The following is a 60,000-nucleotide window of genomic DNA, read 5'->3' on the forward strand; positions in this document are numbered from 1 at the left end:
CTGCTGCAGACACTGTGAAAACACTCCCGCCTGGTAGACCTCACAACACTGCTTGCTGGCAGACCACTTGTGAAAACACTCCTGCTGGCAGTGAACACTGTCCGCAACCTCCCTGCTGGTGGGCCTGTAACAACCTCCTTGCTGGCAGACACTGTCACAACCTCCCTACTAACAGACACTGTCCCAACCTCCCCCTACTGCATGAGGGCACTGTCCTGCTTACTCCTACTGGCAGACACTGTCCTGGCCTCCCTACTGGTGAACCTCTGACCTCCTGCTGGTAGACACTCACAACACTCCCTGCTGGTAGACACTGTCTGCTTACTCCTGGCAGGCACCATCACAACCTCCCCTACTGGCAGACATGGCTGCTCCCTGCTGGTGAACCTCACAACACTCCTGCTGGGTGAACCTCCCAACCTCCCCTGCTGGCAGACACTGTCTAACCTCCCCTACTGGCAGACACTGTCTAGCCTCCCTACTAGCAGACTTGCTGTGAAAACCTCCCTACTGGTGGAGCCACTGTCCTAACCCTCCTGCTGGTGAACCTCTGTACTCCTGGTGAACCTCACAACACTCCTGCTGGCAGACTTGCTGTCACAACCTCCCTACCCAGCAGACACTGTCCCAACCTCCCTACTGGCAGACCACTGTCACAACACTCCTACTGGCAGACACTGTGAAACACTCCCTGCTGGTAGACACTCTAACCTCCTGCTTGTGGTAGACACTGTCCACAACACTCCCTACTGGCAGACACTGTCTGTAACCTCCTACTGGCAGACACTGTAGAAAGCCTCCTGCTGGTAGTACTCACAACACTCCTGCTGGTAGACACTCCTGGCCACTCCTGCTGGCAGACACTGTCACAACCTCCCTACTGGCCCAGTTACTGTCACAACACTCCCTACTGGCAGACACTGTAGAAACACTCCTGCTGTGAGACACTCACAACCTCCTGCTGGGTAGACACTGTCCACAACCTCCCTGCTAGCCCAGACCTGCTGAGCACTCCTGCTGGTGGGCACTCACAACCTCCTGCTGGCAGACACTGTCTGCTTACTCCTTGCTGCTTAGACACTGTCTGCTGCACTCCTGCTGGTGAACACTGTCCAACCTCCTGCTGGTGAACACTCCTGGCCTCCTGCTGGCAGACACTGTCTGCTGCTCCTACTGGCAGACACTGTGAAAACCTCCTGCTGGTAGACCTCCCCAAGCTACTCCCCTGCCAGACACTGTCTAACACTCATGGTGCAGGGCCACTGGCAAAACCTCCCTGCTGGTAGACACTCCCCTGCAACCTCCTTGCTGGCAGACACTGTCCCTGCTGGCAGACACTGTCTGCTTACTCCTTGTTGGCAGACACTGTCACAACACACCTTGCTGGCAGACACTGTCTGCTCCTTGGTGGCAGACACTGTGAAAAGCCTCCTGCAAGTGAGCACTCCCTAGCCTCCTTGCTGGCAGACACTCTGCTTACTCCTGCTGGCCGGGCACTGTCCTAACCTCCTTGCTGGCAGACACTGTCACAACACTCCTTGCTGGCAGACACTGTCTAACCTCCCTTGATGTGAACACTGTCCACAACATTCGCCCTTTGGCTTGAACACTTTCTGTGAAAAGCTTCTCCCTGCTGGTGAGCCTCCTAACCTCCCTGCTTTGGTAGACACTCCTAACCTCCTTGCTGGCAGACACTGTCACAACACTCCTTGCTGTGAACACTGTCCTGCCTCCTTCAGTGGCAGACACTGTGAAAACCTCCCACCTGGTAAGACCTCACCCACTCCCTACTAGCAGAACCTGTCCCTGCCACTCCTTTGCTAGCAGGCACTCTGCTTACTCCCCCGCTGGCAGACACTGTCCTGCTTATACTTGCTGGCAGACACTGTCTGCCTCCTGCTAGCCAGACACTGTCCTAACCTCCTGCTGGCAGACACTGTCACAACCTCCTTTGCTGGCAGACCTCCTAGCACTCTGCTGGCCAGACCTGTCTGCCTCCCTGCTGGTAGACCTCCTAACCTCCCTGCTGGTAGACCTCCTGTACTCTGCTGGCAGACACTGTCTGGCCTCCTACTGGCAGACACTATTGAAAACACTCCTGCTGGTAGACACTCCTAGCAGCTCCTGCTACGGCAGAACCTGTGCAACGCCTCCTTGGTGGCAGACATGCCTGTGAAAAACACTCCTGCTGGTAGAGCGCTCCTGGCCTCCCTGCTGGCAGACACTGTCCTAGCCTCCTTGTTGGCAGACACTGAAAACACTCCTGCTGGTGAACCTCACAACACTCCTGCTGGCAGACACTGTCCTAACCTCCTTGCTGGCAGACACTGTCCTAACACTCCTTGTTGCTTGGCAGACACTGTGAAACCTCCTGCTGGTAGACACTCCTAACCTCCCCTGCTGGCAGACCTGTCTAGCACTCCTTTGTTGGCAGACACTGTGAAAACCTCCCTGCTGGTAGATACTCCTAACCTCCTACTGGCAGACACTGTCCTAACCTCCTGCTGGTGAGACACTCCTGTACTCCTGCTGGTAGACGCACTCACAACACTCCTTGGTGGCAGACACTGTGAAAACACTCCTGCTGGTAGACCTCCACAACCTCCGTGCTGAAGTGAACCTCCTGGCCTCCTTGTTGGCAGACACTGTCACAACCTCCCTTGTTGAGACACTGTGGCTTACTCCCTGCTGTTGGGCACTCTAGCCTCCTGCTGGTAGACACTGTCACAACCTCCTTGCTGGCAGACACTCCCACAACACTCCTGCTGGTGGCCTCCCTAACCTCCTTGCTGGCAGACACTGTCCTGCTTACTCCTTGCTGGCAGACACTGTGAAAAGCCTCCTGCTGGTAGACCTCCTAGCCTCCTGCTGGTAGACACTGTCTGCTCCTGCTGAGACCTCCTAACCTCCCTGCTGGTAGACACTCCTAACCTCCTTGCCAGGCACTGTCACAACCTCCTTGCTGGTAGACACTGTTACAACACTCATGGTGGCAGACACTGTCCTGCCTCCTTGTTAGCAGACACTGTGAAACACTCCTGCTGGTGAACACTCACAACCTCCTTGCTGGCAGACACTGTACAACACTCCTTGCTGGCAGACCTGTCTAGCTTACTCCTTGTTGGCAGACACTGTCTATACTCATATTGGCAGAACTTCACAACCTCCTACTGGTAGACACTCCTAACACTCCCTGCTATGGCAGACACTGTCACACTCCTTGTTGGCTTGAACCGCTGTCCTAACCTCCCCTTGTTAGCGAACACTGTCCTAACCTCCTTGTTAGCAGACACTGTCTCCTAACCTCCCTGCTAGTAGACACTCCCTAACCTCCCTGCTGGCAGACACTGTCCTGCTGCTCCTTGTTGGCAGACACTGTCACAACACTCCTTGTTGGCAGACACTGTAACACTCCTTGTTGGCAGACACTGTCCTAGCCTCCTTGTTGGCAGACACTTGTCACAACACTCATGTGGCCAGACCTGTACAACACCCTCTTTCGTGGAACCCTTTCTCCTAGCTGCACCCTGCTGGTGAGCCTGTCCTGGCCACTCCACTTACTGCATGAGCCACTATCCTGGCTCCACTCATACTTCTTGAACACTGTCCTGGCTCCCTCCTGCTAGTAAAACCTCTAACCTCCTTGCTGGTGAACACTGTCCTAACCTCCTTGCTGGCAGACACTGTCCTGCCTCACTTGCTGCTTGAACACTGTCTAACACTCACTTGCTGTAGACACTGTCACAACCTCCTTGTTGGCAGACACACATCCTGGCACTCCTTGTTGGCAGACACTGTGAAAACACTCCTGCTGGTAGACACTCTGCTTACTCACTTGCTGTAGACTTTTCTGCTTACTCCTTGCTGGCAGACACTGTCCTGCTTACTCCTTGCTGGCAGACACTGTCCTAACCTCCCCTGCTGGTAGCCTCCACAACACTCCTTGCTGGTAGACACTGTCACAACACTCCTTGCTGGAGACACTGTCACAACCTCCTTGCTGGCAGACACTGTCTAACCTCCTTCTTCAGCAGACACTGTCACAACCTCCCTTGTTAGCAGACTTACTGTCCACAACACTCATGTTAGCAGACACTGTGAAAACACTCCCTGCTGGTGAGCCTCCTAACCTCCTTGCTGGCAGACACTGTCACAACACTCCTTGCTTTGGCAGACACTGTCACAACACTCATGCTGGCAGACACTGTCTGCTGCTCCTTGTTGGCAGCTTACTGTCTATACTCCTTGCTTTGTGAACACTGTGAAAACACTCCCTGCTGGTAGACACTCTAACCTCTGCTTGCTGTAGACACTGTCCCCAACACTCCTTGCTAGCAGACACTGTCTGCTTACTCCTTGCTGGCAGGGCCTGTAGCTCCTCCCTGCTGGTAGACACTCTGGCCTCCCTGCTGGTGAACACCTGTCCCTGCCCTCCTTACTGTGAACACTATCCCTGCCCTCCTTGCTTTGTGAACACGCATTACAACACTCCCCGCTGGTGAACCTCCTAACCTCCTGCTGGTGAGCACTGTCTAACCTCCTGCTGGCAGACACTGAAACACTCCTGCTGGTGAACACTGTCTGGCCTTCCTTGCTGGCAGGCCACTGTCCTGTACTCCTTGCTGGCAGACACTGTTACAACACTCCCCCGCTTGGTGAACACTCTAACCTCCCTGCTGAGTAGACACTGTCCTGGCCTCGCCTTTGGCAGACACTCCTGGCCTCCTGCTGGCAGACACTGTGAAAACCTCCTGCTGGTGAACACTCCACAACCTCCTGCTGGTAGACACTGTCTGGCCTCCTTGCTGGCAGACACTGTGAAAACACTCCTGCTGGTGAACCTCCTAGCACTCCTGCTTTGGTAGACACTGTCCACAACACTCCTTGCTGGCAGACACTGTCACAACACTCCTTGCTGGCAGACACTCTAGCACTCAGCCTGGCCGAGACTGCTGTGAAAAGCACTCCTGCTGAGGTAGACACTCCTGCTTACTCCCTGCTGGTAAACACTGTCCACAACCTCCTTGTTGTGAACCTGTCCTGCTTACTCCTTGCTGGCAGACACTGTCCTGCTTACTCCTTGTTAGCAGACACTGTCCACAACACTCCCTGCTGTGAACACTGTAAGCTTGCTCCTGCTGGTAGACACTCCTAGCCTCCTTGCTGGTGGGCACTGTCCTGCTCCTGCTGGTAGACACTGTCCTGGCCTCCTTGCTGGTGAGCCTCCTAGCCTCCTGCTGGTGAATGGCAGACACTGTCACAAACTCCTTGTTGGCAGACACTGTCACAACACTCCTGCTGGCAGACACTGTGAAAACACTCCCTGCTGGTAGACACTCACAACACTCCTGCTGGCAGACACTGTCACAACACTCCTTGCTGGCAGACACTGTCACAACACTCCTGCTGGCAGACACTCTGAAAACACTCCCTGCTGGTAGACACTCACAACACTCCCTGCTGGTAGACACTGTCACAACACTCCTGCTGGCAGACACTGTCACAACACTCCTTGCTGGCAGACACTGTTACAACACTCCCCGCTGGTAGACACTCACAACACTCCTGCAGACACTGTCACAACACTCCTTGCTGGCAGACACTGTGAAAACACTCCTGCTGGTAGACACTGTCACAACACTCTTGCTGGCAGACACTGTCACAACACTCCTTGCTGGCAGACACTGTTACAACACTCCCGCTGGTAGACACTACAACACTCCCTGCTGGTAGACACTGTCACAACACCCTGCTGGCAGACACTCACAACACTCCCCTGCTGGCAGACACTGTGAAACACTCCCTGCTGGTAGACACTCACAACACTCCTGCTGGTAGACACTGTCACAACACTCCTGCTGGCAGACACTGTGAAAACACTCCCTGCTGGTAGACACTCACAACACTCCTGCTGGTAGACACTGTCACAACACTCCTTGCTGGCAGACACTGTCACAACACTCCTGCTGGCAGACACTCACAACACTCTTGCTGGCAGACACTGTGAAAACACTCCTGCTGGTAGACACCACGCACAACCACCTTGCCTCCTTGCTGGCGGACACTGTGGCCTCCCCTGCTGGTGAACCTCTGCTTACTCCTGCTGAGTAGACACTGTTACAACACTCCTTGTAGCAGACTTGCTGTGCAACCCTCCTTTGCTGGCAGACACTCCTGCCTCCTTGCTGGCAGACCTGTGAAAACACTCCTGCTGGTAGACACTCTAACCTCCCTGCTTTGGTAAAACACTGTGCAGCCTCCTTGTTGGCAGACACTGTCTAACCTCCTTGCTGGCAGACACTGTCACAACACTCCTTGGCAGACACTGTGCCTCCTGCTGGCAGACACTGCACTCCCTGCTGGTGAGCACTCCTGGCATCCTTGCTGGTAGACACTGTCCTGGCTTACTCCCTGCTGAAGTGAACACTGTCCTGCTCACTTCTGGTAGACCTCACAACCTCTCCTGCTGGTAGACACATCACAACCTCCTTGCTGGTAGACACTGTCTAGCCTCTCATGCTGGTGAACACTGTCCACCTTACTCCTTGTTGTGAACCTGTCCATACTCCTTGCTGGCAGACACTGTCTGGCCTCCTTGTTAGCCAGACCACTGTCCTAACCTCCTGCTGGTAGCCTGTCCACAACACTCCTTGCTGGTAGACACTGTACAACCTCCTTGCTGAGTGAGCCTCACAACCTCCCTGCTGAGACACTGTCTGCTTACTCCTTGCTGAGCAGACACTGTCCTAGCTTACTCCTGCTGAGTGGACACTGTCTGCTTACTCCCCTGCTGGTGAAACCTGTCCCCAGCACTCCTTGCCTGGTAAACCTGTCCTGACACTCCCCTGCCAGACACCCATCCTGCTGCCTCTCCCTGCTGGTGAACACTTAATCTGCTTACTCCTGCTAGCTTGAACTTTTCTTGAAAACACTCCTGCTGGCAGACACTGTCTAACCTCCTTGCTGGCAGACACTCACGGCACTCCCCTGCTGGTAGACACTGTCCTGCTTTCCCCTTGCTGGTAGACCTCCGCAACACTCCCCTGCTGGTAGACACTGTCACAACACTCCCTGCTGGTAGACACTGTGTCCTAGCCTCCTGCTGGTAGACACTGTCCCCAACCTCCTTGCTGGCAGACACTGTCCACAACCTCCTTGTTGGCAGACACTGTCTAACCTCCTTGCTGGCCGAACCTGTCACAACCTCCTCACTAGTGAGCCTGTAACCTCCTGCTGGTAGACACTGTCCACAACCTCCTTGCTGAACCTTTGTCCCCAGCACTCCTTGTTGGCAGACACTGTCCTGCTTACTCCTTGCTGGCAGACACTGTCACAACCTCCTTGCTGGCAGACACTGTGAAAACACTCCTTGTGGTAGACACTCACAACACTCCTTGCTGGTGGACACTGTCTAGCCTCCTGCTGTAGACATGTCTGCTTACTCCCTGCTGGTAGACACTGTCCTAACCTCCCTGCTGGTGAACACTGTCCACAGCTTGCACTCCCACTGCTGGCAGGCATAATCACAACACTCCTTGCACTAGCAGACCTGTCTAACCTCCTGCTGGTGGGCCTGTCCACAACACTCCCCTGCTAGTGAACTTACTGTCCTGTATCCCTGCTGGCAGACCTGTCTAGCACTCCTTGCTGGCAGACACTGTCCTGTACTCCTTCTTTGTGAACACTGTCCTGCTCCCTGCTGGTGAACACTGTCTGCCTCCTTGCTGGTGGGCACTCACAGCACTCCTGCTGGTAGACACTGTCACAAGCTTACTCCTTGCTGGTAGACACTGTAGAAAACACTCCTGCTTTAGTAGCACTGTCTGCCCTTTCCCCTGCTGGTGAACACTGTCTAACACTCCTGCTGGTGAACCACTGTCACAACACTCCCTGCTGAGTGAACCTGTCCTAACACTCCCTGCTGGTAGACACTGTCCTGTAACCCCTCCCTGCTGGCAGACACTGTCCTAACACTCCTTCATGGTGAACTGCTGTCCTGGCCTCCTTGCTGGTAGACACTCACAACACTCCTGCTGGTAGACCTCCTAGCCCCACTCCCTGCTGGCAGACACTGTCACAACCTCCTTGCTGGTAGACACTGTCCACAACCTCCCTGCTGAGTAGACCTCCTAACACTCCTGCTGAGTAGACACTGTCCTGGCACTCCTGCTGGTAGACACTGTCCTAACCTCCCCTGCTGGTGGGCCTCCCACAACCTCCTTGCTGTGAGACACTGTCCTGCTTACTCTCCTTGCTAGTAGACACTCCTGGCCACTCCTTGCTGGCGAGACACTGTCCTGCCTCCTTGCTGGTAGACACTCCCACAACCTCCTTGCTGGTGAACACTGTCTGTACTCCTGCTGGTGAACTTGCTGTCACAACCTCTCCTGCTGTGAGTAGACACTGTCCTGTACTCCTTGCTGAGTGAACCTGTCCTAACCTCCCTAACTGGTAGACACTGCAACACTCTGCTTGCTGCCCAGACACTGTCCTGCTTACTCCTTGCTGGCAGACACTGTCTAACACTCCTTGCTGGCAGACACTCTAGCTTACTCCTGCTGGTAGACACTGTCTGCTTACTCCTTGCTGGTGGAGCCTTTCCCTAGCCTTACTCCTTGCTGGCCAGACTTGCCTGTCACAACCTCCTGCTGGTAGACCTCCCACAACCTCCTGCTGGTAGACCTGTCTAACACTCCTGCTGGTGAGCCTCACAGCACTCCTGCTGGTAGACACTGTCACAACACTCCTGCTGGTGAGACACTGTCACAACCTCCCTGCTGAGTGAGACACTGTCTGCTCCTGCTGGTAGACACTGTCCCAACCTCCTGCTGGTGAACCTGTCCTCCCTGCTGGTGAACACTGTCCTGACACTCCTGCTGGTAGACACTGTCCACCAACCTCCTGCTGAGTAGACACTGTCCTGTACTCCCTGCTGTTAGACACTGTCCTGCTTACTCCTTACTGAGGCTGAACCTCCTAGCCTCCTGCTGGTGAACACTGTCCTAGCCTCCTTGCTTTGAACACTGTCACAACACTCCTTGTTGGTGAACCTCCTAACCTCCCTGCTGGTGAGCCTGTCACAACCTCTCCTTGCTGAGTGAACCTCCTAGCCCCACTCCTGCTGGTAGACACTGTCCTGCCTCTCCCTGCTGGTAGACACTCCACAACCTCCTGTAGTGAACACTGTCCTGCTTACTCCTTGCTGGTGAACCACTCTAACCTCCCTGCTGGTAGACACTGTGCAACCTCCTGCTGGTAGACACCTGTCCTGGCCACTCCTGCTGGTGAGACACTCCTACAACACTCCCCTGCTGGTAGACACTGTCACAACCTCCCCTGCTGGTGAACACTGTCTGCTACTCCCTGCTGGTGGGCACTGTCACAACACTCCTTGCTGGCAGACACTGTCTGGCTTACTCTCCTTGTTGGCAGACACTGTCACAACACTCCCTGCTGGTAGACACTGTCTAGCCTCCTTGCTGGCAGACTTACTGTCACAACACTCCTTGCTGGCAGACACTGTGCAACACTCCTTGGCCAGACCTGTCCTGCTTACTCCTGGTAGACATATCCCTGCCTCCTTGCTGGCAGACACTTGTCCTGCTTACTCGCTGGCAGACACTGTCTAGCACCTCCTTGTTGGCAGACACTGTCCTAACCTCCTGCTGGCAGACACTGTGAAAACACTCCTGCTGGTAGACACTCCTGCTTACTCCCCTGCTGGCAGACACTGTCCTGTACTCCTGCTGGCCAGACACTGTCCTAACCTCCCCTGCTGTTAGACACTCACAACCTCCCTGCTGGTAGACACTGTCCACAACACTCCCTGCTGGTAGACACTCACAACCTCCTGCTGGTAGACACTCACAGCAGCTGTTGCTGGCAGACACTGTCCTGCTCCTGCTGGTGAACCTCTGGCCTCCCTGCTGAGTAGACCTCCTAACCTCCTTGCTTTGGCCAGACACTGTCCTGGCACTCCTTGCTGGTGACACTGTCACAACCTCCTGCTGGTAGACCTCTGCCTCCTGCTGGTAGACACTCCTAGCCTCCCTGCTGGTAGACCTCACCTTGCTCCTGCTGGTGAACACTGTCCTGCTTACTCCCTGCTGGCAGACCTGTGAAAACACTCCCTGCTGTAGCAGACACTCCTGCTACTCCCTGCTGGTAGGTTTTTGTCTGGCCTCCCTGCTGGTAGACACTGTAGAAAACACTCCTGCTGAGTGAGCACTCTGGCTGCTCCTGCTGAGGTAGACACTGTCACAACACTCCCTGCTGGTGAACACTGTGAAAACACTCCTGCTGAGTAGACCTCTAACACTCCCTGCTGAGTAGACACTGTCACAACCTCCCCTGCTGGCAGACACTGTGAAAACACTCCTGCTGGTGAGCACTCCCGCAACACTCCCCTGCTGGTGGAGCACTGTCCCAACCTCCCCTGCTGGTGAGCACTCCTAGCACTCCCTGCTGGTAGACCTCCTAGCCTCCTTGCTGGCAGACACTGTCCTGCCTCCTTGCTGGCAGACACTGTCCTGGCCTCCTTGTTGGCAGACACTGTGAAAACCTCCTGCTGGTGGGCCTGCCTCCTGCTGGCAGACACTGTCTAACCTCCTTGCTGCAGCAGACCTCCCAACCTCCCCCTTGGCAGACACTGTCTGGCACTCCTTGCTGGCAGACACTGTCCTGGCTGCTCATGGTAGCAGACACTGCTTGAAAACCTCCCTGCTGGTGAACCTCACAACACTCCTGCTGGCAGACACTGTCCTGCCCTCCTTGCCCAGACACTCCTAGCACTCCCCGCTGGCAGACACTGTCACAACCTCCTGGCAGACACTGTCCTGGCCTCCCCTGCTGGCGACACTGTCCTGCCTCTCCCTGCCCTGGCGAACCTGTCCTGCTTACTCCTTGCTGGCAGACACTCCTAGCCTCCTGCTGGCAGACTTGCTGTCCCTGCCTCCCTGCTGGCAGACACTGTCCTAACACTCCCGCTTGTGACAGGTACACATGATGATTTCGTGCCATTAATCACCACATGTAGTGGATTCCTCCCCTACAAGCACCGAACTTTTCGAATTCCCTAGCCTACGCCTCCAGCGCCGCCCACGGAGCGGGGGTCAACTATCTACCCACGCCTACCCCCGCCTTATAAGGCCTGACACAGCTGTGACCACTCTCCCTTTTCTACCCAGTGCCACCAGCAAGCAACACCTCCTCCTCGCCAGCCGTGCGGCTGCCGCTCCGCCAGCGACCTTAGCGTCCCTCAAGCCGCGTGCCCTCACTCTGAGCACCCTCACCACCTAGCCTTCTACTCAACGCTTATTACCATGCTACCTACCCAGCACCAAGCTGCATTGTACATTCAATACAATATGTATACAGTGAGCACATTGTGAGTTTCCTTTCTCCCTCCCATCCTGAGTGTGAACCAATACCTCATACCCCTACACACACACTGCTTGTGATCACGTAGAAGTCTTCCATCCACGCTAGGACATTTCCCCGAATCCCGTACCCTTCCAGTTTAATTTTCAGCCTTTCATGGGGTACGTTGTCGAAAGCCTTGGCAAAATTTAGGTATATATTCTCTATATTACCGCCCTGCTCCAGAAGATGGGTCCAAATATCCAGTACCTTGAGTAACTGAATTGATGTTCCATCATGGCATCTCTTATAATACCTTACATGCCAGTGCTCAGCGGCCCTGAGTACATACACAGCAGTGCGTGTGACCGATCACCCAAGCAGCTAACGAGCCTATCAGTGGCGAAGAGGATAAAGTAAAAGTAATACTATTTTTAATTGAAAACAGCGTTATAATGAGGATTATCATAGCAACCTGGAAATACACGCGCTTTGTTAGGGTTTATTCCGTTACAGGAGCTCCTAAGGTCCTGCACTTACAACCTCTAAGATCGGCTTACAGTCAACAGTCAATTAACTGGGAGTATTGTAAATACAAAAAAAAAAATACTGTGGTTCCTTTCGAGTACCCGCCCGGGACCCGCCCGGACCCGCCGCCTCGGCCACAGTTGTGTGGATCGGCTGATCTCTGACGCTGATACTTCTTATCAGTTTGCCTTTATTCTAAAAAAATCACAAGAAACGCCATAGCGAATATTGAATATAATATATTTATTTAATTTTAACAAGATTAATTGAATATTAAAAAATTAAACTTTCTTATTCCTTATATTTAAAAAAAAGTAATATGTCAGTGGCAACTGTATGCTAGTCATATGATTAACACCAGTGTCAGACGTAAGAAAAGTCAATGAAAATTAATGAAATAATAAAATACTTATTACTTTTTTATCTATTATGCATTTATATTTAATTTTTTACTTAAATATTTAATAAAATCATACAATATATCGTTAATAACTTTTCATTTAGTGTTTTATACAGGGGTGATAAAATCTGACTGGACCCCGGCAACAAGGATCACCTGACAGAGGTAAACATGGGGGCCGACGTGGTGCCTGTAGCTGTGGTCACGGGGTTTCTGTGATCGGTCTTATTCTTCCCTTTATTGTAGCCAAGGGACCCAACAAAGGGTAAGTACTGTTCTTTAACTTCATAGAACTGTAAGTATGTATATGGAAAAAGGGAGTTACTAAAAACGTAAGGCGGGTATAGTCTGGGTATAGCAAATTGCCGTTTAACTACCAATTGGGCTTTTTATCAATAATCTAGGTTTTTCTCATGGTATTTTGTCTGTTATTCATACTAATTTAACCTTCACGGAAATGATTCGTTACCGAGTTATCACACCTCCGACTACAAATATTGGGTAAAATTATAGTTTTGGTAATTCAGCGATTTTTAGGATTTTAAGTATTGGAATCAGTAGTTTAGACAATTCTAGGGTCAATTTATAGTAATACACCATTATTTCTTTCATTTGGAATTCGCTTCTACCACAAATCCTCGTTTTGGCTCCCCACCCACCCCCTCCCCCACCCAGAACCCCAATTTCCACACTTCCCCATTATTGGTAGAGGGCTTCCAGAGTTATTTCTATTAAAAGTGAATGTCATATTTGAACCAGTCGTATCAAAAACTATCAGAAAAACACTTTTTTTTTTATTATTAGATTCTTTTGTTGTTTTAATCAGCAATTTTACCAAGACTAATTATAGGACACTTTTCTTCTGTGGCATTTCTTTCGCTCGTGATTAAGAGAAAATTGGGGAAAAAAAGGAAAATCATCGTATTTTTCTCAGTTGTTGGAAGTTGAAATTAAATTTTTCCGATGTTTTTTGTGTTGAATGAATCTGACCTTTATACCACTAATCACACCAAACCTAACTAGGCAAAATTATCGTTTCGGTCATCCAGCGGTTTTTAGGTTTAAGTTTGGAATCAGTAGTGCTTACCTTAATTAGGCTCAGAAGACTTGGAGTTGGTATGATGGTGTTTGTCCGCTTTATAGCTACAGGGCTGCTGACAGTTCACAAGTAACCCCAGTTGGCAAAACACCGTGTTCATGGAGAAATTTCAATGCCTCACCGGTTTACTGTAATATTCAACGTGAAATCTTGCAATAGCTTGGAATGAATCATCACAGCCATTGCCGGGGAGACAACTTGGAAATAAATTCAAGGGAGTCATGACGGGGGGCCTATACCGAGCTGTGATTGGTTAATCCCAAATCATACCCACTAATTAGTGTCCAAAGAACTGTGCATGTTTCAGACTCTAGCACATGTGGAATACAGTATACAGGTACTAACCAATACACAGGAGCTCTCTGGGACGGTGGTAACATTGACAACACTTGGAAAAAATAAGATGATTTAACAAAAATTTAATGCGACTTTTTCTGAGAGTAATCATGAGCAGAAGAAAGGTGTCTTAGAATTGTCTAAACCACTGATTCCAAAATTTAAATCTTAAAATCCGCTGGATGACCTAACGATAATAATACCCCAAATTGCTCTCACCGAGTTGGGGCTGAAACTGCAAAAATACCCAACAAATCTTGGGAGACCCGTGGTGTTTGGGGGCAGGGAAGAGCAAAACCGGAAACTAATAGGTTAAGGTAATTAATTGGAACTTATCTGTTGCTAGTTTGGCAGACAATTTTGGACTCATTTTTCTCAATATTCTATGCTTAATGCAATGGAAATACTGTCGTCTTTTTTTTGTGAAATGCAAACAAAAATTGCTTTTTCAACTTCTGAGTTGATAATTTTTTATTTTTTTTGGTTACTATGACCTAGCTTAACCTAACCCAGCTAAACCTAACTTTACCAATCATAACCTAAACATCCTACGTATTGTCACACAGTGGCTGGTGCAGAGAATGATTGAGAGTTCAGAGGGGTTGGGAGGATATCACTTTCAGGTACAGTATTACATAATCATTTCCACAATTTGGGTTTCAGTTTCTTCAATATTTTTTTGCTTTTCAATGGAAAATGTCTGTAGTAACGTAAAAATAATTTTTTTTTACTTCGTGATTCTCGATTCGAAAGTTGAAAAACAAATTTTTTTCGTGTTTCCACAAAAAAGATATAATTATTGACGACTGACCCGTGGCCAATTTTTCATGGAAAACGATTATAAAAATACAGCAATTTTACTGTTTTATATTGGACGCTGTCGTAGTAGTGGAAATGCGTTAAAAAGTGGTTATTTCTAAATTAAACTTAACCTAACCTTAGTTGATATGAAAACCAAACGGCAAAAGCGTTGTTAGAAGACCTCGCCAACCTAACCTTACCTAACTTCTTAGAGCCCCCCCGGACTCCCATTATATTAAGGCCTTACTAGGAGATGGTGTAATTTTATGTTTTTTGTGGACGTGAGGGTGGCCATCCATACACTGAGCATTGGTGTTGATCAAGCCTGGGTGGCGGAGTGTTTTGAAATACGTCAATATGATGGCTGTTTACATCCTGGGATGAAACGTCACCGCCACATTACCGCCGAGAAGACAAAGTAGTGTGCACCTAGGTACCTAATTATCTACCAAATGAAGCATTTGCACAAAAAATGATTATCATATCAGAACTCACTAATGAAAATAAAGTAAGAAAATAAACGGTAAAACAAATAAAGTAATATTTCCGTTAGCCGGAGTCCCTCAAACCCGGAACTCTCCTATAGCCGGAATTGAAATTTTCTCGGAAATCGTTCACAAAGTCGTAATTTTACGGAAAATTCTGGCTTTGGGAATGAATTTTCCGAGGGGCAAATTTTTCCCAACACCCAGAAAATTCCGGGGATGGGGGAGTTTTTTCCCGGGTTTGAGAGATGAAAATCAGGCGCATTTTCTGGAATTTTTTATTTTATTTTATCCAATAAAATTAACAAAAATAATTACTTGATCAAAGTGGGCAGGGCTTTGAAATAGTGACCTTTAAAAATCTTAAAATTATAAAACATTTACCTAAATCATGTTTTCAGTGTTGAGTTTGTGGTGGTGTTTTCGGTGTTCAGATGAGGAGGGATCCCTCAACTCAAAAGTGATTCTTAACAGTTAGGAAAGGTTAGGTAAGGTTTTCAATTGTTTGTTTGGTTACCAAGAAGGTAAACTGTACTCTACGGTGACCCAAGGGACGAGGAGGAGGGTGTAGTGTACAGGTGGTCTGACTCACATTACCATGCTATATAATACTTGTCCTAACTCCAAAAAAAAGGCATTTCCCCAATAGAAGACAATATCTAAGAACAATAGAAGCAAAATTTATGTCAAAATAGTGGTGTGTTGTGGCCAAATTTGTGGACAGACTAAAGAGTAAAGTTAACCGGAAGCTAATCTAACCTAACCAAAACCTAACCTATAGTAGCTGAATTACTCTTCCACAACTTGTGAATAAGTTCAACTGGAGGAGGAGAGCACCCGATACACGAAGCAGCCATGGCGAGAATGAAATCAAATTTTTTAATTCAAAATCGTACTCTTCCCCGGAACACATCGATAGCTGATTGAATGAAGACAATGGAATCGAAGCTACGAAGCTCTGTGATTGGTCCTATTAGGCCCATTAGACATCTCTGCTGGTAAAATATTAACTCGGAAAAACCGGTAGATGCTTCTCAGTAACAATTTCAGAGGGTTTGTGGAGTTAACATCAACTCTGATGGCCATGCAATACTTTACATGAATTTACCATCTCAGTTTTTATCCAATTGTGACAGAAGTTGTATTAGAAAAAAAAATTGCAATTGACAAGATAATAACTTCTGCTGAACCGAAATTGCTCTAACCCAATTGGGAGTGAAACAGCAATAATACCAAATAAAGTTTGAGGATGTTTGTCCGGTTGTCGGTTAGGTTATTTACAATCTATTAACTAGATAAATGGAAACGAGAATGCAGGATTTCACGTTGAATATTACGGTAAACCGGTGAGGCGTTGAAATTTCTCCATGAACACGGTGTTTTGCCAACTGGGGTTACTTGCACGAACTGTAAGCAGCCCTGTAGCTATAAAGCGGACAAACACCTTTGGTCCAGAGTGACTTGTGGATGACGAGCAGCACGACCATGATGATACTAACTCCAAGTCTTCTGAGCCTAATTAACCCTTAAGCCCCAGGTTAGGGTGCTGCTGGCAGTACCCCACCCCGCCAGTAACCCCCTACCAGTACCTCCCCCCACCAGTAACACACACACACCCCCGTGGGGATAAATAAAAAAAATAAAAACTTCCTAAAATTATAATAAAAAAATGGCGGGAAAATGGGCGGATGTTCTGGAACGTCACCCGGGGCCTAGGGGTTAAGGTAAGCACTACTGATTCCAAAACTTAAAACCCTAAAAACCGCTGGATGACCGAAACGATAATTTTGCCTAGTTAAGTTTGGTGTGATTAGTGGTATGAAGGTCAGATTCATTCAAAACCCAAAAAACATCGGAAAAACTTAATTTCAACTTCCAACAACTGAGAAAAATACGATGATTTTCCTTTTTTTCCCCAATTTTCTCTTAATCACGAGCGGAAGAAATGCCACAGAAGAAAAGTGTCCTATAATTGGTCTTGGTAAAATTGCTGATTAAAGCAACAAAAGAATCTAATAATAAAAAAAAGTGTTTTTCTGATAGTTTTTGATACGACTGGTTCAAATATGACATTCACTTTTATTGGAAATCACTCGTTTAGGATTTAGCCCCCCCCCCCCTCTACCAATAATGGGGGGAAGTGTGGAAATTGGGGGTTCTGGGTGGGGGAGAGCCAAAACGAGTGATTTGTGGTAGAAGCGAATTCCAAAATTATCCAAATCACAAAAAAACATCAAAAGAACGCAACACCCAACATAAATTCTGCTATTTACTAAAAAAAAGTAGAAATAATAGTTCTACCGATTGCGTGTTCTGAATTCCCGGTACTCTGTGCTTGATAACTTATACAATATAACCCCCTAGTCGCATGGGCCCCCGGTGGCCTTATTATCAATTTGCGACAGAAGTGTAATATAAGAAAATGAAAGAAATAATGGTGCATTACTATAAATTGACCCAAGAATTTTCTAAACTACTGATTCCAATACAGTACTTAAAATCCTAAAAATCGCTGAATGACCAAAACTATAATTTTACCAAATTTTGTAGGGGGGGGGGTGATAACTCGGTAACGACTCATTTCCCTGAAGGTCAAATTAGTATGAATAACAGACAAAATACCATGAGAAAAATCTAGATTATTGGTAAAAAGCCCAATTGGTAGTGAAACGGCAATTTTACCATCTTTAATGTTATACTGCACACCACTTCTCTATATATAATGCAATGCAAATTATGAAATTGATGGTAATTTTTCCTTTAATTCTGTTGCCACGTTAACTTTTCTACCCACCATTTGTGGTGCTCCATCTGTAGCCAGACTCACAGTTTGTATCCAGTCAACACTTAATTTATCCAGTGCCCCAACCAAACTCGTGAAGATGCCATCACCTGTTGTTGTTCCTTTCATTGGTACCAGTTCCATAAACTCCTCTGTTAACTGCATATATTCATCCACACCACCTATAAAACTGCAAGTTGTGCTACATCAGTTATAACAGTACTTTCATCAATTGCAACACAAAATGCAGTATAGGACTTAACTTTGGCTTTGAGTTGACTGTTAATGTTCTCGGATGATTCATTAATTCTCTCTGCAACTGTATTTCTTGAGAGGCCAATGTTTGCAAATGCTCGACATTTTATCCGGGCAAATATCTTCTGAAGCCATCAACATACATTTCTTTATAAAGAACCCTTCAGAAAAAGGCTTCGATGACACAGCTATTTCAACCTGTAACTTGCCTTAACTGCAGCATCACTAACTTGATGAACACTCTTAAATACTGACTGCTGCTTTTTCAATGACTGCTTTAACTCTTTAACTTTGTCGTCACGTAACTTGCCACTACTGTATATTTATTATACTTCAGAACATAGTTAGTGTCATAAATCTTCAAACATTGTAATCTTTGGCAACAGCTACCTGTTGCTTACAAATCAAACATGTCGGTTTTCCATTCATTTCAAGAAAACAGTACAAGATTTTAAACTTTTCCTGTATCACCCGACACTCGTCATAAATTGTTCTTTTCTTTGATAACATGATTACGGGCTCAAAAGTAAAAACAAAGAATACTGCTTTCAATATTTGCAAAGCTCCAACTGCTTTGAGCGACACTAACCTGGTCCGTAAGCCACGCCTCTCATCTATAGCTACAAATAGCTGATTGGTTCATAGTAAATGTTCGTTTAGCTGTCCATTTATTCAAACTAAATATGTTCACAATTGGTAAGCAGACCTGTTATTGTATAAATAATGTTAAATAACTGGACTATCATAATGCAAATAATTTCAAGGCATTAGCACTTCAGAGAGGAGGTTAGAAAATGTTAAATATTTATCATAAAAGGTCGAAGTCACAGTTGAAATTCTCTTTCGAATGAAGTCTTTTCATATTTCTTTGTTTTGTACCAAACATAAAGCAAACAGAAACAAATAATACCCAAAATATAGCTCAATAGGTAATGAACTACAGTTTGTACGGCTGAGAGGTAAAATGCTCATGGAAACAGCCACTGGACTTGGTGGGAATTTCGCTCATCTTGATGCACGAAAGAACAGCCAGCAGACGTCAACTGTCAACAAATGTCAGCACTGTGGTACAGTAAGTCCTCATATAACTTCGTCCCGCTTAACTTTGTTTCGGTACTACGTCGCTAAACTTTAAGAGACCAAAAATTCTTTTAACGTCCCGGTGATCCGATACTACGCATTTTGCGTCGTCACGGACTACCTTCTACGGCGCATCACCCGCTCTTGTCTGGCTTTACTACGCTCTCTCGCTCGGCGGTCTGCCCTCACTTGCGGCACGTCACAGCATCCCCAAGCGACACCAAGCCAGTCTCAGTTACGATTCACGTCATTCGTGTGTGCTTAAGTGCTTTTTCTCTAAAACTACTCTAATCATTCGAAATGGCTTCCAAGCACCCATCAAGTGCTACTGTTGCTAGTGTAGTGAAGAGGCAAAGTAAGACCATTACCTTGGCTATGAAAATGGATGTATTAACCCGATTTGAAAAGGGTGAACGTGCTGTGGACATAGCCGCTGTGCTAGGTCTAACCCCCACAACTGTGCGTACTATCCGGACCAACGCTGACAAGATTAAGGTTAGTGCTGGAAGTGGTTCTTCTCTGAGTGCAACTAAGACAACTAGAAGTACTAGAAGTACTGTGATAGAGAAGGTGGAAAAGATGCTGGCTATGTGGATGGAGGACCAGAATCAACGCAATGTGCCTGTGAGCCTTATGGTTATCCAGCATAAGGCCAGAGGGTGAAGGATCGAAGGAAGAGACCTTTATAGCCAGCTGAGGATGGTTTCGTTATAACTTCCACAACATTAAGATGACTGGTGAAGCTGCTAGTTTAGATACAGTTTCTGCCAAGACATTCCCGCCTGAATTCAAGCGGATTATCCAGGAAGGAGGCTACTCACCGAAGCAAGTCTTCAATGTGGACGAGACTGGTCTCTTTTGGAAGAGGATGCCTGAGAGGACCTATATCTCCAAGGAGGAGAAAAGAGCGCCAGGTTTTAAAGCAGCAAAAGACCGCTTGACGCTGCTGCTTGGTGCGAATGCTGTCGGTGACTTCAAGCTGAAGCCTATGCTGATTTCTCGCGCTACCAACCCATGGGCCCTGAAAGGTTACTCTAAGGATCACCTCCCAGTGATCTACAAGGCAAACAAGAAGGTATGGATAACAGGTGCCATATTTAGCCAGTGGTTGAACATGTATGCCGTCCTTGCAATGAAGGAATACTGTGCCAAGGAGAACCTTGATTTCAAAATTCATCCTCCCACTCTCAACAACTTGCATAACAGTGTAAAAGTTGTGTTCCTGCCTCCCAACACGACAGCACTGATGCTGCCTATGGACCAAGGCGTCATCACAGCATTCAAGGCGTATTATTTACGCCGTACCATGGCCCAGCTGCTCAAGGATACAGACGGAGAAAATAAACCAACGATCCGAGAATATTGGTGTGACTTCAACATTTCTTATGCAATTGACAACATTGGCAAGGCATGGGAAGAGGTTTCAGAAAGTTGCCTGAATGGTGTGTGGCGTAAACTGTGGCTCGAGTGCGTCAACAGTTTTACGGGATTCACGGACTTAGTCCCAGCTGTGAATAGGGATATCCTCAGCTTGGCTAGACAGGCAGGCTTTGATGAGCTGGAATCAGAGGATATTGAGGACGTCCTGGCAGCCCACACAGAAGAGCTCACCAACGAAGATCTGCAACTGCTAACAGAACACAGTTCCGTTGAAGACGACGACGACGAAGAACCTCAACGAACGCTAACTTCCAAGAGGATGGCAGAAGCGTTCAACATGTTCCAGCAAGCAATGCAAATCCTTATAGATGACGACCCAAACAGAGAACGTAGCTCAAAGGTTCAACGCAGCAGTGATGACAGTCTTGGTTGTTACACAGAAATAATAAGAAGAGGAGTAGCACCAAGCAGTCAATGCTGGATTCATTTGTTCGTCTCAGGACGGCAGAAGGAGCTTCTTCACAACAGCCGGCAGCCGAGGAGGAGCAACCAGCGGCGGAGGAACCCCAGTCAGAGCAGGAGGAGGAGTCAGCCACAGAGTATCAGTGACTCACCACCCTCCTCCTCTCCCGCCATCCTCCTCCTCCTCCCCTTCACTCCCCACCACACACTCGCTCTACCACCTCCACCCATCGGTGAGTACCAATACAAACTTAGTACTGTAATTCTATATACTATTCTCTATAGAAATGGCGATGATTTTCTGTACGTACTTGTATATGTAACCTTTTTCATGGGTCAAAGGGAGGCTGGGGAACGTAACTCCCGTATTATATCTATTTCTTATGGAGAAAATTGATCCGTTTAACGTTGTTTCGTATAACGTCACGTTTTCAGAAGCGTAACCCCGACGTTAACCGAGGACTTATTGTACTTGACCATCACAAACATTTCTCACACCCACGAGCAGATTATTAAATATTTTTTCCACTAACTTGTCATTCTCTTGTTAAATACAGTAAGTCCTCGCTTAACGTCGTGGTTCCGTTATTGAAAACTGTGACATTAACGGAAACAACGTTAACGGAATCAATTTTCCCCATAAGAAATAGATAAAATACGGGAGTTACATTCCTGAGCCTCCCTTTGCCCCATGAAATACAGTACATATACTGTACTCCCTCTTTATCGACGGATTTTTTATGGACGGTTTCGATTATCGACGGATTATTTAGCCGGATTTTTATTTTGGCACCAAACAGCTTCTCCCAGTCCTCTCCTTGAACAGGGCTAGAGGGTACGTGTTTTTCGAATCGTTTTCAGTTAAAAAACTATTACATCACTCGTCTATTTTACCTAAACTGCGCCTGAATGAATATATTCTCGGAGATAAATAGTAGTTTTGTGGAAACGTGACGTATTTCAATGTAAAATAGGATAAAATACATGACGAAAACAAAAGACTTTACCTAAGCTTCCGATGTTCTTGAGATGTTACTCGTTTTTTTAATAGTTTTCGGTTAAAATTCTGTTATATTACAATGATATTCTATTCATACTGTGCTTGATATAATACATTCACGGAAATGTAATATTTTTGTTGAAATGACGTACGTATTACAGTGGAAAGTGGGATAAAACCGTGACGAAAACAATGACTTGCGCTTTCTTTCGTTCAAAAGATGTTACCGTAATCACTTTTCGAATGGTTTAGTTAAAAAACTGTTGTATTACAATAATATTCCCTCCTAATTGACTTGAATAAATACTTGAATGGAAATATACAATATTTTTGTTGAAACTACCCGCGTTTCAGTGTAAAGTGTTGTAATAATAAATGGTAAACAATTTGCCTTGGGCATCCGGATTTTTGGACTTTTACTGTACTGTACACTGTTTTGTTTACTGTAAGGACCGATGTTCACTTCAATAAATGAAATCGTAAGTTTGCTAGTATTTTTGTCCACTTATTATATTATTATTTATACACTATTATTTAAGGTTATGTGTAAAGGAAACGCATTAATGCTTAAAGGTACATTTATTCAACATATGCTAATAATAGTTAGAAAAATTACGTAACCATCACGGTATCGACGGTTTCTTTATCGACGGCCGTTTACAGAACGTAACCCCCGTCGATAAAGAGGGAGGTTGTAGTACTGTAGTATATATATATATATATATATATATATATATATATATATATATATATATATATATATATATATATATATATATATATATATATATATATATATATATATATATATATATATATATATATATATATATATATATATATATATATACACTCTCTATAAAAATGCCATTGAATTTCTGTACAGTATATGTATTGTATTTCATACAGTATACAGTATGTACTGTATATATATTGGATGGAGGTGGTGGAGCGAGTGTGTAGTGGAGCGGAGGAGGAGGGTGGTGAGTCACTGAGACCCGGCGGGTGGCTCCTCCTACCGGTTTAAAACCTCCATTTTCGTAGCAAGGCTAATGGTCTTATGTTACTTCTTGATGGGTGCTTGGAAGCCATTTTGAATTGTTAGAGTGCAGTATTAAGAGCAAAAACACTTAAACACGCACGAAAGCTGCGGAAGCTTAACAAAGACTGACGACGCTTGGGGATGCCGTGACGCTCTGCGGGTGAGAGCGTAGTGTGCCAAGATGAGAGAGGGTGATGCACCGTACAAAGTAGTCCGTGACGTTATACTGAATCGACGGGACGTTATCCAAGTCGTGGGTGTCTAAAGAATAGCGACGTTATAACGAAACAACGTTTTTGGGAGCAACGTTAAACGAGGACTTACTGTACTGTGTTGTGACAAGATTTAAGTAATAATATATGTTATGAAGTATTAAGAAGCAATGTAAAGGTTTAACATCTTCATTCTCTGTCATCAAGAAATTTGTTGCACTGAGTATTTTATTCTAGCAAACACCAGATGACTTTATTCAGCTGAGGGAACCCTCACTAGTCAAAGGGCTGACAAGGCATTTAGCAGGCCGTCACTCTAACACCAGATACATACTGGACTGAGATTCACAAAACATCTTACAAACACTTGCCTTTGAACAGACACAATAGAATAGATAGTCAATACTGTAGACTAAAAGAGTATTATCCGATACAAATAGTCTCAACCCTTTACTTCAAGTGCTTACTGTCTTGGCTCTTAGCTGCACAAGTTGCAGCTAGAGCAGCCAGTGAGCCTCAAGTAGGAGGGTGTTGGACCACGGGCAGCATGTTTGACACCCCTGATTTATGGCATAATGACCTTAATGTGTTTGCTACCCACCAGCCTCTTGGTGTCACCACCCTCGCTGAGTGGGCCGTCCTTATCTGGTATTAGAATCCTTGGTTACAGTCATTGTCTTGGAAGAGCAATTGCAGTTTAATGTTAAGAGATATATTTTTAATTTACGTTGATAATAGATTTTTGTACCTGTACCTGTACTGTGTTTTTCTTTTTTTCTAGGGTGATACAAGTAGTGCTGGTGATAACTGCCTCCACCTGCTGGCTATTGTAAGTATTGTAGTGTTGTGTTTAAATCTTACCTGTGATATTACAGATGTTATAATCATGAGATATACCACTTATGGTTGGCTCGTCTCATTGTTATATATATACTCCAGAATACAGTGAACCCTCGAAGATTTGAACCCGGTAAATCCAAATTTCGGAAGATTTGGACAAAATTTGGGGGTTCCGGGGGCTAAGAAGCCTTAAGAAGCATTCCCAAAACAGAGCAAAGATCATCTTAGGCCCGTATAACTAAGATGTCAGTGCGTGGGACACAGGTGTAGGCGGGAAACAGAGTTGTCAGTTGTTGTTTGTGGGACTATTATTTCATTCACTCCAGAATTGATACAATGTTTCTTATTATGTTATCATAGGTAAATGCATAGTTTGTATAATTTGTTTATCACTGTGCCTATCACCGTTTTAAAATTAGACTACAAGGTATGTATTTCTCCCTTTCGTATTTCGATCGTACACCTGGCAAAAGGAGCGTGTGAGTGACTGTTAGTTAAAGCGTCATCTGCAGTTGTAACTCGCCTCCCTCCCTGCCTCATTTCACTGGATTTACTGCTATTATTAGTGTTTACTGATATAATAATGTTTAACAGTGATTAATCATGTCATTGTAGCCAGGTTAAACTCGTTGCTGTAACCACCAGGCTACTGGGCCAAGCTGTGTGGTGTTGTGTTCGTTATTCAGCTCGTATTTTTTGGTAGATATACGTAACTTATTTCATTTATTTTAACTCCGTTACCTGCACACACCATCCTACATACATATTGTGAAAAAGGTAACAAATAATTTCTTTGCACATGAGTTAGCTGGCTCAGTGAGGGAGCAGGAGGAGAGCGCATAGTGTAGGGAGTGGGGAGCGTTAGCTGGTCTCCGTTGGTATGATGAAGCAGGGAGCGTATGCAAATGGCGACTGTGTTAAACTTTCATTTGGCTTTTATTTACTGATTTGGCAATACAGTATTTTTTTTTGTAACTTATTTATTGGCATTTGTATTTATTCCACACATTTACTGGTACTGTATATATTATTTTAAGAAAACAATGGATACAGGAGGAAAATCCACACAATAGGTTTTTCCTATATCAGAATTTAATGTTTTTATATATTTATTTCAGCATTCATCAGAAAAGAAAGACAATCGGCTTTTTCGGGCAGGTGGTCCCCACTTTTAGTCCGGATCTTCGAGGGTTTACTGTATTGACTTTTCAGATTTGCCCAAGACAGTACAGGGCTGTTGTATTGGGCACCTCCTTACCTATTGTGTAAGGTAAAGTGTAGAAGCATTACAGCACCAACAGGAAATCATGTGGAGTTCATGTTGGCCTTCTTAGACTTAGATGATGGCTGGTTGAGAGTGACTGAAAACCCATTGGTTTTGTTAGCAAGTTACACATGGGGAAGTAATAATAAGTGTACTGTCTATATGTTGAGAATTCCCAAATTTTACTGTACTGTGCCTGTATAGTTCATCTGTTTATAGCAAATGATGATAGGTCACTAATAGTGTAATGTCAAGTCATGGTGGAGGGTGGCACATTAACTTCAAAAATATTCAAGAAAATATTTTTAATGTTTTTGTGAAATGGAGGTGTCAGTAGTATTCGTCGTGGAGGTTCCAGGGGGCAGAGTATTTCGGGGCAGGTACATGTACCAGTGGTCCCTCGGTTAACAGCGCCTAAGTTATGAAATTTGGGATTGCGGTGCCTCCCTCAGATTTAAAATTCAGCGACAACCCCTGGGATTCTCCAGGCAAGCTTCAACAAGTTTTGGCTTGCACTGGGCGATCAACCAGCTGTAGTATTAGTCCGCCAATACATTAATCGGTTCTGGGGCTTAAATTCCTTACTATTTTAGTAAATATCAAGAAGTTTATACTATTCAATAATTTTAAAAGTTTAATATTCAATTTTTTAGTCATTTTAACAATTATTGAACATAATTGAAGGTAAAGTGACTAGTTTAATGCACGGCATCCAGCCTCTTAACACAGCAAACAGGCGTTAGTCTCTGTTTTCACTGGAGGTAACATCTTGCTTGACTCACTTCAACTAAATGCTTTTTTTCTGTGTTTCCAAGCAAATTATTGGTAATTTTGAAATTTATTTTACATATTGACAATATATAGCGCAGTAGTGTTATTTTAAAGAAAATATTCTTTATTTACAACAAGTTTAACTTTAAAAAGCACGTGTTGACATTGTTTGAATCCAGCATGGGGCCTAAGAGATCTAAACCAAGCAGGAAATCATAAAAAAACATGAACAAGGCATTAGAACAAATGCGCTATGCAAAGAATATGGCATGTCGACATCAACTGTGTCGACAATTCTTGCACAAAGACAAATTTAAAGAAGTGAAAGTGAGACAAATCTACAAGAGTGTTTAAAAGTAGATCCCTAATTGCAGAAACTGAGAGGTTACTTATCATCTGGATTAGGGAAAAACAGATGAAAGGTGATTCAGTTTCTACCGAATTCATTTGTGAAAGAGCCAGTGAGATTTACGAACATTTAAAGACAGATCAACCTGGTTCTTCAGGCACAGAATTTGAAGATTTTTGGGCCAGCAAAGGCTGGTTCGAAAAATTTAAGAAAAGAAGTGACATTTTCAGTGTTGTTAGGCATGGTGAAGCTGCTAGTGCTGATAAAGAAGGGGCAGCAAAGTTTTTAGTTGAATTTAAAAAACTGATGGAAGAAGAAAATTATCTTCCACAGCAAGTGTTCAATGTGGACGAAACTGGGCTGTTCTGGAAAAAGATGCCCAAAAGAACATTCATCACCAGAGATTAAGCCTCTTTACCTGGGCATAAACCCATGAAAGACCGTCTCACTCTACTGCTTGGTGCCAATGCTTCAGGGGATTTCCGACTGAAGCCTATGCTTGTCTACCACTCTGAAAACCCCAGGGTGTTCTAACAACAGAAAGTGGTAAGAACAAAGCTTGGAGTTTATTGGAAGTCCAACCGTAAGGCATGGGTGACAAGACAGTTCTTTAATGAATGGGCTGTTGATGTGTTTTGCCCTTCTGTGTAGAGCTACCTAACCACCAATAAACTCCCTTTAGAGGCTCTTTTCCTCATGGATAATGCCCCTGGTCATGACCCTGACCTTGCCAGAAATTTGGAGTATCAATTTGACTTTGTGAAAGTGTTGTTTTTGCCTCCCAACACTACATCAATCATACAGCCAATGGACCAGAATGTGATCAGCAACTTCAAGAAGTTGTACATGAAGAAAATGTGTAGGTGTCATAGGCAACTTCCAATGATCCTGAACTAACACTGAAACATTTCTGGAAGACACAATTCAGCATCCTGGAGGCTGTAAAATTGATTGTGTCATCATGGAAAGCACTGTGGCCATCAGTAGTCCATGATTTTGAGGGATTTGAGGAAGAAACAGAGTTGGACCAGGAGATTGTGTCCATTGGTCAGTCATTGGGCCTTGAAGTGGAGGAGGAGGATGTGGAAGAGCTTGTGATGTCTCATGAGGAGGAACTTACTCCTGATGACTTGAAGCAGCTGGATGAGATGTTACAGGTAGAGGCTGACAGTGGTGAGGAGGAAATTGAAAGTGATGACCATGTGTCAGCTAAAAAGTTGAAAGATGTGATTTACCACTGGGAGAAGTTCAGGGAACTGGCTTCAAAGCACCCAGAAGTGGAAAAAACTGAACTAACTTTGTGTCATGCTGAGGACTCAATGGTCTTTTTCTTTAAACATAAGTTAATGGTGAAGAGGAGAGATGCCCCACAGACCACAATTGACACTTTCTTCAGTAAAAGGCAGAGGGAACAAGATGCCATCCCTCAGCCTCCCACTTCAAGAAGGAGAGAGGATGTTCATGGTGGAGAATCTGTCAGTCCAGAGGTTCCTGACATTTTCATGGAAGGTGACTCACATTCCAAGAAGCAGTAAAATGCTTCTCCTCCACCTCCACTTCCTTCTCTTCTCCCTTCTCCTCCTCCACCTCCCACTTCAAATTCACCTCCACTTCCTTCTCTTCTCCCTTCTCCTCCTCCACCTCCCACTTCAAATTCACATCATCATCATCATCCACGAGCCTTCTACATACACACCTCAAAGTAAGTGAACTTTTCTACCTTTTTTGTTGAATTTTGGCAATTTTCGGTGAGCTGGAACCAATTACCCAAAAACCCATTAAAACAATGGTTTCGGTTAACGAGATTTTCGGTTAATGAGCAACCTGCTGGAACGGATTGTGCTCGTTAACCGAGGGACCACTGTACCGAATTATTTTTTTACGGGGAATAGCCCACCCGGGCACAGGTCACTGGCCCACAACAGGGCCTGGGGGGAGTAAAAAGAAATTAAAATTAGAAAAGAAAGAGACCATGTTAACTACACCACAAAAATGCCGGAAAACCAGCTTTTTGAAGTGAGACATTGTTAAAGTATGGAAACACAGAAGAAGGCAGAGCATTCCACAGTTTGGCTGTGTGAGGAAAGAAGGATGATTATAACGGGTTATTCTAGTGTGTCTTACAGCCACAGAGAAATGGTGGGCACCGCGGGCAAGATGAGTATTCCGAGCCCACGGCCTTGTTGGCGGTACACAGAATGCCAAGCCCACCGAACATTGCCCGTTAATGTACCTGTAAAAGAGAGAGAGTGAAGCAACATTGCAGCGAAGAGAAAGAGAAGAAAGATTATCAACTAAAGGAGGAGAGTTAATAAGACGAATTGCCTTTGATTCCACCCTATCTTTGTACAGTATATAAATTTACAGTTAGAAAATATAACAATGATTCAAACACAGTAATATCTCCGTTAGCCGGATTCCCTCAGGCCCGGAACTCTGAATTTTCCATAAAATTCTGGCATTTGGGAACGATTTTCCGAGGGGCACATTTTCTGGAAAACTTTTGAGAAAATTTTCCCTATACATTGTTCCCTCAGTTAATGAATGGTTAGGTTAACGAATTTCGGTTAACGAATTACCTTCCATAAGAATCTTCAATTCGGTTAACGAAAAAAAATTCGTTTAACGAAATCCTTACGAACATCACGGTTTGTTGTGAGCATCAGCTGATGGGCTAGTCTGCCAATTCATTAATCTGTTCTGTGTTTAGATTTGTTTCCAGTGGAGTAAACATCAAGAAAATTGTGCACTTTACTATTTGTGCATTTTTTATATTAAAATTGTGGGTCATTCTAAAATTGAGCCATCCAAGCTGTCTACATAAAGTTTTTCAACTATTATTTTTGGCTCGATATATGTAACTTTATTCATTTATTGAAACTCATTTACATGCACACACTGTCCTAAGGGCAAAGCTGTACTGTACATGTAATCAATATAATGTACAAAATGAATACTAAAATTTTAGTCTAGTGCAAACTATTGCATGTTTACATTCAAATTAATCACTATTGTATAAGAATTCAAGCAATGTAAATTATATTCTCCCGGGTCACTTCTATGACATTTTATAATAAAAAACAAAAACTCAATCTAAAGGAAATAAATAAACAAATAAATACTTCACTAGACCTTGGAGGCCTAACTGTCACACATGTCACTGTCACCCCTCCCTCCCCCCCTCCCCCCCACCCTCCCAGCAAAGGTTTGGTGGTTTTCAGTAGGCTTTAAGTTTTTATCTTATATAATATCACAGACTAAAGTTAGGAGAATATAGTTTGCATTGCTGGAATCCTTACTAGACAGCGAATAGCTTGAATATAAACGTCATATATTTTGCACAAGAGATAAAGATTAATCACCTGTATCACATTACAGTAGTGATTTAAGAATTCTTGTGTATATGTACATACTGTATATATATAGTGATTTAGGGGTAATTTAGGAGTGTTTCTGACTGAGTTTTTGGCTTTACTTTGTATATACTTTTCTGTGAGCTGGAACCAATTACCCAATATCCCATTGAAACAATTGTTTCGGTTAACGAACGACCCTCTGGAACGAATTGAGTTCGGTAACCAAGGGACCACTGTACCTGGAAAATTCCGTGGATGGGGGATTTTTTCCGGGTTTGAGAGAGTCGTCTTGTTACCTGGAAATCTCTCATTCTCGGAAGTGCTCTGCACCAATTGTTCCAGCGATCGGAGATTTAACTGCAATCTATTCTTTAGATTACATAAATTGTGCAGAACACAGTCGACAAAATTATTCAATCAGTAGCTCGTCCAACTGCCCTGTAGCCTGTTCAGCATGGATGCCAAGGTCATGAACCAGCTCTGGTCTACCCCTGTATTATTCCCACTGTCTATTAATGTGCATCATAAGTTGATTGCCGGTCCATTCTTCTACCATTTCCCACATGTTGACCATGCATGCCCACACGTGCTCAATACCATTCATATCTGCTCCCTTGCTGGGCTGTTCCAGGAGCTCTAGGTTGTCCTGCGTTGCAAACCACTGTTGAATGACGTGGGCAGTGTGTATAGGGCAATGGTCTAGGACAAATAAAATGGGCACCAGGTGGGAAAGGGTAATCCCTCTCACGGAGGGATGGCAGGAAACACTCCTCGAGCAGCTCGATGTATTTCGCTGCTGTAAACCTTCCCTCATTCTGGAACACATCACCCACGCCATGATGTGAAACCCAGCCCCCAGACATTGCAGGTGACATGTCCAAAACGGCCTCGTCAAATATTTTAGACCTGTCATACATACATGCGTAACAAAGTAACAATTAGTTAATGTTTATTGATAGATAATATTCTGCATAAAATGGATCATGCATAATGTAGAGATATAAAACTTTTGTGGATCCCTTTATTTTATTTGCTGTTCTTTATGGTAAAACTAACTTCTCTTCCTTACTATTGACAACACAACATACATACCTATATTGTTTCTAACTTTTGATCTTTTTTTCATTTTTGTATATATGGTTCTTTATTATTATTATTACAGTTATTATTATTATAACAGGTTGTACCTCTCTAGTCCGGCATTCTGTGGTCCGGAAACTCCCGTGGTCCGGAACGATTTTAGTTTGTCCAATAGGTAGATAGGCTTTTTTTTTTTTTTTTTTTTTTTTACTTATCTGAATTATTATTATTATTACAGGAGTATTAAATTTTTGCCCCTCAGGCTCCAATGTGGGTCAGTGACCTATGCCCGGGTGGGCTAATCCTCGTAAAAAAAACAACAACAAAGCCGCGGGAAATTAAGGTTTGTTTACATCCGGCAGTTCGGCTGCTCTCTCTCTCTCTCTCTCTCTCTCTGCTTGTCTATACAGAGTACAACATTTAACCCTTCAATATATATGAGCAGTAAATAAGTGTTGCTTTCATATTCTTATGTAGAGTAATGACGATATATTTTCACATGTGCGCACTTACATACGAGCAGTCTCACTTTTTTTTTACCATTAATGGTTAGCTACTTATATTGTTCCATTTATTAACATTAAATAACATTACAGGTACTTCAAGCAACCATATTCATTTTTTACATTAATTTTACTACAGCTAAACTCAGGGTCTTATTTTCTTCAGTTTTATATGTAGAACCAATCAGTCACTGGTTTCGTAAGCTTTAACATAAACAATGCCGGCAGCCGTCTCGTCTCCTCTAATATTCCACGTATTATTAATAAATTGTATTGTTAATTTTGCACACACGTACATTGATTCAATAAAAACAAATTCAGAAACATTAATTAAAATATATATGAACAGTAAATAAGTGTTGCTTTCATATTCTTATGTAAAGTAATGACGATATGTTTTCACGTGTGCGCATGCGCACTTACATATGCGATCTCTCTTTTCCTTTGCCATTATTGTTAGCTACTTCTATTGTTCCATTTATTAACATTAAATAACATTACTTAAAACAACCATATTAATTTTACTACAGCTACAACCAAGGTCTTATTTTCTTCAGCTTTATATGTAGAACCAGTCAGTCACTGGTTTTGTAATCAACGAAAACAATGCTGTGTCATTTCCTCGTGTGTTTTAATATTCTACGTATTATTAATGAATTCTATTGCTCATTTTGCACACATAAACATTAATTCAATAAAAGACATTCAGTAATAAACAACAATGAATCTTTTGTACATAAGAGAAATGACGCTGTTTACACGATTATGCACGTTGGCGGGCCGTTCAAACCCGTCGAAATTCAAGTTTCCGGCGTCAAAATTTTTATTTATATATTTTTTTGTGTTTTCCAATAAAATACGTTAAGAATTAAAAACTCGCGAAATTTGAGAAGCTGCTATACGACATTTAACCCTTCAATATGTCTTCAAAGAGACCATGACGAAGAGAAAGTGGTGCTAGTGCTTCCAGGCATAAGCACAAGTCACTATCTATCCAGGAAAAGGGTGAATTTCCATGGTCCGGCACCGGTCAGGTCCCAAGGTTGCTGGACTAGAGGTACAACCTGTATTATTATCATCATCATCATTATTATTATTATTTTATTTTTTATTGTTAATTTTATTTACTTTGAATTATTTATCATTATTATTGTATTATTATTATTTTTATTTTTATTTTTATTATTATTATTATTATTATTATTATTATTATTATTACATTTTCGCCCCCCAGGCCCTGATGTGGGTCAGTGACCTGTGCCTGGGTGGGCTAATCCCCATAAAAAAAAGGAAAAGTTCAATACTTTCTCTTAAAATTAACTTATAAGTTAAAGTATAAAACAAGTTAGGAGTTTATATTTTATTATGTGTACATCTACTGTAGACTTTACCACCTAGATATTAATACTTTTTGTAATAATTCTTGTAGCTGGTTGCTGTGTTACATGCATCAGATGAATCCACTTATTGGGCCACAGCTTCACAACACAACAGTCCTGGCTCTCCGATACCTCTGGGTAAGTGATATGTTTTCTCCTGCAACAGTAAGTAAAACATTTTTTTATATTGTCATTCTGCCGTTAATCATCCCGTTGAACACATATGGTTTTGGAGTCAAAATTACTATGAAAAAATATGCAGGTTATTGTTAATGTATATATTTTATTTAAGTGTACAGTAAATTTTGATAAAAGTGAAAAATGGTAACAGCTGCCACCACGCGTTCATAGTTTCTCACAAACACGTTCTATAACAGCGTGAAACAAAGCCTTGTACTGTACTGTGTTCAGTTACTGTTTCCTGTTTTGGGAGTACAGTACTTAGTACAACAAATAACGATCATAGTTATCAATAAGAGCTGAGTGCGTACTAACACTTTGAATTTGATTTTACCCTCATTTAACCTTTATTCCTGGGTCAACCTAAAACCCACTGGGACACAACCCCATGCAGATATATTTCAGCAAAAATAAATAAATAAAAATCTGCAGTCGAAAACTGGTATTTTAAGCATAAAATTAGGGCAGTCACTCCAAGCATACTTCTGCGTGCACGTGGTCATCTATATCTATGGCCACCACTGAGGGGGTGGCAGGTGAGTGCCATTGTGTGTATCTTGTCCTCACCGCTGGCCGCCTCGACAAACTTGACGTCATCTGGGTCTGTTTACTCCCCATCGCTGTCATCATAACCGATGCTATAATAATGCCACTCAAATCAAGCAATGCTTGATGAATAGCACTACTGTTGAGGATGTAGAGGGGTGAGACGGGTCATGAGACGTCAAAGGACGTGCATCCATCGGGATGGCTGGTGGGTAACTGGACCACTAGATTTGAGACAAAGATTAAGTTAAGTTGCCAAGTAAATAAATATTGCATACAAATTATTTCATCCTGCCTGGACATTCAAAATATGTCAGAAGATTAAAAACGTTGAGGATCGTCACCCAGTGAACGTAGAAGTATGTCACCTGGGCTTTAAGGGTTAAGAAAACTATGGTTACAGAAGACAAATACACTCAAAGCTTTTCCCTAAATATTCCCTGCTGAAATGTGTCTTATATGGCATGAAATATGGTATCTATCAAAGAAAGCTGCTACAAATTAACTTTTTACAAAAGTATTATTGTTGCAGATCATCAACTTGCTCTTCTCATACTAAGAAGAAAGATATTTTTTCATACCCTTAACAGGATCATTATTTGTCACTGATTATTTATCATTAATTATTTTTTATGCTTTTTACAGGATGAAACTTTGTCACTGGATGATTTACCAGACGATACAACTACAGATAGTACCATTGATCTACCATCAACTACTCCAATGCCAAATACGGCTAATATGTAAACAGACCTGGAAAGCCCTTAAAACAGCTGTACTTTACAGTAAAAGCTGGTCAGGAAGAAGCCATTGTTGAGTATTCCTAGTGCATAGTGTGGCATAGCCCCTGCTGCTTCCTCATGAAGTAACTTTATAATCTATGAATATTACTTGTAAAGGACATTCCATGTGATGAGATAAAGTCTCACATTTATTGTAATTTTAAGTGTACTGTACTGTGTTTTTAAAGAACATTTTATATATTATACAGTACAAAAAAGATGCTGTATTTTCCAAGATGTATGGAGGAACACTCCATTTAACCTTTATTGGACACCTTAAATCTTTTAGTGTGTTGTGCACCTTCCACAAGAATTAAAATACTTTATAATACTAAATTTAAAGAAAAAATCTTTATACAGCACACTTTTTTTTTCTTAAAAATAGAAATTTTTGAATAATGTATTGCGTATCATTGATGTTTATGCTCTAGAAAAGTGTTATAAATACAGTACAGTATATAGAAAATGATGGAGTTGCTGTCAATATTGTGTGTGTATATACCTAATTCTGAAGAAGATATTGAAGAGATAATATAATTACTCTGAAAAGTTGTAGAGTAACATTTTGTTTGTCCATCTCAAGCTTTTACACATGTGTACAGTATTCATGCTTGATAATAATGGCACAGATTTTCCATACAATGAATATTCCAGAAATGCATCAGATAGAATACTTAGTTTTTCACACAAGACTTTGATACCTGTATAAAGTTTACTTTCTATATTTTAAAAGGTTTATTTGATTCTATTGTCAGATTTTTATTCATACCTTCAGAGGTTTTACTGTAAATATATGGGAACTGGTATTAAATAAAGTTAATGTATGTATATTGTAGTTAATATTTCTTCTATACCCTTAAGAAATAGAAATATTAAGTGACTTGTCTCTCCCAACCAACAACAGAGTAACTACTGCACTGGAAAGTATTAAAGTATGAACCCGTCTGATGCAAATGCTGATTAGTGTAAAAAAATTAAAGTGACTTTTCAAAGTTGTCATACAATGTAAAAAAGACATTCAATGAAATAATTAACATTTGACACACATTGTTCATCTACACACACAACTACTATCCTATCCTGAGTCATCTTCATCACTACCAGACAACCAAAATCACTACTGAATTTCCTGGGTTCTTGGATGCACATCTACCCTTGGCCGTGACTAAGAAGGAACTGTCAGGCCTAAAGATAATTTGTGGGTCGCAGCTGCCTCCCTACACAGGTACATAGGAGAGGTAGCACTATATCTGCCCCATTGGTCATCTGGCTTATAGAATTATTAGGAGTTCGTTTTTCTGATGCAAATTTATGGGAAGAATCGTGATAAATTGGATTTTTGGGCATAATTATTTAATAAGTGTATAATACAGTATAATTATATATTATGAAAAATACTTTATGAAATGCAGTATACAATATATTTTATGAAAACAATCATGGAAAGTAAAGTATAAAATACTTAGGAGTGTAAATTTCAGGAATTGGGACAGTAAAAAAAAAATCAGACAAAAATCTAAAGACATTAATAAAAGGTTCTACCGCCTGGGAAGATATTGGAAGTCTAATGGTAGACCCTGCTGCCATATGGCATCACAAAAATTGTGACCAAGTCCCAGGTTGCTGATCTGGCTTTCTGCCTCATTTACACAATTGCAGGGTTTCAATTGTTTCTCTTACTTTGACAACACAACATACATACTGTATATTGTTTCTCTATTGATTTTTTTCTTTTTTTTTCTTTATTATTAATACTGTATTATCATTATTATTTCATTTTTTTAATTAATTATTTTTATTATGATTATTATTATTATTATAATAATAATAATAATACAGTCAACCCTCGCTTTACGCGGTCCCACATTCCGCGTTTACGCGGTACCCTGCCGAAACCGGAATGCTCACATTCCGCGGTGCGTGTACCCCTTTACGCGGAGAGCGGCTGGCGAGCCGCGCCATTTTTGGATCCAAACCTCCTGCCATCTGCCATGTTGTGTAAGCGGCGCGAGCAGGGTGCGCACAAGGTCGCCCAGTCATCAAAACACCAGTTCTTCACCCGCCACCCACCACAGCCGCCCAAGTCAGTGATAGTGACAATTATAGTGAGGATATGGACTTATATGGACTTTGAGGGGTTTGACAAAGAGGCCCTGCAAGCCTCTGTGGTGGATAGTGATACAAGTGATACAGGTGAGGGCCAATAATCTGCCCTCTGCCTCGGAACCAACCCCCCATCCCTGTGTGCCCAGCCATCTTTTCTACTAATGTAAGTGTTAAAAAACCTAATATTATTGATATTTCTCTTAATTATTAATTGTGTGTGCATACCATCATAAAATTAAGAAGTTATTTTTACTACAACGTAGGTATTGTGATTGAAAATGTGGAGTTTGGGGGTCGGCCCGGTCTCTATTTCAATTAATCCCATATGTTGTTCACTTTACGCGTTTCTCACTTTCCGCGGTACCCTGTGGGTTGAATTAACCGCGTAAAGTGAGGGTTCACTATTATTATTATTATTATTATTATTATTATTATTATTATTATATTTTCTCCCCCCAGGCTACAATGAGGGTCAAAGACCTGTGCCCGGGTGGGCTAATCCCAATAATAAAAAAAAAATTGGGGTTTTCATATGCAAAATTGCATTTGATTGAAATTATCGCTTTTGGATTTTCATACGCAAATTTTGTATGAAGTAAAAAATTAAAAAACATTTTGTTCGCGTATGAGATGCACATTTGGCTACATCAGCTCAATCTGGCAACTACGATATGTACACTGGACTCCAAGGATACCACACCAGCCTCCTTATGTGTTCAAAGAACCCAGGATATAACACTCCTACATTTTCCAGGCATTTTCATGTGGCTTGCACTGATTTCTCGTGCATCACAGTGATTTCATTTATTCATAACAGTGTGGTGAGAGTTTTGAACCATGCCTCATGTTGGTGGAGGGGGGGGGGACACGTAAGAAGTGCAAGGAGAGTGCACCACGTGGTGCTTCCTCATACCTACCTACTTGCACTTATGTATAGAAATAATTATTTTATCGTGATTACTCATAAAACTGTTTGTAGATAATTTATTTACAATGCTAATGCAACAAATCCTACTTTTTTATCTCCCATGTGGTGTAGTCAAGTGCTGTGAGGTGAGTAACAGGCCAAACCCCGAGCATTTTGTGGAAGAGCGCCTAACCAAACCCAAAAGTGTGAATAAAATTTTGCAGTACATCCCCATGGAGATGGCATGTTGCCTTTATATACGTAAAGTAAGAAAAATGAAGAGGATGTGTGTGTGTGGACGTGGCAGGTCACCAAGTTAGACTGTCCCTGTAGCTACATCCCCTTACCAGGCCGAGCTGTGTTATTGTTAGTTTTCAACTTGTATTTTATGGTTAATAAGCACACACAATCGTTCATACAGAATATATATACAGTTAACCCTCACTTTACGCGGTTAATGTAACCCGGAGGGTACCGCGGAAAGTAAGAAATGCGTAAAGTGAATAACATAACATATGGGATTAATTGAAATGGAGTCCGGGCCGATCCCCAAACTCCACTTTTTGACGACACATAACTATGTTGTAGTAAAAATTTTATCTTAACTTTATGATGGTATGAAAAAACAAGTAATATAGAAGAGGTTAGGTTAGGAAAAATAAAGGTTAAGTTAGAAAACTAAAACTTAGGTGGAACACTTACGGTAGTAGAAGAGATGGGTCGGCATACGGGGATGGAGGCTGGTTCCGAGGCAGAGGGCAGATTACTGGCCCTCAGGTGAATCACCATTACTAGGTGAATCACCATCACTGTCACTTACAGTTGTCAGGGCTTCCCTGACAAATCCCTCAAAGTCATCTTCACTGCCACTATCACTGGCTTGGGCTGGCTGTGGTGGGTTGCGGGCGAAGAAATCTGTTATGCTTTGCTGACGGCTGGCGTTGATGTTGTCGTGATACACCTTGATGTACGGCTCCATAGCCTGCACCAGCCGGGTATGGAAGACTTCATAGCGGTCATCGTCATTGTCGCGGGAAAGGAAGGACTTCATTTTCTCTGCACACTCCATGGCACCCTTAATATCACTATGACTTAAACTGTGTTCTTCGGAGAATGACGCACCTTCTTCCTCCTCTTCACTGACGTGTTCTTCTTCCAACATCTCGTCGGCAGTCACTTCAGGATCTCTGATCACCTCCAGGATGTCGTCGTTGGTGGTCTCGGAGAAGCCTGGAACTGTAACAGTCTGCGCAGCTTCTCTGGCAAGGTCCACTGCTACTGCAACATTCTGAACCTCACCAGTCACAGATTGACTCCTCCTTTCACCTGGTATTCCATGCAACACATGTCTCCATGCGTGACGAATTGTAGCAATAGACAGCTGATCCCATGACTTCACCAAGAAGTCCACAGCTTTCTTGATGTTAAATACTCTCCAGAATTGTTTGAACAGTATTTTTTGCTGTTCCAACTGTTGATCCTCATCTTCTTCGCTCTTGCTATCGGTGGTGGTGTCACTCAGGTTACGCAACTCTTCCCTGGTGTTGGTGTAGTCGTTCAGGAGCTGGAATTTTTTTGTTGAGAATGCAGCTTTTACATTACAGATTAACTCTTGGTCCATGGGCTGTAATATAGACGTAGTGTTGGGAGGAAGGAAGACCACTTTTACGTTGGGGTGACGATCTAACAGTAGGGGCGAGTGTCCTGGTGCGTTGTCCAGCAGCAACAAAATATTGAATGGCACATTCTGTCGCTCACAGAATTTCTTTACATCGGGAACAAAACAGTCATCAAACCAGGAGAGGGACAGTGTAGAGAACATCCACGCCTTACGTGCGGTCAGCCAGTGGACATTTAGCTTGGTCATGTCCATGGTTTTGTAGGCGTGCGGCTTGCGTGCTGTGTGGATCACCGATAACTTGAGCTTACAGGTACCGGAGGCATTGGTGGTAAACAGGACGGTGATGCGTTCCTTCTGCATCTTCCGGCCCCGAATCCTGCTGGCATTCTTTACAACGAAGGACTTGGAAGGTAGCTTTTTCCAGAAAAGACCAGATTCGTCCATGTTAAACACCTGGTCGTCACTGTACTGTCCTTCCTCCATAATCTCACGTAAAAACGGAGGAAATTCCCTAGCCGCAGCACGGTCAGCACTCGCTTCTTCACCACCAATGTTTATATTGGTGATCTTGTTCCGGATCTTAAACCTCTGTAACCACCCAGAGGAAGCATTAAAGGGTTTGGGCTCTGTAATTCCCATCTTTCGTGCCACTGCCATGTACAGTTCACGTGCGTAGTCCTTAACAGAGCGCGTGTCGACCGCCATGTTCCGTCGCGCCTGACGCACCAAGTACCTCACAAGTAATTTTTCTGTCTTGAGAAGCACCTGGTTGTGAAAATACTTGATCATAGAAGCACCTGTAGACTTTGTGATCTTCATGTGCTCCTTTATCTTGGCTGCATCCTTCTTTATTGTTCGAATCGTAGATTCATTCACACCATGCTGGCGCGCCAAATCAACCTGCCTTGTTCCTTTCTCCAACTCTTGGATGATGGTATACTTCACCTCGTAGCTTAAGGAACGTCGTGTCTTCTTTGGCTTAGTGCCGCTGGGTCCAGGTAAGGAAAGGTTTCTCTCTGGGGGTGGTGGTCCGGCGGAAGCCATTTTACGGAACAATGGATGCGCGTTTACACGGTGTGGCCTTGAGGGATGAAACTGCCGCGGCTAGGTCAAGCATCGTCTCTCCTCCCTCCCCGGGGTGGTCACGTCATAATACTTTAAGCCAATTACAGCTAGCAGCAGAGGGGGGTAGGGATGCATGGCCAATCACAGTCCGATACGTCATATGACGTCGGTGATAACGCAACAAAGACACACACTGCGCAACCTTACCGCGCCGCTTGCCCAAGCGGAGGGAGAGGCGAGGAGCACAGGCAGGCAGGCGGGCGGGTGGCGGGTGGGGCGAATCTAAAAATAGCGTCGCGCCGGACACTCTCCGCGTAATGGGGTTCACGTACCGCGTAATTTGAGCACGTGAGGTTCATTTGTAATTCCCTTTAAAATGGCTGGCAAGCATAAAATTGAGAGTTTTGTGGTGCTGAGAAGAAAAAGAGACACCCATTTTAGATTTTCTATGTAATATTTTCGCATTTTCAACTAATGACCGAGTGGTCGGTCCCTAACCCCGTCGTAAGTCGAGGACTGCAACCAAGTTCTCTATGACATGCAATTCAATTTTCCACCATCTCTTTGTAGTTCTCAGACTTGTGGTTGCCCAGAAACCCATGTACTATAAGCCGAAATGCTTGCCAGGCAATTTTTAAACAGTTGACATTTTGTCTTCCAAATCTTTAGATGCCAACATCTGCCTAATTTGAGGTCCAATGAAGATGCATCCTTTGACTTTGGCCTCAGACAATTTTGGGAACATTAAGCGGACATGTTTAAAGGCATTACTTTCTGGGCTTAATACTTTGATAAACTGCTTCACAAGCCCTAACTTTATGTGAAGTGATGGCAGCAATATCGTCTCTCTTTGAATAAGAGCATTGTTACATACATTGTGTGCACCAGGAGTTAATTCCCATAGACAGAGAATACTTGGTATAGCCACCTTGTAGTCCAAGCAGGAAACCTATCATCTTGAAGTCTCCACATACATCCCTATTATTTCTTGTTTAGTTGAGGTTGTCCAACAAAATTTTTACATTTTCATAGTCTTCCTTCATGTGAACTAAATGACCTACCGGAATTGATGGAAGTGTATTCCCATTGTGAAGCAACACAGCCTTAAGACTTTTGTTGAGCTGTCAGCAAACAGATGCCAATCAGAAGGGTTGTACTCAATGCCTATTTGGCCAAAAAGGCCATTGACATCAGAGCAGTAACACAGCAAATTGAGTTCCAAAACTTTAAGAAAGGTGTAAAAGTTAGATGCCTTTTCCTGTATGTACTAATCTTGCAACTAGGATCTAGTAAATTTCACTCCTTAAAACGAGATGTCAAAACCTCAGCATTTTCCTTGGTAAGACCTAAATCCCTGAATAAGTCATCCAGTTCGTGCTGATTAGGAAAATGTGGGGATTTGCTTGAGTCTGCTACATTAAAGTCAACATCCTCGCCCTCTTCAGAAGATGAGAAGTCAGCACTTGAAATCGCTGTGCTTTTTAACAGAAATCCCCCAAAATTGCATTAAAATTGAGAAAGAGTGATATTGTTTAAGTTTTCAAAAAATATTGATAGCATGGCAAAACCAATGGCAGATTCATAACCAGCATGTCTAAATTAGTAAAGAAACAGCAAAAGCAACATAAACCAAAAATTTTTGCAGTTATCTAATAATATTTATTTACAGAGCCGATCAGCCGAGATGGTTGGAAAACTACTTCCAGGGTTCATCAAGGCAGATGAAAGAAATTTACTTAAAGTAGATGTCATTATGATAGTAGAGTATTATCAAGAACTCTGCCATCCAGCTATGAAGCACATTAAATTACATCTGTCATCTGATCATCCCCTGGCTATGGTCGTCCCTAGTCCTTCCACAACATTAAATATAGACATCAGTGACAAAAACTTACATTTTTCCAGACATGAATAGAGAAAAGTGATGAAAACTTCCATGTTGGAGTTATCGGTTTTGTGCATCATTTTGGCAGCCAGCAAGTTAATACTCACGATGATACTTGAGCAGTAATTTATTATAACCTAAAAATAAGGAATGGCCACAAGTCCTGTATTTCTACTGGTAACAACACATACACCACAGCTGGCTGCCTCCAGGCTCCTGCTCGAGCTAACCCGTGGCATCACAACCAATCACAGCTTTTCACAGTCACGTGACTTTTTTGCAACATTAACCCTTATTTTTGTTTAATTTTTGGCCCAATTCATTTAAAAATATCATTACCATAGTGAATTTAAATGTTTTCTTTACACATTGACCTGCCATCTCATGAAAACATTCTGACCGACAACTCGTCTATTTAGGTTTGGGAAGGTTGATATAGTTTAAGTATTGACTGTAATTTTGTACAATGTGTCAAATGCTTATTTGTTCTCAGTTATACTTTTATTTATACTGTTATTGACATAAGTAAGTTATTCAAGAAAATAACTTGTAATTATAGATGAGAAAGGTAAAAGTCTGACATGTTTCATAACTGTTTATTTCCTCATTCAATAGTTATACAAATTTGATTAAAACCTACTGTATGTACACTGATATTACGAAAGCTGAAGTAATGAAGGATAAAAGAAAACACTAAAATCAACAAAGAAGTGTCAAATAAAATCATCGGTCAGAAGCAGATTGGTAACGTCATGGAGAAGTAGACACTATATTGTTGTCTGACCTCAACAATGACCCCCCCCCCCCCAATTGATTCTTGTGGAGAAAAATGTCCCAAACTATACAAATTCATCATAGGCAATGACTTTCAGGAACTCATCCTTTGTGATAATTGGTGTATTCCTGTTGTCGAATCAGAGGAGCTTTTATCATGATACAGTACTGTATTTATACCGGTAATTGATTTTTAAACAGAAAGGCAGCTTATACAGTGAGAAGGCAGGTAAAGACTTTCAGCATGAGTAAATAGAGGTGACAGTCCTAACATTAAAGACTTGTTATGAGAGTTGTTGTTGGTTAAAACTGGTAATATTTATTTGTCCAACACAAGGAAAGGTCTGTATTAAGCACTATGATTAAGATCTTTGCATACAACGAAATGACAATAAACCTAAAGGCTAATAACTATAATAAAAACTCATATGAAAAGAAAGTTAAATTCTTTCCCAATATAATCATTACAGTCTATGAATTACAGATATCCATTAACTTAAAGTAATTGTTCACTGTTCAATACAGAGCTTTCATCTTGTTTTTATGTACAACTGTCCTTCTAAGTTTACTCCTGGGAAGCCTCTGTAATAACACTGAACATCCTTCAAGCTGCATTTCAGGACTTGGAGATTCACCTTCATTATCACTAGCAGGTGAATTACTACACAATGAGTCTCCACTTCCCTCTAGAAAATTCCTAATGCCTAAATATTTGACAGGTTTCAAATAGGGTATTCTATCCTGCACATCTCGCCTGGGAGTTACAGCGACCGGAGACATGGATCTGTCATTAGTTTTTGCACTAGAAATATCATCTTCTAAATCTGAGAGGCTCTTGTTGGCTACTGGCTGATTTTTAGAATAAACCACACCACTTCCTTCCCCATCACTCATGTGTGACCTTTCAATAACAGTTACATCAATATTTTCTCCAGAGTTATGATGTAAATTTTCCTCTTCTAGGGATATCTCTGCTCCAAGTAATGATTGTTCTTGTGGACTATGAAGACTCTGTTCTTGTGGTCTATGAGTGCTCTGTTCTTGTGGTCTATGAGGGCTCTGTTCTTGTGGTCTATGAGGGCTCTGTTCTTGTGGTCTATGAGGGCTCTGTTCTTGTGGTCTATGAGGGCTCTGTTCTTGTGGTCTACGAGGGCTCTGTTCTTGTGGTCTACGAGGGCTCTGTTGTTGTGGTCTACGAGGGCTCTGTTGTTGTGGTCTATGAGGGCTCTGTTGTTGTGGTCTATGAGGGCTCTGTTGTTGTGGTCTATGAGGGCTCTGTTCTTGTGGTCTATGAGGGCTCTGTTGTTGTGGTCTATGAGGGCTCTGTTGTTGTGGTCTACGAGGCCTGTTGTTGTGGTTCACGAGGGCTCTGTTGTTGTGGTCTAGAGGACTCTGTTGTTGTGGTCTACGGGACTCTCTGTTGTTGTGGTCTACAGGGGCTCTGTTGTTGTGGTCTACGAGGGCTCTGTTGTTGTGGTCTGAGGGGCTCTGTTGTTGTGGTCTACAGGGGCTCTGTTGTTGTGTGGTCTGAGGGCTCTGTTGTTGTGGTCTCTACGAGGGGCTCTGTTGTTTTGTGGTCTCTGAGGGCTCTGTTGTTGTAGTCCTCTGAGGGCTGTTGTTGTGGTCTATGGGGGCTCTGGTGTTGTGGTCTATGAGGGCTCTGTTGTTGTAGTCTATGGGGCTCTGTTGTTGTGGTCTATGGGGGCTCTCTGTTGTTGTGGTCTACGGGGGCTCTGTTGTTGTGGTCTATGGGGGCTCTGGTGTTGTGGTCTATGGGGCTCTGTTGTTGTAGTCTATGAGGGGCTCTGTTGTTGTGGTCTGAGGGCTCTGTTGTTGTGGTCTCTGAGGGCTCTGTTGTTGTGGACTATGAAGACTCTGTTGTTGTGGTCTATAGGGGGCTCTGTTGTTGTGGTCTATGAAGTCTGTTGTTGTGGTCTATGAGGGCTGTTGTTGTGAGGTCTACGAGGCTCTGTTGTGGACTATAGGGACTCTGTTGTTGTGGTCTATATGAGGGCTCTGTTGTTGTGGTCTATAGGGCTCTGTTGTTGTGGTCTATAGGGGCTCTGTTGTGTGGTCTATGAGGGCTCTGTTGTTGTGGTCTATGGGGGCTCTGTTGTTGTGGTCTATGAGGGCTCTGTTGTTGTGGTCTATGAGGGGCTCTGTTGTTGTGTGGTCTATGGGGCTCTGTTGTTGTGGTCTATGAGGGGCTCTGTTGTTGTGGTCTATGAGGGCTCTGTTATTTGTAGTCTATGAGGGGCTCTGTTGTTGTGGTCTATGAGGGGCTCTGTTGTTGTGAATTATAGAGGTCTCTGTTGTTTGTGTGGTCATACAAAGGGCTATGTTATTTGTGGTCTACGAGGCTCTGTTGTTGTGGTCTACGAGGGCTCTGTTGTTTGTGGTCTATGAGGGGAGCTCTGTTGTTTTGGTCTATAGAGGGAGCTCTCTGTTGTTGTGGTCTATGAGGGCTCTGTTGTTGTAGTCCTATAGGGGCTCTGTTGTTGTGGTCCTCTGAGGGCTCTGTTGTTGTGATCCTATGAGGGGCTCTGTTGTTGTGGTCTACGAGGGCTCTGTTGTTGTATGGTCTACGAGGGCTCTGTTGTTGTGGTCTACAGGGGCTCTGTTGTTGTGGTCTATGAGGGCTCTGTTGTTGTGGTCTATGGGGGCTCCTTGCACCTAGCCTCATCTGAAGTGCATTTCTGTTGTTCCTCTTCAGGGCTTGAATAGATTCCTCTACTCAAGAATTTTACACACGCTGTATGATGGCACTACCAACACCATTGCTAACGAAGGGGCTTGTGGAGTAAGTTTTGCCACTTCACCAAACTTAAACTAACTTTCTCTTTGCCACATATATTCTTCGGTTTACTTGTGATTGGATATGATCAGTTCTAGATGGCTTACAGTAATTGTCCCTAGACCGTGTCTCTCCCTCTTTACTTTTCCTTCTAATTTTTTCCTCATTATGACTTTCAATTTCTTCATAAATGTGTTTTTGTCTCTTCCTTTCATTTGCTGATTTTCGCTTCTGAGAGTCAGGTTCACTTGAGTTATCTTCCTTAAAATTATTTGAAGAAGTCTGTTCATCTCTCTTAGTGTCTGATCTTATTCTTGTGAAGTGCTTCTATTTCTTCTTTCACTGGCTGAAAATAGAAAATTTAAAATTAGGTTAAATGTGCGGTGAATTTTCTTCACATGTACCAGTAACCTGGGTGAGTATAACTTACATTGCTGGGATGCTTGTAAGATAGTGATTTATTTGAATATAAACAACCTATATAGTATTTGCAGTAGACATAACAATTTTAGTACCATAATCATTTAGTACATGTACAGTACAGGTTTGCACTTAGGTCCATTGTTAACCGAGGGACCACTGTATTGCAGTGTACTTGTACTGTACAATATTGACTAAATTCACTAGATAACGTACACAACTAATGGTTGGTAAAACTTGTCAAGTAAGTGAGTGTCAAGTCTGTCAGTATGAGTGGCACGTGTGAGTGCTTGTGTCCCGCATCATAGGAGTCAGTTTTCGCTCGCTTCAGGATCTGGAGTCCTCCGTTTTCTCTCTTAATCTTAGAGTGCACCAGAGACTTCGTTATTCCTTAGTAATGACACAGAATTTGAAATTGCAACCCCAAATGCAACTGGGGTTGCAATTGTTGAACAACTAGATATGTCTGATTACAGCAAATGTTATTGTCAATTTGTAGGTGAAAGATTTTATCCCCAATAGATGTAGGTTAACATTACACCTGGAGGCAAATGCTTGCTAAAGCCTAAGGAAGGATATTCCTTTAACACATAATATCTGGCCATTATGGGAAGAATCATCGTGTCTCCGTCAGGGGGTCGTGGAGTGGTGGTCCAGCAGGCGTCACGGAAGTGTTGTATTTTTTGTGTGCGTGCGTGCGTGTGTGTGTGTGTGGGGGGGTACGGACGTATATGCGATCGGACGTTGTTCGGTTGGACGTTAACCGGCGCATGACTGTATATTCAAATGAATCACTTCTGTAACATTTTATAAACAAAAAACAAAAACTCAATCTAAAGGACATAAATAAGCAAATAAATACTTCACTAGATCTTCGGCCCCAACTGTCAAACATGTCACTGTCACCTCCTCCCTCCTCTCCCCCATCTGCCCAGCCAGGGTTTGGTGGTTTTGGGTTTTAAGTTTTTATCTTATATAATATCACAGACTAAAGTTAGGAGAATATAATTTGCATTGCTATAATCCTTGCAAGACAGCAAATAATTTGAATATACACGTCATATTTTGCATAAGAGATGAAAATTTTAGCCCTTTGTAATAAAATGAATTAGAACATGTCAGTTTAGTGACATTTTATAAGAGAGAAACTTAAAGTCACTCTTAAGGACAGATAAATAAATAAGCACTAGACCTTGGCATCAACTGTCAAACATATCACCTCCTCTCCCCCAAATCTTCACATCAGCTGATCGCTAGTAAACAGACCATTTCACATCCCATAATTTTAGCGGTGTTGATTTATGAGTGTTTGTTTTAACAATACTACAAAAAACAATGTTTTGTTTATTCTAGGTGATGGGCTGAGGTGCATCTGGGTAGACTCGCAGTCCTTTTAGTATTTTGTGTTTCTCTCAAGTACCAAACTAAATTATTCCATTGAAACAACACTTAGATTTAGTGCAAATTCGGAAACGTATCTCGCGTTATATCGACATTCTACTGTATTGTGTAACATAAACATAGACATATACATACAGTACAGCTCCTCCCCGACTTACGACCACCCGCACTTACCACCTGCCTCAGTCGTACCAAAAGTTTGTCAAATTATGTATTTTCGAGTCCCAACACCAGTGATTGCGCTGTGTACTGAAAAACTGTTCATTTGTAATTCACTTTAAAATGGCTGTGAAGCTTAAAAGTGAGAGTTTTGTGGTGCTGAGAAGAAAAAGAGACACCCATTTTAGATTCTCTATGTATTATTTAAGCATTTTCGACTTGCGACCATTTTGACATGCGATCTGGATTTGGGTTCCTAACCCCGTCTTAAGTCAGGGAGGAGCTGTATATAAAAATAAAACAAAGATTGTACATGAACTTTCATTAGCATTTTGTCATATTCCCCTTTGCATCGATGACCATTTTATTCCTTGGTGGCGTGCTGTCAGCTAATTTTTTGAAGTATTGTGGATCAAGGTCTTGAGTCCGAATGCGCCTGATCTCGTCCTGCAGGCTCTTGGCAGATGAGGTATTGCAGTTTGCCAGCTTTCCCCAGAGATAATTCCAGGCATTTTCAATGGGATTCAGGTCAGGACTGTTTCCTGGCCACTGTAGAACATCAATGTTATTGTCCTGAAGCCATTTTGTCACTTTCTTAGCCTTATGGCAAAGGGCACTGTTGTGCATAAACACCCATGAATGTCATAAAAATTTAACAAATGGTTTTCAAGAACATCAATGTATCAGTCAGCATTCACTGTCACATTTTGGGGGAGGAAATACAATCCACTTCTACCAACTTCCCCACTAAAACAACCCCAGTGCTTTCATCTGACCACATTACCTTACTCCACTGATCTGGTGTCCATTCTTTGTAGGTATAAGCAAAATTGAGTCGTTGCTTGCGCATACAGTCCATCAGAAGAGGCTTACGTGCAGTGCAGCGACTAGGGAGCTGCAACTCTTTTTGTAGACGGTGTTGAATTGTGTTTTGTGAGACATCAGCAAGCAGGCATGGATGGCTTTTTTTTAGCAGAGCTGCTGTAATCCTGGGGTCCTTAAGTACTTCTCGCCGCAGTAAGTTATCTGTGCCTTTAGTAGTCTTCCGTGGGCGACCATGATACGTTTTGTAAGGTGGGATAACGTTGTGAGGCAGCCGCCACCAAGCGTTTAATGGTGGATTTTCCCCGGCCAGTACGTCTACAAATTTCACTCAATGATACATAATCCAGCTTCCACGCCAAAATACGGGCTTTTTCTTCAACTGTAAGGTTCTTAGGACCTATACTTATGAAATAGCACCCTCTAAATGACCCAAACCAAAATTCTAAGGCACAATGCTCCAGCATCAAACATATAAGTCCTCCTTTGATGATTTCATAAAGCGCACTAAAGCTCAGCTTCCCGCCATGTGGTAGCTACTGTCCCGGAGAGTTGCCAGATGTCACCAAGTTGTGATTGGGCAAGCGGCAGGTTTGGAAACGTTAATAAATTTAACCCTGTAGTTCATTCAAAAATCGCGTGAGGGGCCCAGTTCATTTTGCGGACACTGTAAATAGGATAACTAAAAGTATGGGTTAACTGAAACATCTATGTTTAAGATAGTTTACATTATTTATCCATAGCAATATGCCTATATCAGTTTAATGAGTACAATATTCAATGTACAGTATATATTGTGATCAAATTGATGCATCAACTTCCTTGAAAATCTAAAAAGTAAATAGGATGAATGAAAGTAAGGGGTAACTGAAACATCTACTATTAAGAAATATCTAAAGTATAGTAATGTGTGTATGTCACTTTAATGAGTACAATAATAAATGTACATATTATGAACAAATTGATGCATTGACTTACATGAAAAATTAGGGCAATATGGTGAAATCAATACTGCAGTGATCCGACATGGAACCTGCGAATTTGGGGAAGTCAGATATAGGGCTAAATGCTCTCGCTGACTGGCATTGTCTTCGGTATTTGGAGATGGCTCTAGTCAAGCATTAAACGGTTCCGCAGAAGTCATCAAGATAGCGCCGATGTTGGATAAAAACTGCTGGGATGATTAACATTAAAACTAGGGAAATGCATGGGTTGCGAGTATGAATGCAAAGGTTGCGCAAGAGATCGTGACTTAACCCTTAAGCCCCGAGTTAGGGTGCTGCTGGAAGCCCCCCCCCCTCTCTCCGATAAATCGAGAAAAGATCAACTTAAAAATAAGGCAGACGTTCTGGAACGTCACCTGGGGCGCTTGGTTGGACGTACTGTACTGCGCACATCATTGTCATTCCTAAAAACCCCATTTAATTCATATTACGCTATATAACATTCAAATCCACCGCCAGAACCTCAGAAAACAGGGAAACATTGATAAGGACAACTCACTTACTCAATGTTACTAGACCATGTGTTGTATTGTACCCAGGTACAGTTATATCATATTAATTGTATGTATTCATAGCATTAAGGAGAACTCAGGGTATCCATAAGATGAATGTTAAGTCCAGTTCAGCCGGACTAGTGTACTGTAGGACTAAGTGTGGATCAGGGTTTGAAGGTCATACTATTTACATCTGTGGCGTGTAGCGAACATAACTCCACAGATATCATATGAAAATCCATGAGAACAATGATCTGGAAAAAGGATAAATGTATCAGAACTATGTGAGGTGTTGGAAGTGACCCAGAAACTATACTTGAAAGAAATATCTTGTATGCATCGGTATGAACTTAATACACCTCGTATCCTCACATGACATATACCCACGACAGGTACAGTGATCAGAGAGTCTTATGTCTGTGTTCAAATAGTGCAATGTGTGAGAGGAGGATCCTCATTACAGTTTTAAGTGAAGTTGATACACCCCGCCATGAACATTCAGCCTTTGTTTCAAAAGTGGCGTCGTACCCGTCCTGGTGTGCAGCGTTGATATTATAACCCAATGAATTTACCCACGAACTAGCAAACCAGACCTTACCTTAGAGGAATTTAGGATTAAAATATGTGTTTATACGGCATGGTGACAATATACCGAAAAAGTGTTCAGGTGAGAACCGTAAGAAATAAAAGTAAAATTGAAGATTGGAAACTGTAGGCCTATGCGGTGAGAGGCGGCGGGCACTGCCCTCAGTACCCTCCGTTCTACGTCACCTCAGGTCAGTGTCCTATCGGGCTATATCCCGCCTATAATTAAGGCTTATATGGAAGTTATTACAGTTTAAAGCTTTGCCTGATATATAAGTGTAATAGTAATGTGTTGGGGGTGTGATAACTGCCCGCCAGGCATTATTTCTCAGTACCCTTCATTCTACCGTCACCTCAGGTTCCATGCGGTCGAGGTGCCTTGCTGCCTGGCAGCCATTATCCCTATGGGCGTCCCAACAGGTGGTGGCTACTCCCAGCTATGCCAATCCACTGTGAACCTGTGGATTTCAGCACACCACTCCAAATGAGTAGTAACAAATAAGGAGACCGTGAAAACTCTGCGGTCGTCACTTGGGCGACCTATAATACCAGGCGTAAGTAGTACTGGTATGTCTCTTGGTGAAGCCCTCGTCTTTACCCACCGAGGCGGTGTCGTGCAGAAGTGCCTGTTGTGTATACCTAAAAGTTACAAGGAGTCCCATACCTGCAGGGTGGAGTGTAACATGTGTGTTGAGATGGTACTACTATGTATGATAACACCGGTGCTATATTCCATACAGGTGGAGCAGGCTGATGTGTTAAGGGATAGTGTAAGAAGGAATGACCGAGGTAAGGTGGTCACAGATTGTTATGCAATAAGTATGGATGACACATTAATGTAAGACGTCTGGTGCCCATCTGGGTAACCAACATTTTCGTTGTTCTTCCGAGGAAGACCAATTCATGTGTATGTTTTTACCAGTATGCTTTATAAGGAATAAATTAATTAAGACATGTTATGGTTTCACCCTTCTTTCCTCTTATCGATCTGGTCAATGGAAAATCTAACCTAATGCCTAGTCCACTCTGCACGCTACCTACTGAGCTACATGTCAGAGGGGATCTGGTGGCAGCGACCCTTAGAAATTAAGATTAGAGTTAAGTATTTACCCTTAGTATTAGTGACCCCCAGTCTGGCAGTATAGTACAGGAACATCACACGGGGCCTAAGGGGTAAGTATATTTTGCAATAAATTCCAAACATCCATTTGAAACTGTCTCCCCTCCTCTTCGTTTAATTGTTGTAGTGAAGGAACGATACTTCTAAAAAAAGAAAGGTGACGGTCTTCTGTAGTCTCTAAAGTGTTCGTTATTCTTTGTTCAATGTCAAGCTTTTGTTTTTTGTTTCCTTTGCCAGCCCGTGCAGTGCTGCTTTCTTTTGTTGCATCAGTCACTAGGCTGTTCAATATCAGTGTCATTGTTCTCTGTAACCTCAATTGTGAAGTTTTCTTCTGTCTCTTTAGGATTTACATTTTTCTTTAAAAAATCTAGTTGGTTATTATATACAGTATGTACTTTTTTTGCAGATTTATCACCTGAACCAGATGTTTTTGTTCCATCAATTTGTTTTGTGGTTTTGGCCACATTTCTCCATTTCTTCAAAACTTGCCTTCCTGAAAGGCATATAAAATTATGATAAAATTTTGAATAAAATAATAAAATGAAAATAAGTTGAAAATATTTGTGAAATTCATACTCTGGTAAAATATGAGAATGTCATAACTAATTATTTAACTTTTAATAATATATATATATATATATATATATATATATATATATATATATATATATATATATATATATATATATATATATATATATATATATATATATATATATATATATATATATATATATATATATATATATATATATATATATATATATATATATACAGTATTACCCGCCTAGCAGCGGTTTCATAACGCGTTTTATCATCGTTGCCTCGCCAGAATGAACTTTCACTTAACACGGTTTTCCACATATCGCGGTGAGTGTCCGGCTCGAGGCTATTTTTAGATTCCCCACCGCCACCCTGCCTGACTGCCTGTTTTAGCTCATAAAATTCATACAAATTACCCGGCCAGAATATAATTTACATTGCTGGAATTCTTATAATTTGGTGATCATTTTGAATATAAACATCATATATTTTGCATTAGACATACAAATTTTAGATAAAAATTTTTCTCAGAGTAACTATGTTATCTTTGTGCAAAATATATGACATTTATATTCAAATATTCCTGATCTTACAAGGAATCCAGCAATGTCAATTATATTATCCTAACTTTAGTTTGGTATTATTTATTAAAATTTAGTGGTTATCCCACACATCTCCTTGGGACGGTTGGTGGGGGTGGGGGAGGAGGGACCGACCGACCATCTGTTACCCGTGAAGAATTATTTTTTTTATTAACTGAAGATATTGTTTTAGCTCATAAAATTCATACAAATTACCGGTCTGAATATAATTTACATTGCTGGAATTCTTATAATTTGATGATCATTTGAATATAAACATCTATATTTTGCATTAGACATACAAATTTTAGATAAATTTTCTCAAATTAACTATGTTATCTTTTGTGCAAAATATATGACATTTATATTCAAAATATTCCTAGTCTTACAAGGAATCCAGCAATGTCAATTATATTACCTAACTTTAATCTGAGGTATTATTTAATACTAAATGTTAAAAACCCTGGAAGGGAGGATTGGTGGGGGTGGGGAGGTTGGGACTGACCGCGCGGTTGGAAAGGGAGGCAAGGTGGGGTACTTTGATTGACAGATAGTGTCGTGAAGATTTTTATTAACTGAAGATATTTGTTTTAGCTCATAAATACAAATTACCCGGTCAGAATATAATTTACATTGCTGGAATTCTTATAATTTGGTGATCATTTTGAATATAAACATCATATATTTTGCATTAAACATACAAATTTTAGATAAAAATTTTCTCTAGGTAACTATGTTATCTTTTGTGCAAATATATGACATTTATATTCAAAATATTCCTGTCTTACAAGGAATCAGCAATGTCAATTGTATTATCCTAACTTTAGTTTGAGGTATTATTTATTAAAATTTAGTGGTTTTCCCCAAAATTTCTCTGAGAGGAAAGGAGCCAGCAGTGTAGTGTGAGGGTGAGTTGAGTCCATTATTTGAATGGACATTAACTTAGCGACTGTATTTCTCTAAGTATTAATTGTGTGCATGTACCATCATAAAATTAAGATGTTATTTTACTACAACATAGGTATGTGCCTTCAAAAGTGGAGTTTGGGGGTCGGGCCGGGTTTCTATTGGAATTAATCCCATATGTTCTGTTGTTCATAACGGATTTCACTTAACACGGGACCCTCTGGGTTCTATTGACCGCGTTAAGTGGGTACAATATATGTATATATATATATATATATATATATATATATATATATATATATATATATATATATATATATATATATATATATATATATATATATATATATATATATATATATATATATATATATATTGATAAATCCACACGGGAAAAGGGAAACAACGGAGTTGGCTCTGAAGATGTCTTGAATAAAGACTAAAGCTAAGGTACTCAGGTGTTTCTTTCCTATGTACTATCAAGATTTATCTTATCCACGTTTTCATTGTGAGTCTACAGGATATATATATATATATATATATATATATATATATATATATATATATATATATATATATATATATATATATATATATATATATGTATATATATATATATATATATATATATATATATATATATATATATATATATATATATATATATATATATATATATATATATATATATATATATATATATATATATATATATATATATATATATATATATATATTTTTTTTTTTATATATATATATATATATATATATGTATCTTTATACCACTTAGCGGTCAATAGAACCCAGGGTCCTTTAAGTGAAATCACGTTAAGTGAACAACAGAACATATGGGATTAATTCCAATAGAAACTGCCCGACCCCAAACTCCACTTTTGAAGACACATAACTATGTTGTAGTAAAATAACATCTTAATTTTATGATGGTATGTGCACACAATTATACTTAAGAGAATGAAATACAGTCGCTAAGATGTCCATTCAAGACTCAACCCTCCCTCTCACTACTGCGGCTCTTCCCTCTGTGAGAAATTCTGGAAACACAATAAATAATACCTCAAACTAAAGTTAGATATTAATTAACATTGTGGTTCCTTGTAAGATCAGGAATATTTTGAATATAAATGTCATATATTTTGCACAAAGATAACATAATTACTCAGAAATTTTTATCTAAAATTGTATGTCTAATGCAAAATATATGATGTTATATTAAAATGATCACCAAATTAAAATTCCAGCAATAATTATATGGTGAGGTAATATGTATGAGCTAAAACAAATATCTTCATAAAAAATAATCTTCGACACTATCTGTCAATCAAGCCTGCTACCTCCCCTCTTCCAGCGGGTCAGTCCCAACCTCCCCCACCTCCACCAAGAGAAAAGTGGGTGAAAAAATAAATTTTAACATTTTGTATTAAATAACCTCAGATTAAAGTTAGAGATAATATAATTGACATTGCTGGATTCCTTGTAAGACTCAAATATTTGAATATAACGTCATATATTTGCACCAAGATAACATACTACTCAGATTAAACATTTTATCTAAAATTTTTGTCTAATGCAAAATATATGATGTTTACAATGATCATCAAATATAAGAATTCCAGCAATGTAAATTATATTCTGACCGGTAATTTGTATGAATTTTATGAGCTAAACAATATCTTCAGTTAATAAAAAAAAATATTCTTCACGGGGTAACAGTCGGTCGGTCCCCACCCCACCAACCGTCCCAAGGAGATGGTGAAACTAATATAACTTTTGTAATAAATAATACCTCAAACTAAAGTTAGAATAATATAATTGATATTGCTGGATTCCTTGTAAGCTGAAAATAACTGTCATATTTTGCACAAAAGATAACATATTACCAGAAGAAAAAAATGTTATCTAAAATTTGTATGCAAAATGTTTATATTCAAAATGATCACAGAATTATAAATTCAACAATTTTATTCTGGCGGCTAATTTGTATGAATTTGCTGAGCAGTCGGCTGTAAATAAAATAGCGTCTGGAGCCGGACGCTCACCGCGTATATGTGAAAAATCCGTGTTAAGTGAAAGTTCAGCTGCAACAGCGGCTAAAAAGCGTTAGAATGCCGCTTTAGGCGGGTAATATTGTGTCTAATATATATATATATATATATATATATATATATATATATATAATATATATATATATATATATATATATATATATATATATATATATATATATATATATATATATATATATATATATATATATATATATATATATATATATATACACACACACACAGTCAGCCCTTCACATACGGGTTTAGCATTCACGGATTCGCAAATACGCGGATTGCCCGCCGAGGAATATTCTGTACATTGAAGTAGTATTACCCGCCATAGCGGTTTCACTTAACGCTTTTATCACAGGTCCCGGTGCCTCGCCAGAGCTGAACTTTCACTTAACACGGATTTTTTCATCATATACGCGGTGAGTGTCCGGCTCGAGACGCTATTTTTAGATTTGCCCCACCCTCCACCCTGCCTGACTGCCTGTTTTAGCTCATAAAATTCATACAAATTACCCGGCCAGAATATAAATTACATTGCTGGAATTCTTATAATTTGGTGATCATTTTGAATATAAACATCATATATTTTGCATTAGACATACAAATTTTAGATAAAAAAATTTTCTGAGTAACTATGTTATCTTTTGTGCAAAATATATGACATTTATATTCAAAATATTCCTGGTCTTACAAGGAATCCAGCAATGTCAATTGTATTATCCTAACTTTAGTTTGAGGTATTATTTATTAAAATTTAGTGGTTTTCCCCAAAAAATTTCTCAGAGAGGGAAGAGCCGGCAGTGTAGTGTGAGAGGGGGAGGGAGTTGAGTCCATTATTTGAATGGACATTAACTTGGCGACTGTATTTCTCTATTTCTCTTAAGTATAAATTGTGTGCATGTACCATCATAAAATTAAGATGTTATTTTTACTACAACATAGTTATGTGTCTTCAAAAAGTGGAGTTTTGGGGTCGGGCCGGTTTCTATTGGAATTAATCCCATATGTTCTGTTGTTCACTTAACACGGGACCCTCTGGGTTCTATTGACCGCGTTAAGTGGGGTACAACTGTAATTGAAGTACATTCAACTCGCGCACGGCACCGAACACGGGACACCGCCCGCTACCTCACACACACACACATGCATAGCTCTCCCTCACTCAGTCAGTCTCACTGTAACCACGCTTGTGTTGACATCCGCATTGTAGTTGCAAAAATATTACATTTCCGTGAATGTATTATATCAAGCACAGTATGAATAGAATATCACTAATATAACAGTATTTTAACCTAAAACTATTAAAAAAAACGAATAACACAGTGGGGTATGCTATAACGAACGGATCCTACTACGAATATTCCTATAACGAACGGTTTTACCTATAAAATTGAGAATGCTATAACGAACGAAACTCCTACAACGAACATTATTAAAAAAGAAAAAAAAAAAAAATAATTTTCTAATTTATTGTTTTTTATAACAAATATTGATGATATTCTTTATTTCAGGGGTTTAGATGCATATTTATGCACTTTTTTACAATTTTTACAATTTTATATTATATTTTTCAGTGTTAAGTGGTTGTATTTGGGGGCCTGGAACGGATTAATCCTATAATGAACGAATGCTAACGAACAAGGTTCTAGAACCAATTAGATTCGTTATAGCATACCCCACTGTATCTTGAACATCGGGAGGTTAGGTAAAGTCTTTTGTTTTCATGTAGTTTACCCAAATTTACATTGAAATACATTACGTTTCAACAAAACGTGGAGGTCCGCGTAAAATGAGAAACGCGTAAATGAAATAACAGAACATATGGGATTAATTGAAATAGAGACTGGACCGACCCCCAAACTCCAATTTGTGACACAATACCTACGTTGTAGGAAAATTAACATCTTAATTTTATGATGGTATGCTCACACAATTAATATTTAAGAGAAATACAGTCGCTTGGTTAATGTCCATTCAAATAATAGACTCAAATCCCCTCTTCCCACGCTCGCTGGCTCCTTCCTCTCTGAGAAATGTTTGGGAGAAAACACTAGATTTTAAGGTATAGTAATAAATAATACCTCAGACTAAAGTTAGGATAATATAATTGACATTGCTGGATTCCTTGCAGGACAGGGACTATTTTGAATGTAAACGTCATATATTTTGCACAAAAGATAAAATGTTTGCTCATTTTCATCATCATCTTAAATTACATCTAAAATTTGTATGTCTAATGCATTTTTTAGGATGTTTATATTTAAAATGATCACCATCATATAAGGATTCCAGTAATGTAAATTATATATTTCATGAGCTAAAAACATATATATCTTCAGTAAATAAACAAATTATACTTCACCCGCATAAATGATGAAATTTACCGCGTAATTAAAACATTTCATTCTGGCAAGGTACCGCGTAAATGACCAAACGCGTAAAAAACCCCCGCGTAAATCCAGACAATACTGTATATATATATATATACTGTGTGTGTGTGTATATATATATATATATATATATATATATATATATATATATATATATAGTGTGTGTGTGTGTGTGTATATATATATATATATATATATATATATATATATATATATATATATATATATATATATATATATATATATATATATATATATATATGCGTGTGTGTGTGTAAAACATATATATATATATATATATATATATATACAATTTATTTGTATTTATATCCGAAATAATAATACTTTTTCTATAATATCTCTCTCAGATATTTAGCAAGTGGATGTACGTTTACAGACGTACATTATGCCTACAGGATGGGAATATCTACAATATCTAAAACTGTGAATTCTATTTGTCAAGCTATACAGACTGTTCTTAAGGATGAATGTACAGTATATCTAAACCTTCTTTAGAACAAATGGAGGCAACTGCATCAGGGTTCCAAACTGAAGTTAATTTTCCACATTGCATTAGTGCTGTTGATGGGAAGCACATAAGGGTCATAAAACCTCAAGAAAGTGGTTCTTTGTATTATAAAGACTACTTTTCAATTGTTTTGTTGGCAGTAGCAGATGCAGAACATAGATTCATCAATGTAGACATTGGTGTGTATGGAAAGGATTGTGATTCGACCATTTTCAAGAAAACCTACTTTTGGAAATGTCTTGATCAAAATTTATCACCTCTACCACAGCCAAAGCCATTGCCCAGTTCTCAACATCCAAGCGTGCCATATGTCATTTTAGGTGACGAAGCGTTTGGTCTACATACAAACTAAATGCACCCATTTGGTGGAACACAATTACAGTAAGTGTAAAAAAAAGAGTCTTTAATTACCGATTAAGTACAGGAAGAAGGTACAGTAGAACGTCGATATAACACGAGATACGTGCCAAGAGCGGTCGCCTTAAACCGAATTAGCACTAAATCGAAGCGTTATTTCAAAGGAATAATTTAGTTTGGTACTTGTGAGAAACACAAAATACGAAAAAGACTGAGTCTACCCAGATGCACCTCAGCCCATCACCTAGAATAAACAAAACATTGTTTTTGTAGTATTATGTTAAAACAAACTCATAAATCAACACAGCTAAAATTATGGGACGTAAAATGGTCTGTTTACTAGCGATCACCTGATGTGAAGATGTGGGGGGAGAGGTGAGGTGATATGTTTGACAGTTGATGCCAAGGTCTAGTGCTTATTTATTTATCTGTCCTTAAAAGTGACTAAGTTTTTCTCTTATAAAAAAACAGACATGGGAGAATATAATTAACACTGCTGGAATTCTTATAAGATAGTGATTAGCTTGAGTAATATACATGCTATAGTTCGCATTAGACATACAAATTTTAGTTATAATAAAATTTTATTACAAAAGGCTAAAAAATTTATCTTGTGCAAAATATATGACATTTATATTGAAATTATTCGCTGTCTTGCAAGGAATCCAGCAATGAAAATTATATTCTCCTAACTTCAGTCTGTGGATATCATGTAAGATAAAAACTGTAAGCCTATATCCACCCGACCCTGCCTGGGAAGATGGGGGAGGGGAGGATTGACAGTGACACGTTAGACAGTTGGGGCCGAAGGTCTAGCGAAGTACAGTATTTATTTGTTATTATGTCCTTTAGATTGAGTTTTTGTTTTTTGTTTATAAAATGTCACAGAAGTGACCGGGGTGAATACACAGTGGTCCCTCGGTTAACGAACGGTTCGATTAACAAAATTTTGGTTAACGAATTAGCTTCCATAAGGATTTTCAGTTCAATTAACGAACAAAACTTGGATTAAAGAAATCCGTCCGACAAACACGTTTTGTTGTGCGCATCAGCTGATTGGCTAGTCCGCCAACATAGTAATTGGTTCTATGTTTACATTCGTTTCCAGTGGAGTAAATATCAAGAAAGTTGGTCTCTTGAATATTTCTGCATTTTTTATATTAAAATTATTGGTCATTCTGAAATTCAG

The 60,000-nt window shown here is 41.5% G+C and overlaps 2 protein-coding genes across 2 annotated transcripts; one reads left to right on the forward strand and one right to left on the reverse strand.

The window, feature by feature from the left end:
* Window positions 1–12,411: 12,411 nt before the first annotated feature.
* On the forward strand, window positions 12,412–35,098 carry LOC121868957 (V-type proton ATPase subunit e 2-like; the record flags this gene model as incomplete). The annotated part of the gene is made up of 4 exons (XM_042369989.1): window positions 12,412–12,551; window positions 24,002–24,049; window positions 32,813–32,900; window positions 34,134–35,098. Coding segments are annotated over 4 exons (378 nt in total), but the record flags the coding sequence as incomplete, so codon positions are not given.
* A 7,536-nt stretch (window positions 35,099–42,634) lies between these two features.
* Window positions 42,635–45,406, reverse strand: LOC121868958 (proteoglycan 4-like). Its single transcript, XM_042369990.1, has 3 exons — window positions 45,402–45,406; window positions 43,619–44,069; window positions 42,635–43,570 (listed from the first exon to the last, which is right to left on the reverse strand). The coding sequence occupies exons 1-3, from the start codon at window positions 45,404–45,406 to the stop codon at window positions 43,145–43,147; spliced, it is 882 nt and encodes a 293-aa protein (XP_042225924.1). The 3' UTR covers window positions 42,635–43,144.
* Between the last annotated feature and the right edge of the window lie 14,594 nt (window positions 45,407–60,000).

Source organism: Homarus americanus, unplaced genomic scaffold (genome assembly GCF_018991925.1).
Source record: "Homarus americanus isolate GMGI-L3 unplaced genomic scaffold, GMGI_Hamer_2.0 scaffold24694, whole genome shotgun sequence".
Classification (NCBI taxonomy): Eukaryota; Metazoa; Arthropoda; class Malacostraca; order Decapoda; family Nephropidae; genus Homarus; species Homarus americanus.

What these genes read in the sequence shown, in the direction of transcription:
- LOC121868958 (XM_042369990.1), bottom strand. An exon ending in GTCTTCATAGTCCACAAGAA is followed by an intron (nt 43,571 to 43,618) that starts CAATCATTACTT and finishes GAAAATTTACAT; the next exon opens with CATAACTCTGGAGAAAATAT.